General features: G+C 36.1%; 1 protein-coding gene and 1 pseudogene across 1 annotated transcript; one reads left to right on the forward strand and one right to left on the reverse strand.

Annotated features, from left to right (window-relative positions):
• Positions 1-20964: 20964 nt before the first annotated feature.
• On the reverse strand, positions 20965-29096 carry Naa11 (N-alpha-acetyltransferase 11, NatA catalytic subunit). Its single transcript, XM_004848006.3, has 2 exons — positions 28089-29096; positions 20965-22222 (listed from the first exon to the last, which is right to left on the reverse strand). Exon 1 carries the CDS (start codon positions 28788-28790, stop codon positions 28101-28103), a length of 690 nt encoding a protein of 229 aa, XP_004848063.1. The 5' UTR covers positions 28791-29096; the 3' UTR covers positions 20965-22222; positions 28089-28100.
• A 40099-nt stretch (positions 29097-69195) lies between these two features.
• On the forward strand, positions 69196-69707 carry LOC101703240 (transcription initiation factor IIA subunit 2 pseudogene; annotated as a pseudogene).
• The last annotated feature ends 2382 nt before the right edge of the window (positions 69708-72089 follow it).

Below are 72089 nucleotides of genomic sequence, written 5' to 3' on the forward strand. Positions count from 1 at the left end.
AATATAAAATACATAATTTCTTCTTCTCCTTCCAGAGTTCTATACTTCTGAGAGATAACATGTCCTTAAATTGTTGGATTAGCAGAAGCCTCTAGTTGCTTGTAGTCAGTCTTGAGCTAAACCAATATTAATAGATGGAATTTTAAAAGCCATATTTAAAATATATGACATTTCTTTTCTTGCTACTTGAAATGTCTTTCCCTCAGCATTCAGCTAGTGAGAATTCGTCCATCTGCAATTAGTTCATTTAATATAGAAATAGCTAAACTAATTCATGTTCCATGTAAAAGTAACTAACATATACCTTTATCATATGGCAGAAATTCTTTTGAGTGCCTTATTTTATCTCATTTAGTCTTCATAATGATGCTCTGTGGAATGTTAGCAAGAATCCTATTCTTAAAGATAAGGAAACTAACCCTCAGAGCAGTGACACCGCCCAATATTACACAATTTACAATCTATGAAGACAAGCTTCAGCTTCAGGAAGTCATCCTTTTACCAATAAGCTATCCCTTGCCAGGGATTTAGCTCAGTGATGCCAAGGCCTGCCTGCCTCGCAAGCAAGAGGTCTAGAGTTCGATCCCTGGAACCAAAACAAACAAACAAACAACAACAACAAAAAACCCTGAAACCAATAAGCCATCCCTTGAGAGAGGATAATACCTTGTTTACCTTTGTATTTTTATCCCTACTCGGTGCCTAGTACTGAACAAACATGTACAAAATCTTTGAAAAACAGAACATTTATTAAACTTTGGGATGTATTCCTCTTCATTTCTGTTCTCTGTAGCCAGATCCACATCTTGTCTTTTCTTATCTGGCCAAGAGTTCATTAATTTCCCCATTCAACCTTCAACAGATACTAATTTCAAGTATTCTTTTGAACTTTTCATTTCATTACCTTGCTTAAACCCATTACTTTTGAACTCTTGTGTCTTGCATTCAAGGCTGTCTGTGCTTACTCCCAGCCTGTTTTAGTTCTCACTGCCTGCAGCCCGGTATGTGCATTCACTATGCCAAGCTGTACTACTGAATGCTGTCACAGAATGCACTATGATTTAATATTTATCCCCAACCATAGACTATGGAATATTTGCCTTTGCACTTGTTCCTGAGATTCATCCTCCTATTTAGTCTCCATCAATGATTAAGACTATTGATTCTTTAAGGTATAGATCAAATGTCAGCATTTTAAAATAACGTTCTCCGCTTATGTCACTTAACTGTATCCTCTCCCTCTTTGTACTCAAATAGTACATGCTGCTTTATATCAAATGCCTTTGTCATTCCCTTCTTCATTACACCCTAAGTCTCCTAAGACCAAGGCTTATATATTACTCATATTTTAAAAAACTGACAATGGAACACACTAGAAAATCCATAGATTTTTCTGTCAGATTGTCATAAGTATTCAACATATTTCTTTCTTATGGGGCCTCTTTTGAGAAAATTTGCTATCAACTAATCATGAAACTTTAGAGCACAGAAACTGTCACAATGATTTTGTTTATCTGCTGTGTTTTACCAATAAGAAAATGGAGATGTGGTGAGGTTGGGACTTTCTGAATGCTAGTGTTTAAACTTCATGCTGCTTCTAACCAACCTTTTCTTTCTTTCTTTTTTTTTTATATGAAATTTAAGTTTATTTAAAAATTAAATATATTCACTTATTCCTCCAGGTATAGTATATTTAATACTGAGTTGTCTTCTACGTGGGGTCAGCAGGATTTTTTTGCTACAGATAAGTGATTTCCTTAGTTCATTTTTATATCTGTCTTCAGCTTCCACAATGACTTTGTGATGATCACATTGGTATGGGCAAGAATGCAAGAGCTTGGTAAAATTTCAGCTATTCAGGGGTTTTCCTACTGCTATGCAACCTGAGCATCTATAATTCAACATTTTGGAACAGTTGTCAGTTGCTTGAAAACTGACAATTTCTTTATTTATTATGTCCGAACATAATGTAAATGGATCTGGGGAAAAAACTGTTTCTGGTAACTGCTGCTTGCTATTCTTCACAATGTGAGTTGGATGTTTAAAAGCATGGTCACTTGACTGAGAAATAAAATTCTTCTTAAAAGTTGTCTCTTCATGTAGGTTTTGATTGCAGTTTGATGTGGCTTTATGCAAAGATTTATTTTGCCCACTGTCTGTTTAGAGTGCATTAACTGGATTTGCATTCTTTAACACAACCTTTTCTCTCTATAATGCTGCTTCCTTACATTTCTGAAAGAGGGAGAAATTTGGGCCGGGGATTTAGCTCAGTGGTTCTGTCGCTTGCCTTGCAAGCACAAGGACCCAAGTTCGATCCCTGGTACAAAAAAAAAAAAAAAAAAAAAAGAGGGAGAAATTTGGTTATGACAGGACAAAGGACTTTGGAAGTTCCCAGCTGGGCTCAGGTTATCTTTTCATAGATCCTTCAGTGATTTGTTCAGCGGAGAAACTAAAAAGGCTGGTAAAAATATTAAGTCCTCAATGTTGTAACTATGGCTTGATACTTTTTATTAATCTGATTGATGATTTTTTAGAGATCATTTATAAAATAAGTTCCTTATGTTAAATCATGGTTTGCACTTTAATTTTGTTAATATGGTATGTATTAATTGACACTTCTTTTCTCCACCCTAAACAATAAAAAATTTAAAATCTGTCAGAAATGTTGAGTAGGTATTATTTCCCATTTTATGGATAAAGAACCTCAAAGGAAGCAACTCTTACAGTATTACGATTGTGAGCTTACCAGGGTCATAGCTTGAGGGACTCTATTCTTAGTGTAAATTAGAATCAGGACCATTCTGCTTCCTCAAGTGATGACAGTTCAACCTCTTGATGCAACTCTGAAATATCCAAGGAACAATTTTGTTAGCAATGAAGCCTGTAAATGACAGGGACTAATAACCCTAAAGTCAGTGCTGTAGAACCAGCCACCACTGCTAATGAGCCATGGCCTGGCCTGGTTCAGCTTGGTTTCCTCACTCATTTTCAGGTGAGGTCATGCTTTAACATGTTCAGACATACTACTAGTGGGCCCCTCCGGCACTATGAGACAGTGATGCCCAGTGGAACAAGTACTTCCAGGCTTGGATAAAGTAAAACTATTTTGAGAAATTGCAGTGATAACATGGAATAATGCTGACAACTTCTGAAGGATGCAGACAGATGATTTTGTTCAAAGATGGAGGGCAGAATTAATGCCTTTATTTGTATGTGGAAAGAGAAAATGTCTATAGGGAGAGCATTACAATGAAATTTGGTTTTATATCTTGTCATATAACATGTTCAGCATATGTTTTAGCCTATAAAGCTTTTTTGGGGGTGAGGTAGGGCTATTTCAAATTAAAGTCCAGGCTTCTCAAACTGATATAAAGGTGCCTTTGCAATCTGGCCTACTTACCCTGCCACTTCTGCCACTTCCTGCCTTTACATCTCATCTGTTCTGGTCCATACAAGCTACTATGTTTGAAAAATGCTAGTTCAATAAAATTTTACAATCATGTTAAATGTCCACTCTATGTTTGGAATTTCTCTAAAAACTATTGAAGAAAGGAAAAGGAGAAGGTATTACTTCTGTCCTTACATCATTGGAAATCTAATAGAAAAGAAGTACATAAATTGATATTATCTTAATCTCTTTTTTGTTGCTATAACAAAATACCCAAGTCTGGGTAACTTATGAGGAAAAGAGGTTTACTTTGGCTTATGGTTCTGGAGGATGCGAAGTCCAGGGTGAAGGAGGTGCATCTGATGAGGTCCTTATGCTTCAAATCATGGTGGGAAGTGGAAGGCCTAACAGGTATGTACAAAAGAGGCAAAACACAAGGGACTGCCTTACTTTATAACAGTCCATTACCAGGGTAACTAATCCAGTTTCCAGAGAATTCAGTCCTATGCAAAAGGCATTGATCTATTTATGAAAGCTTCGTCTCTGTGACTCTGACATCTTCCATGGGGCAATACCTTTGCATATTCCCACACTGAGGAATTAAATTTCGAACACTCAAACTTTTGTAGAACACATTCAAACCAGAACAAATATAAAGTAGACTGAGCAGTGGAGAAGACAAAGTAAATTGAAGTTATATGAGGAAGTGAAAAGTGTTTATTTAAATGTATGTGTGTATGTATGTATTTTTAATGTCTTTGGAGTCTGTAAAAGATTTCAAATAGGGAATGGTGATCAGAACATGGGGTAAAAAAATAAGAACCAAGATACTCATGTAAAGGTACAAGATCCCAATAATGAATGTGACTGTATTTTATACCTAAAATGTACCAATTAACTTAATGGGAAAAAAATAAGGCTATAAAATCAATTTGAAGGACAATCACCAAAATGAATACAAATTATATTTTAAAAAAAAGAACATGGGGTGAGCATTTTTAAGAATAAATTGGAGGGCCAGAGACTTAGCTCAGGGGCACTGAACCTGCCTTGCAAGTGCAAGGTCCTGAGTTCGATATCTGGTAGTGGGAGAAAAAAAAGAATAAATTGGAGAGGCAGATATTAAAATTAGGGATACCATAGTTTAAGAATATTGTTATAACCAGGCTGAGGATGTAGCTCAGTGGCACTGTGCCTGCCTTGCAAGAGCAAGGTCCTGAGTTCAATCCCCAGTATCAGAAAAAAAAAAAAAAAAAGAATATCGTTGTGGAACTTCAGATTGGGTGATATGGTCTGCAAAGTAAGGGATAAACCCCAAAACACTGCAATAATAAATGTCATTATATTCCACTGGTTAAGCATGTGAATTACAGTCAGGATGCAGGTTCCCACCCTGTCTCTGACATTTATTAGCTTTGTCATCATAAATGAATTAATAAAGTGACCAATGCAATAGCATCCTCATCTACAGAGTCAGTTTTATCTTGGCACCCAAGTCAGAAGTGTGTTTGAGTTCATATGTAATAACCCTTATGCCTGCCACAGAGTAAGCATTCAGTGTTTAACATTATTAAGGTTGAATTTTAAGGAAGACGACTGATGAAGTGAGTCAGAATAACCCCCACCTCGATTTATTCATCAAATTTCTTTCCACTTAACTTTTTGCCTTGATGAATGAAATCTGCTCATCTCTGTGGCTTGTCTAGTATGAAGTTTCTTAAATACCCTATGCACAGTGGTCTCCATCTGCGTCCCTAAAATACTGATTCCCTGTAGTAATCGTAGATGATACTTAAGTACTCTATGCTGTCACGCACTTTTCTTTTTCCCTTATCTCAGCTACGTTACAGATTCTGAGGCGCCGACACTCCTTCTTACGCTGCTTCACGTCGACCATAGCACTTTGCTCAGCTTGCGCATTCGGCCATGATGAAAATTTATCGATTGACTCCCATGTCAACTCCTATGTATTAGCTTTCGCATTGCTGAGACACAGTACCCAACACTCAGGATTTAAAAGATGAGATTAATCTGCTCACTTTTTTTCCAGTGATCAAACTCAGGACCTTGTGCTTGCCAGGCAGCGGCGGCGCCACTGAGCTACATCCCCGGCCCAATTTGCTCAGTTTTGGTCTCTGATTGGCTGCTCCAAGGCAGAGACATCATGGTGGATGGGCATGGCAGAGCAAAGCTGCTCAGTTCGTGGCAGCCTGGAAGCAGAGCAGGGGCAGCGTACTAAACTGGAAGGGGCGAGGGATCAAACATAGACCCCAAGGCCATGCCTCTATGACCCATACTGACACACTTAGAAGTGTGTTCCACCATCCTCAAAGATAACCTCAAAGCCAATCAGTTGACAATTCATCCTAACTGTATCCTGTTTGTAAGCATTCAAATAAATTGTAATGTACATTAAACAGAAGAAGCAATTTCACTTCTTATTTCTTGGTGCTAGAATCCTCTTTTCGATCCTCAGCTTGAAGTCTTGTAGAGGTTAATAAACTAAAAATCCTCCTGGACATGATGCTGACAAAGGAAGGTCCCAGTGGAAAGGCCATAGAGCTCCTACATGGACATTGGGGGCAAGGGTCAAACCAGCTGAGGATTGATGTGAAGTACCTTTTGTTTTTTTTGGTAGTACCAGGGATCGAACTCAGGACCCTGCACTTGTGAGCCAGGCACAGTGCCACTGAGCTAAATCCCAGGCCCTGAAGTACCATTTTATAACTCATGATACATACCTGAATTTGATTCAACTTGTAGGGCAAAGACACTTTTTTCAACAGTAAATTTTCATTCCACAATTTACTGTATTCTAAAATAAGAGGCTCAAAATTATTTTGTCTAGAATAGAAAGCAGTCTTTCTTGAAGGAAATTTGAATGTCTTTGAGAAATGGCAGATGCTTCTGTAATAGAACTAGAGAAAAATAAAAGATTGACTGAGCTAATTTCCTCTCACTCTATTGAGTTAGTTTATTTTGGCCTTGTATTAGTAAAACTACATATGTAATTTTATAAAACAACATATGGAATATGTTGAGAATATGTATGTGCATGTGGTCTACAAGGGCATCAGAAGAATTCTGCTGTGAAGTATGCACATTTAATATAGATTGATACCCTATGTAGAATAAATTGTTTAAAAATTATATTATAGATGTCTGCTTTTAATAACCTCAATTATGAATTTTTCATAAAGATCTAAACCTTTCTCTTCTAAAGATCTAAATCTTCTCCTTTCTAATGTTCCCAAATGTATTGACTTCCTATTCTGTGAAAAATATTCCTATATAACAAGATTGTTACTCAGAGAAAATACAATGGACTTGTCCCTGTTCTGTTTGGGTTGCAGATGTAAAATCTATAAACCAACCAAAATGGTAGTAGGCAAAATGAGAAAAGAGAGGCAGTTGCTGTTATGGTTTGGATCTAGAATATCCCCCAGAACTCTCAGGCACTCAGAGGTGGGGCTTTTGGAAGGTGTTTGGATCATGGGGGTGCTATACTCATCAGTGGATTGATATACTGATGTGCTCATAGCTATTAGGAGGTGGGGCCTTTTTGAAGGTGGGCCCTAGGGCTGTTGCCTGAAAGTTTCTATCTCCTTCCTCTGCTCCTTCCTTCCTTCTCTGCTTCTTGGCCACCATGATGTGGGCAGCTTTCCCTCCAATCTCTTCCACCATGCCATTTCTACTCAGAGCCAGCCAACCATGCAAAGACTGAAACTGTGAGCCAAAATAAACCTCTCCATTGGGTATTGTGTACCAGCACTGGGAAACTGACTAAGACATCGACTAACCTTCATCTGACAAATATTAAATGTAGTTTCTATAAAAGCATTCGACTGCTTCATAAGACAGTCTTATTTTAATTGTGTCATTGCAGTCTCAGATTATATGTGTATATAATGTATCTTTATTGTGTAATGTATTATTATACGTCATCTACGGCATCTATGGCATTAACTTTCTCCCCATTTATGTAATGTCCATGTAAAATGACTTAGAGAAGAAATTGCTTGTCTATCACTTAATCTCTTTTTGTCCTTCTTACAAAATGGAGCATGGAGCAGTATGGATGATCCAGCTTCAATCACAACAGACAGGAACAACCTCCTGAATCAAAGGAAAACAAGACAGCTGTAGGGAAGTGCTTCTCTTCCAGCCTAGAAATGTTCATCCCTGAATTATTACCTAAGGAAGAGCTAAAACTTCTATTTATTTATTTTTTAGCCATTGAATTTTAGGATCTTTTTATTACAGGTACTTAAAACACATCCAACGCAATATATTTGTCATCTTGCTCTCTTCATGTATTCTTTTCACTTTTATTTACACACACCTTTTCACTCCTGTTCTCTCAAAGCTTTCTTTTGTACATACCTTCCAACAGAAGCAGTATTTTTAAAAAGGTTGCAAAATATATCCCTAATAGGAAAAAAAGCAATATATGAGGTAACATGTTAGATTCATTTTTATTTCCGAGAAAAAGCAATATATGAGGTAACGATTCACTTTTATTTCTGACACTGATCATTGGAAAAATGTTGCAAATCACTCATTTTGCTCAAACTCTATATATTTTTCAGACTTGAGTCTGATAATTTCTCGCCCTCTGTCAATCACAGTGATGATGATCCTGATAATAGGCAGTGAGTTAGCACTCAATATAGAGGAAAAAAGAGCTGAGTGGCATTTAGAAGAAGCTTGCTGTTTTATCCCTACTTGTGAAGACATGAGGCTCCTTGGAGCTGATGAACTATTATATGACAGGAAACAAAACAAAACAAAACACACACGGATAGCCTAAGTCACTAATGCTTCTGCCATTGTTGGGGGCAACGTATAAATGATGCTCTTTTGACTTGAATAATGGATGCTACCTCTTTCACACTCCTTGGTAGGTTCACAAGTTGGTGAGGATGAACTGGCAGATTTGCACAGGGACCAAATAGCCTTCTAAGAATTTTTTCATTTTAATGATCAAAAATGATTAGATTGTCTTTGACCTAGATGGCTAGATGGATAAAGAACTCTCCAGACCTTTCCTGACCTTTCATTTTTCTATCACGCTTTTGTTTCCAACATGATTGTTCTATTGCTTTAAAAAAACAAAAACTCCTGTCCAGCTATTTGGTTTTAACTTTCACCTGCTTGCTGGCATATTTTTCGTAGTGAGAGTTCTTCATCTGCCATTTATTGTTTTTTCTGTTTTTGCATCTCTTTTCTATTTTAATTATTAGCACATTTGAATTGAACTATTCGCATATTTCAATTACATTATAATTGAGAATATTCTCTTCTTGACAATTATTTTCTGATCTTATCAAGAACCTCAGCTTCTGTAGATAGTAACATTTCAACCAAAAATATGTTTTACAGAGGAAAATGAATTGAGTATCACCAGTTTTATTTTATTTTATTTTTATTAAAAAATTTTTTGTTGTGTTTTGAGACAGGGTCTCGCTACGTAGTTCAGCCTGGCCTTGAACTCAAGGCAATCGTCCTGCTTCGGCCTCCCTCATTCTGGGATTACAGGCATGCACCACCATGCCTGGCTGGATATTAACAATTTCAATCGTATTTCTCAAAAAATATAATTTTGGAGAATGTTTCATTAAAAATTTAAAATAACAGAATATTAAAACATATTCTTCAGAAATATGTTAGTGATATTGTGATAGATATTAAGACATTGATTCAGAATGTAAACATGATCCAATAATAAGCATCTTTTCGTATTTAGATAATTCAGATGGACATTTTATATGTTTTTATATTTTTAGCAAGCATTTAATTTTGAAGAGTTGTTGAATAGAAATATTTCCTCGAAAAGCCAAAATAATAAAAACAAATTGTAAGTCAATATATATATATATATATATTTTGAAGAATTGTAGAATTTTGGCCACTTGTGGTGCTCACTTCATCCTTAAAAGTAACCTGGTTTGGGATTATTAACTGGTCACACTCTTGGTACATTTTGTGTGCGGACTCAGGATAACACCTGAATCTCAGCCGTGACAGAGGAGGCCTGGCTTTTTAAGATTGTCTTGGAATCCCTCTGGAGTACCTCACCTTACTGTAGTGGGTGTGCTGTATCTGTCCAGGTGAAAATGCAAAGAAGTTTGTCAATAAGAAGTTATAATACTAAGAGGCCAGGCCTCCTGTGTCCAGGAACAGAGTCGAGTGCCAGGAATAAAATGATGCCCCCCCCCCCACACACACCAGTTTCTCATCTTCCACAAGCTGCAGTAAGAAACTGTCACCAGATCAGCAGTGGTCCCTCATCAGCAGTCACTTCTCCTCATGAGCTAAACCCTTCCTCCCTTCCTTGGGATGTTCTTTGGTTCTTCATGCAGGGAATGCTGTGGAACTGACATGTCTTTTCTGGATCACATCTGACACAAGACTAGAGAGTTCAGCTTTCCACAACAGAGTTTATCTTCAGATAGAAAGCCCTACCCCACTATGAATGCAAATGAGACAGTGATTAATTCCTAGGATAAAGTACTTTACATACATCTTCAAGATCTGTCCAAGGTTTCTTGGAAAAGAAGGGCTGCTTTATGCTGCCTTTTTCCTTCTTTGTAGTCTCTATATTTGCCAAAGCAAACCATCACAACTGATAAGGTTGTCATTAGTTTATTTGATTGTTCTGAGATCTAGAAGGAGCATGGTTTTCATTTAGTAGTTTTATGTGCCTAAATTTTCCCAAATCATTAGAAAGACTGTTCATTTCCTTTAGAAAGGCCTGCCTGGATTAAATGGAGCACTCTTTCTTCCTGGGTGGTGCACCACAAATACTTGTTTTATGTGACTGACTTCTTGGTCCTCAAAGGCTTCAGTTCACTTCCTCTTCTCATTTGATATGAAGCAGAGATAGGGCAGTGTTTCACACAAACACAGAAGCAAGGAGATGGGATAATCTAGTCCTATCACTTTACCAATTTGTTATAAGGACACTTAAAGGGAGATGATGCTTGGGGAATGAAACATCTTTAATAAGAGGTTCTCTAACTTGGACTCTTCCTCTTTTTCTAGGAGTACTGAAAGAATCTGAAATGGCTTAGCAAAATAACCCTTGAAACTCATTTCCCTAGCTTCATCCCTCCCCACCCAGTAATTTGCATGTTGCTCTTTTTGACTCCACCTTTGAAATCAATCAGCAGATACTACTTATATGCCTATTTCTTCAAAGTTAACCCATTAGTAGGCAGGAGATTTAGCTCAGTGGTTCTAGCACCTGCCGCTCAAGGTCCTGAGTTCGATCCCTGGTACCAAAAACAAAAACAAAAACCAAAGTTAACCCATTAGTAAAAACTAATGTTTTTATGGGAAACATGCTTTCTTGCTTGTTTTATGCAGCTCTGGCAAGCCTTTTTCTTTGGTTTTTAAATTAAATTTATTGGTACATTTTAGATATACATTATGATCCCATTCATAGTTGGGAATTTGTACCTTGATTATCATGATATATCTTGGTTCTTATTTTTTCCCATTCCCCTGCCCTCCCTTCCACCCCTCCACCTCTCCCTATTTACAAAGACTTTGTATCCCCCCCACCCCACTTCCCTTTCCTCTTTGAACCTTTGCTTCCTATACCACATTATCTATTTCACATTCTGGTCCTCATTTACACTTTCAGTTTCTCATACCAGAGAGACAATTCAGTATTTATGCATGTGTGTCCTGTTTATTTCACTTAAGAGCATGACATTGATATGCATCCACTTAGCTATAAATGTCTCTAGTTTATATCATTCTTTATGGCTGAGTAGTACTCCATTTTATTTTTAAAATGCACATCTTCTTTATCCACTCACCAATTGACAGGGATTTGGGTTGTTTCCAAGATTTAGCTATTCCAAACTATGGTGAGCCTTTTTTTAGACATGTCACATTTTACTCTTAATAGAAAAGATGTGATGGGAAAATATTCATAGCTAAAGTTAGACAATTACAGGAGTACTGATTTCCACATAGAATCACTGAAAAGCAGGATGTTTACACCATGTGTCCGAATTTTGTCTGGACAAGGTACAGATTACTTAACTTTGGGCATCTCTAGCTTCATTTCCTTTTTTCCTTTTAAACTAGAAAGGGAGCTGTATTCTATTAGCTTGCTGGTTCTGCAGTAACAAAGTACCACAGTCTATGTGGCTTAAGCAAGAGAAATCTATTGTCTCCCGGTTCTGGCTGTTAGAAGGCTGAGAAACGGTGGCATTGCAAAGATGGTTTTCTAAGGTTTCTCTCCTTGACTTGCAGATGGCCACTTTCCCCCTGCATCTTCACATACTTTTCCTTCTCTGTAGGTATCAGTGTCCTAGCTTTTTCTTCTTGAAAGGATACCAGTTATATCATATGACAACCCATCATAATGATCTCTTTTTAAATTAATTACTTCTTAAAAAGTCCCCATCTTCGGGGCCGGGGATTTAGCTCGGTTCCGCTGCTTGCCTTGCAAGTGCAAGGACCTGAGTTCGATCCCCAGTATCAATAAAAAGAAGTCCCCATCTTCAAACACAGTCACATTCTATGATACTGGGGGGTTAGAAATGCAACACATGAATTTTAGGGAGGCAAAATTCAGCTTGTAACATGAGCCATGCCTATTGCTTTTATTTTTCAGTAAAAATATTCTAAAATTGACATTCCCTCTTGTGCTTATACTTTAAAAAGTAAAAGAACATGTTTAATACCATAGAATGTCTACATAGGTTAGTATAAATCATACTGGCATTTTAATTTTCTCTCTGGAAACCTTGTTTCCATGTACAAGTGCTGAAGGGTATGGAAGACTTTTTTCATTAGTGCTCTTCTTATGAAAACAGCTGTTCAATGAACATGGCATATTTTGTTACCTCATCAAGAAGCAGAGAAAGATTATGCTGTGATCAACTTTTTTTCTGGCCATCATCAATGCTTTTCTGATTGTTTGAACCCAGCGATTGATTTAATAGATCTATTCCAGGGCAGTTATTCATCCCTGATATTTGCCAACTCAAACTCCAAGTTATTTATGTAAATGATGCTTTATATGCCTTCCATGCAGATAAATCCAAGTTGACAGAACTGCTTAAGAGATGAGTATGTTTGCAATTGAGATTACAATCACAGCATTTATCTATATCAACTTTCATGGTTACTTCACTGGCAAACTGGGAGCTTTGGGAGATAAGATAAGATATGCTTGTGAGAATTTATTTTCTGCCCTGAAGGTAGTATTCTGACATTTCAGAGGACTTTGCATCTAGTCAGTTGTTGGAACACAAAATGGTCTTGGGTACAAATGATTTGTCTTTGGAAAAATAAAAGCACCTTTAAATCTTGGGGAAAATCTTAAGCCAGAATAATTCAGATAAACTCAGAATTTAGAAAGTGGTTTTGTTTTGTGATTATTAGAAAATCAAAAGTTACATGTGATTTCTGGTTTGAAAATGATGGTAACTATGATTTCCCCTCTTCTTTGTAAGAAATCATTCAAAATCCAAAAATGAATAAGAAATAAAATAATGCAAACTTGTTCTCTGGTAAACTGGAAGATACGCAAAACTTCAAAAACAGTAACAAAGTAGGAAAAAAAGTATATGGCTTATATGACTGATTCATTAATAAAGAATAAATAACTTTCCAGTCAATTTTAATTATAATTTAATTTAATTATAATAGGCTAGGACAATCTAGAGAAGATATTCTATTTTATTGATATATTTCTAAAACAGTCCATTCAAAAAGACTACATTTTTTACAATGTGAAGGGTATCTGCATTCTATATTGGAAATATCCTAGTCAGTTTCCATACATCCAAATAAATAGCAGCCATGTTCTAATTTTTTTTTCTAGTTTGATAACTACCCCATGTAACCACCATAGATATGAAAGTATATAGGGGAGACACCAATATAATTATTTTATGAAGGAAAACTAGTGGTCTCTCAACCTCTACAACCTTTTAAAAGATAAAAGGAAGAAAAAGAAAAAAACCCTAATTAATATATGCTTGCAAAACAATTGCAGTCATTTTCCTGGCTGAAGACTAAATTATTGTGCATCATAGCGTGCATTTCTATGATAAGTAGATTACTATAGATCATTCCAAGAGAAGAGAGAGAGAAAATTGCACTAACATTAGCTTCTCTGGTATTTGAAGGCTGTAAATTTCATTAAATGATAGATACAAAGATGGAAGACAGATGGAAAGAGGAAAAGACAGAATCAGATAGGGGATGAGTTAGTGCAGCAAGGCTGTGCTTCATGGCTGTCTCATTACCACCAGCCCAGCAAACATCACCATCCCCACTGCCCCCATTTCCTCCCCCTGAAATGTTCCGATTTATATGAAAATTAAGATTACAAATTAAAGCCTGGCTATCCTGGAGTTTTCCAGTTCATCAGCCATCCAATAAAAATGATGTCAAGCCTGTATGCATAATTCCCAGAAGATTACTTTGTCCTTACAGCTAAGCCCTGTCCCTGATATGAAAGATCTCTATCCACTTTTATTGAAATAAAGAACTAACATCATAATCCCAATATTGAGGTATAATCTTTATTATCTCCTGACCCTCTTGAGGGTCTCCCAATCTATATTACTTCAGATTTGGTTTATTTATAATCCTTATGTATTCACTTTTACTGAGATAGGATTAAAAACTTAAAAAAAAAAAAAAAGCTCCAAAAAAAATCCTTATCATCTCATGATTCAGTTTCAGTTCACCAACAATCAACTAAAGTGGTAGTCTGGGTTTTTTTTTTAAGTGGTTCTTTTAGAGTCCAAGCTTGAAAAGGCATTAATTGGTCCCCTGAGAGTCTCCAATTCATTATATGAATTATTTCCAATCCAATTTGGTTTGTGAAATCATGGTATCATCTTTTCCTATTTATTAAAAAAGGGGCAAGGTCAGTGGAATGTGAGAAGACAAAGAATCATCGCAACTTTTTTCTCTTTTCTTAGAAGTTTTGACTCATACCTATAGTTAATTACTAGTAAACCACATTACCCAACCTTCTCTACCCAACAGCCTTAATGGCCTCTGGGTACACCTTGGGCACTTAGCTATCAAACTAGTCATTAATGCTGGCCAAGATGATTTCTTGGAGCTTATGGGTTTAAAAAAAAAATACACAAAACATTGCTCTGCACAAAGGATAAAATGACATTTTATTTTTTCCTTTCAAAAACATAAAGAAACACCTATCAAAAAACCATATTGTACTGTGATACTTGAAATATATCATGTATGATTTTAGTGTATTTCCAGTGAGAACTGAGTTTTCGGTGTTCAGGATTTTACTGATAATCATCATGCTTTTTTATTTTAAATAAATTCTTTGCTATTATATTTGGAAATGGTGAAAAACTTACACGATCCGAAGAAGAACTAGATTATTTTCACTATTGTATTTACTTCTGCCTCTTATTTTTACTTTGTGCACAAAGATATATTAGGAAAGCATTTGGCTTTTAGATTTGAAAAGAGGAAATGGAAATAGAAGTGCTTTATTATTGGCATGAAACTGCAAGAGTGTTTTATTTTAAAATGCTATTATTTGATTGAAAAGAACTCTTCTTGTTCTACCATTATTGATGAAAGGTGGGATTTAGGGTTATTTTTATTGGCTCTAATAGTCCTCGTCTGTGAGGCCATTCTTTTCATTTCTTCATGTTTTCACTTGTGCTCTTGCTATTTCCTGGGCACATTCCAAGACAACCCAGCAGAGGACAGGGAGGAGATAGGTAGACAGAAATAGTCTATGATCAGTGAGTCATCTTTTTTTGCCTAAAATGATAATCATAAAATCCTGTATTGGAATGATTAGCCTTATTAAAATGTATACTTATAATCACAAAGGAAGTAGCTGGACTACTATTTTTATACACCTAATATTTTCTAGATATTGGCCTAGGTAATTAACAGAATTTATTAAATCTTCATAACAACTCTCCACTCTTTTTTTTTTTTAAAGGGTTAACTAAGGATTTCTTTTTTTTTTTTTGGTACCGGGGATCGAACTCGGGTCCTTGTGCTTGAGGCGAAACCTCTGAGCTAAATCCCTGGCAACTCTCCACTCTTTATGGCAACCTTACAATTATTCCTCTTTTATGGATACAGAAATTGAGGCTTTATATTGCTGAAGATATGGGAGAATAAAGAAGAAAGTACTGGAGGAAAGATGTTGAAAGGAAAGTTTCAAGGATTTGAACAGCTTTGTTTACACAGTACTCTATTTCTTCATTTGTTCCTAGTTGGGAAATGTTTTCTTCCTTTCTTTTGGAAACTGTGGCTCGAGATGATACATCACCTCATGGGGTTCCAATTTAGATCTTTCAAAAAGTGGGGTAAGAATGATGATGAGGTATTTAAAATATAGAGATATATATATATAAAATATAGATATATATATTTTTTTGGTACCGGGGATCGAACTCGGGTCCTTGCACTTGTGCAGCAGGTGGCGAAATCACTGACCTAAATCCCCAGCCCTGTATAGATATTCTTTATAGGTACCCCCATAAACATTGTTTATAGGAGCAAGTTCAGCAGTTACTAATAATTAAATGTGAATTTAAAATATTTTGCTTATTACCAGATATGACATGAATATTGATATAATTATAGGATGAATCAAAGGTAACAGTAATCAAGAAGTGATATGAGAGCACTGACTATTTTGAAGGCATTCTAGGTTCAGCCAGGAAGGAGTAGCAGAAGAGAGTAATAGAATGTTGGGTATCAGGGATGAGTAAACAATTCATTTATGTTCCTGACTTAGCCTAGCCTTATCTGACATAAAACCGTGTGTACCATGTCCTGAAAAAGGTTTATTATTTATAAAGCTATGACTTCTCAGGGATAAGCCATAAATTACAGGGTGATTCTAAAAGCTTTACACTCTAAGGTAAGCCACTTTATGCTTTTTCCTTATTAAAGACAGGAAATTCTTGTTTTTTAGTAAACTGACTCAAATGTTTTCTAATCAAAATTGTACTAGCATACCAAAATCTATATAGAAATATGGCTTTATTATTCAAATAAAATTCCTAGTGATAAAAATCTACACTTTTTTGATAATTGACAGAGGATCCAATGGAGATTTTATAAACAATCTTTGGCCATCTAACAGCTAATTATTTCCTCCATTCCTCTTCATGATTTTATAACTCTGAATTAAGATTTCTATCATCACTAACAAATGACTATTTCAGGTTATTTCATGGTGTTCCTTTTAGCCTGCCAAAGAGTTAGTTTTGCTAGGATTGCCACATTAATAAAGCATGGTATATGCAATTACTTGAATATCCGTAAAGCAGGTGCCTCAGTGTATAACTTTAGATGAAGCCTAGAATGAATAAGTTTAATCACCCTATTTTACCACTGATTAACTCCATTAACTTAATACAGTTGAGGCAAAGAGGCTAATCACTTAGCCAAACAAAAGTTGTGGTGCTTTAACCTTAGATGCTTCATGCATTTAAAGTTACCTGCTTCCCACCACCCTAATTAATTATAAGGAAGAGAATAAAATTAAATAACATGTATGAAATGTTGGAAATTATATCATAGATGTTTTTCAGGGATATACACACATGGATATGCTTTTTGTTTGTTTTTCAGTACTACGGGTTGAACCTAGGGCCTTTGCATTCAGCGACGTCTCCAGCCCTTCTTTGAAACAGGATCTCAGTCACCAAGTTGGACAGGTTGGACTTCAATGTTTGATTCTTCTGCCTCACCCTTTTAGTGTGCTGGGATTACAGGTGATAATTTTAAGGGACTAAGATTCTATGTCCTCACATTCCATGGTACACTTCCCTAAAATGATTTGCATAGGTGCACTTCTATGGTGCTGTTTTCCTCATCTTCCCTTCACACTAATCTTTCTGCCACTTAACAAAGCGAAGCTTCTCACCCACCAGGAAACTTAAGGCACAGTGTCCAGGATGCAATAATGTCCTGGGTGCCAAAGGAACAAGTGAAAATAGTTGTTTCCTAGAAACTTCCTACACAAATTAAAATTCTTTATAATATCCATTATTCAATAGTCAACTTTAATATGAATGCTGTTATAGACAGTAAGAGATAAACAACTTTCAATAAACCATCTTTTTAAATGGACAATATAGAGTTGATTTGTACATTTATAGTAATGTACTCCTTTCTTCATATTTCATCCCTTAAAATATCCACATACATGTACACATTTGTTGAAGACATAATTATTGTTTTGATGATAAATTCCCTGATTTTTTTTTCTATATCACCAAGGAGGAAAAAGAAAATGATCAGTTATTTTTCACCAGTTTAAATTTGTGGACAAAACCTCTGAATGTACAAAATGTTAGCAATAACATGTACGTGTCTTTTAACAAATTACAATGCAGTTTTCTTATACTACTTCATTACACAATAACCCAAGGGCATGGAAGTTATTTTTTGTCTCTGTGAGAAAATTGATGTGCCAGAGCATATCCAGGTAGTAATAAGCCAAACTAAGACTAAAATTTAAGCCGCTGGACTCTGATATCTGTGATTTCCCACTTTATTAAACCGTCTCATGAAAATTGCTCAACTTGGGAAGAGCTGTATTCTCTAGGTAAGCTTTTATAATATGCATTGAGGTGATGACCCCATTCTAAAAGTGGAAAATCTATCATAATTTTGGTTAGAAAAGCAATATATATATGATTTATAATGAAAGGATTTTTTTTTCAGAACTTCACAAAATGTAATTCCTATGCTCACATAAAGAAACATAGTGTTTAAATAACCCTTCAAGTGAACCTCAAGGAAATGACCTGTGTCTTTCAAGATTTCAAGGAAGCATTCATGTCTAGGAAAAAGTATAAAGAAGGACCTTGATAAGTCATTCAGGCTGTTTCACTGGCTTTGGCTAGGTACTGTGTTAGTAAATGTCCAAACACAATTCCCAGCTGGTGATGGGACACAAAGAGCTTAGCAACACACAAGATGAACCTGTGGTCTTAGACTTGCTAGGTGTCTGCTTCCTAAAGAGACACTGCAGAATTTGAATTTTTGTCTTGGAAACACATTAGGAAAATTTCATAGTGTGATTTATATGTGAGTGTTCTCAATCTTTGGGCTTATTCTACACACCACCAAGGCCAAGATGTAAGTATTTTTGGTTTGAAAAAGATTGTGGAAGTGGGTACTAATGACCACGCCCCCCAAAAGAAAATCCCCAAAAAGGACACATGAGAAAAACCACATTTACGTAAATATGTGTAAATCATATGTATCAAATGTTTATACTTATGTAAAATTGTTTTAAATTTTAGGTTTGTAGAAAAGTCCCCATTCACCTCCTCAATCTCTCCCATTTTTATCACAGAAATGTTGTATCAGCTGAGTCCTTTGCTTTTTTTGAAATAACTTAAATCTGACAGTACTACCAATGGAAAAAGCTCTCATTAAATTATTTTCATGATTTCAGTACCTTGTAATAATCAGGGTTTTTCAGATGACACTGTGAAAAACAATAAGCTGGAGCTGGTTAAAATATAGCACTCTGATTTTATAAATCTTGAGCGGAGCAGCTCCATTTTTAACATAGCTCTTGGCTGACTCTAATGAAATAGGCATATGAACTATACTTTAAGACACACTGAAATAGAAATTGTTCTTTTTGAATGAGCAATGTCTCTTGAAGTGTTTCCCATACCATGTTTACCCATGCACAGGTCTGTTACTCTTAAAAAAAAATCTTTGGGCCAGGGATTTAACTCAGTGGTTCCACCGCCTGTCTCGGAAGCACAAGGAACCGAGTTTGATCCCCGGTACCAAAAAAAAAAAAAAAATCCTTTTCAAATCTGTCAAATGTTAGAATGAAAATAATTGTAGAATCTGGAGTAATTTATCAACCAATGATGAAGAAAAATTAATTCCTTAATGTATACTAAGAGGTAATGTTGATTATCAATAGATTTTACATTGTATACATAAACATTTTTATTATACACATTAAATGTCTGCAATTTGTTACAAATAGGATTTATGTGAGTATATATTTAGGAATGGGATTCTGAATTATTTAGGGTCTAATTCAAGCAACATAAAGCCTGGACACTGGTGTTTTAAATTGCATTGCCAATGTCAGAGATGAGTTTTAAGACCCTTACTAGTCAAAGTGTACTTTCTGGACCAGCAGTATCAGCACTGTGTAATTAATTAGAAAGGTACACACGCAAGCCTCACCCTAGACCTACTGAAACAAAACCTGCATTTTAAACATAGCTCTGAAATTACTTAGTTGCACATAAACATTGGAGAAAACTTGCTTTATTTCATGATCCTCTCCATAGCTTTTCAGCTTTGGTCTAATTTTCACTATTCTTCTCCACCTCTCCCTCTCATCCAACTACCTTGTTATTTTTATTTGAAATAATCATCTCTTGCTTCTTGCTCTTTCCTCCAAAGAGAAAAAACCACACAGACTCTAACTAGGTAATTCACAAGCTTCATTCACAAGTTTCTCTCTTTCAACCAAGGAAAACAGTGTGCTGGATGGCAATTATTATCTTTGAAAATTTGCTGATGGACGCTCACCCATTCAGTTGCACATGTAGCTGCTCTATATCCTTTGGTCTCTTAAGGATTATGGTTATGGAAAAAGCAAGCAGCTCATTCAGAAAAAAACAATTTGTCCTGTGTAAAAAGAACAATGCTATTACAAAAAGCAGTCCCAGAGGCTCCTACAATTTCAGTGTTGCAAAAAGCCACCGCTGCTGCTAAATTACAAGTTATTATCAAACCACTTGAGAACATGCTAATGTATGTCCCAAACAATATTATTATTACTGTTTATTTTACTTTATTTAAACAGGCAAAGCCCAAATAGGTAGGCTGTTAAAATTCTATTATCTCCTAGTAACAAAGAAAAGCAGCCAACAGTTTTAGGAAATAATACTACAAAAGTCAGACATCCTTTCTTATTTCCCAATTGTTCCAACTCCTCATCAAGTTACTAGAGACAGTCAATATGCCTCGTGCTGGAGAGAAATCACTCAGGTAAGCTGAGGCTACCCCTTCTGTTTCTCCATCTGCTGAGCTGTTAACATGAAGACATATTGACGAGGGCTCAAGGAAAACATGGAATATTTCATCAGTAAGATTATGCTGCCCTAGAGACAGATGTTAGAAAGCTGTAATATTTAAAAACAAAGAGATAAACATACACTTGAGGGGAATGAATAAAATAGTTTCACAGGTAAGGGAGAAAATTAAAAAGAAAAAAGGAATGATGAAAAGGCCGATGAGAGGTCTGTATTGGCACATAAAATGGCAAATGGCTCTTAGGCAGGAAAAAACCCACTTTTATATCTGCCTCAGGCAATCATTTACCATTAGACAGACATTCCCAGAGTACACTGGGTAGATCTGTAAGAAGTACTTACCAGGGCTGATTATGATTACAGAGAACACTTACCTCTCGTCATCAGGCGGTTAATGTCAGGGCTTAGACTTAAATCCATATATGACAGTTTTCATAAAAACTTAAACACGAAAAATATTATATACTTTGGTAATTCACATTCAGCAAACATATAAACAACATGAAATAATGACAGCAATGGATTTATTGAGTGACTCACTTCAGAGGTCAAAGCACTTTGTTTTTACTTATTTTTACTAAAGAGTTATGGAAAGGGAATTGTAGCTGAAGGTTATATACATATTTACAATTGACATATTAGTTGTACATTAACCCAACATTTAATATAAACAGATTCCCCTTTTTGTTGAAGTTTTAACATTTTTGTAAGTAAAATACAAACAGCAATAGGAAAGTAGAAGGAACTTTGCTTTGAATTCAAACAGATTTGGGTTTAGATCCTAGATATTTGTTTCCTCAGCTGTAAAACAAGAATAATAAATGTCTACCTCAGAGTTGCTAATAAGATTAAATACCTTGTTAGCAAATGCCATAGTAATGTAAATGAATACTATAGATTCTCAATAAATATCAAGGTACATCATTACAACAAAAACCAAAAAAAATTAACACAGGCAGATTAGAGATTCTAATTACAGATCACCCTTTCCGTAAAATCTCCAAATTCCGCTTGTAAAGTAGAAACCCTTACTTATCACCTTCTCCCACTGGGAAGGGGACAATACCCCCTTAAAAGGGAGTTTAGGACAAAGAGGGAGGACTCGAGTCAGGAAGAGGAATGAGATACTTCTACCAGAAATGAGGGGAAGGAGTTATGAAGTCTAACTTGATGGTCCTGACTACCCTCTCAAGGATGAAGGGAAAAATTATGAGAAAAGAAAAAAAATGGAAACAAAGTCTTTGTAAATAGGGAAGGGTGGAGTGGGGGAAGTGTGCACAGGTAATGGGGAAAAAATAAGAACCGAGATATTACATGTACAGATACAAGCACCCAATGAGAAATGAAAACGTATTGTATACCAAAAATACACCAATAAAAGAATTTAAGCAAAAAAAAAAAAACAAAAACAAAAACTGAAAGCTGGAGAGCTTCAAGAGTTTTCTTGGCTTCCTGTTTGGCATTTTAGGAGACAAACTTGCAGGAACATACTCAATGTAGGACTGCTACAAACAGATACAAAGGCAGCAGGGTGTGAGTAGGCCAAGGCTTTGTAATGGCAGGCTTCAAGCTTCCTTGGCTCTTGCACAGCAGACTCTGGTGTCAAGGTATTTCTTCCTGATCCCAGTAGGGTATGTGGAAGACTGTTGTTGAGGGCTGAAAATGAGAAGCCACCTGGGTCACTGGGAGATGACCTGAGAGCAGATGTTGCACCAGCCTAGGATCACGGTAGATGTGGCTGATACGAGGACCTACAATGCTGTTGAGAAGTAAAAAGAGAGTAAATGAGAAAGGGAGGAAAACAAGCTCTAGAAGAAGCTATGGAAGAATAATGGTTTGACCAATAACAGACTTCAGCTTCAGACCTATGAGGCACCCAGTAACTACTTCGGACTAGATATATCTCAATGGAAATCAGTGAGAATTCAGATGACAACACAAAGATCCACACAGACCTGAGGTTCTCTTCCCTTCCTGCCATTGGGACACATGAACATCTCCTGATGTCCAAAAGCCATTTCTGCCTTTAGGAGAAAGGCAGGGGGAGAGTGTGTAGAGGGACCCTGAAAGACGGAGATCTGCTCTAAAGAAACTACTTTAAATCTGATGAAACTGCTACTTTTATTTGCCATCTTAAATTCCACTCCATCCTATGTCACTCAAAAGAAACATCAACTCTAAAGAAATGGAAGGGCTTCTTATCTCTTGATATGTTAAATGCAACAGGTCCCTTTCTGTAAGTCATAATTTCTTTTGGTGTATCTGGAGAAGAACCTGATATACCTATTATGGTGTATGGTGGGCTATGGAACCCTGAAGGATACACATTAATTGTTAACATGACCTTATGAACACAAAAGACAATTTTAGGGCTTTACTTTTAAAAAATATCCTATGATATTCTGAAGACATTATAGAAAAGGCATTGCAGAATATTTTCAAAATGGCTTTTACTATGGATCTTTGAATCATTATCAATTCACAGAATTTTTTATGTCTTATTTTCCTTACTTCTTTCACCATGAAGTACATGAGATTTATATATTGGAGCACAGGGAGAGTACACAGAGAGATTTAGGAAAAACCTGCTTTTATCAGCTACCTCTGAAAATTTGGTATTATAGTCATCCTAAATGTACATCACACACTGACTGAAAGGTGACATTGTTAGATATTATAATTCAACAAATGGAATCTATCTGATTAGTATTTCAAAACAATATTTTATTTCTTCCCAACCCCCTCTTTATCTTCATAGAGTACAGTTGAATTTGAAATCTATGGTTTCTGGCATATCTGGGGTAAGGTTATACTAGGAATTTACCAGATCTGTCAGTCTCTAACTTTCTTCCATAATTCATTATATCATTCCAGTTATAATTAGTTGTCTGGTAAAATTAAGAACAGTCTATTTCAGTGAATGCTCATGTGAACATTTAACAACTTTTTGTTAGAATGACAGCTTAACGGCAGAAAGAATAAACCAGAGAGAGGGAGTCACTAATGTAACCTTAGTTAAGTCAATACTGCCAGCTCAACGGAAAATGCTAAGATTTTGCATTTTTTTCTTTTCTGTTATTAATCATCATGCACATATTTCGTGTCAGGAGATGAGCAACAGTTTGATGGCATTCCTACCTCAACCAGCATGTTTTGAACTGACCTGTCTTCACTGCTACGGTTCCCTAGAAACTTTGCTGCTGATGAATGCTTTGACATTCAGCTTGTCAGTGAAAGCTATTTTAATCTTTAAGATGCATCTCCCTTCCAAGACTGCAAACTGTTGCTGCACACACACCACATTCTACCACTGTAAAGAAGAAAGGAAACTGAATAGTTATTAGAGCTAGAACATATAAATTTTATGATTAATTGTGGTTAGCAATTTACAGGAATTGTGTAGTCTGACTACTGAGTGTGAATCACTGTTTTTCACTTCTACCTAGGCACTAGCCCTCTCTGACATGACTTCCTCATCTGTGGAGTAAAAGTCCCTACCTTACAGGGATATCACGAGGACTAAATGATAGTTCCCAGTCTTTAGAACAGTAACTGCCACATAGTTTCACGTTAGCAATAATTTTTATTACTATTTTATAGATGAGATACCAATTCTTTCCCATAGACTGACCTGCTCACTATCCTTTTTATCCTTTACCTGTCTCTGTTGCCTAGACCCAGAAGTGGAGATAAGGGAAAATGAAAAAATTACTCCTTTCAGGATATTTTTCTATACATATTTGAACTCTAGTTTCACAGGACAGAGCACCACAGTTGTGGTGGGATAATACTTTTGTAGTATGACTCTTTTTCTTTTTTCCCTGTTTTCTTTCTTTCTTCACCTTTGCCTTTTCCCATTCACGCAGCTAGTCTATGGGCTGGGACTCCATGTTGAATTGGATAGAAGTGAAGCTTCACTTTGGGAGATTTTGGAGTAGAGGGGTCATTTCTTCACGGCTTTAATGAGAGACTTGACAGCAGAATCCCATAATTTTCTATGCTCCAGTTTGTATAAGACCAGAGGAAATGCATGTCATGTATTTTTGAAGACAACTGTGGATGGCCTCACAATCTTCCTTGTGTCATATCCTAGAGCAGTGATGGTGAACCTTTTAGAGCTTTCAGTGATACAAACAGCCCGCTGTGGCATGCGTGCCACAGCTTCGCCACCACTGTCCTAGAGGGGCAGCAAAAGGACCCCATGTTCCTCACAGAGCATGGAGGCAGAGCTTCCCACAGTTGAGAGCATCATTAGGATGTTTCCTGTTGTGGCAGAAACTACGCTGTGCAACTGCCAGAACTTCTTCCTTTCCCCCCTGGCCACTAAGCTATCTAACATTTCCTGGCCTGCTCTGAGTTAAAACCTATATGAAAAACTCTGTGCACTTTCTTCTCTTATCCCCTACTTAACCTATGTGCAGTAGGAGTCACATGATTCTAGAAAACAGCAGTCACTAAATTAGGAACTGAAATTCAGTATTTCTTTCAATTATAAATGTAGGCATTAACGCACAGTAGTGTAACAATAGTTGTGACTTTGTTAACAAGGGAAAAAAAAATCACAGTATGTTCATACACTATCAGTTACTCTCAAACTTACTTAGAAATAATTGCAACCATTAGACCCATTACTAGATTTTAAAATTTCATATACTAATAAATATAAATAATAAATACTAATAAAGCATATATATTACTATAACAAAGATATTTGTAAAAGTTTGATAAGTATCTCAATAAAATTGCTTTCTTTTATAATCCCATCTGATTTTTGTCTTCAGAAAACATTTTTCTGAGATCTCTCTAGGCTCCATCAGATTGCCCAAGGGGCTACAGAACAAAACTCACAAATACCTCTTCTAGATGGAGCCCTGCATGACTTTATGAGTGGAGCTTCTCCCTCTCTGCCCCACAACCCCACAATGCTGGCCTGCATTACGAAAAGCAAATTTTAATGTGTGAAGTTACTGAGATTTGGAGGTTATTTTTTTAAGCAGTTAGTGCAGATTAAAATACCCTGCTATCAAAATGGCCCAAATACATCAGATAATTCCCAAGAGGCCTTTGGCTGGAAAGATTCAGAAGAGTGAGGACCAAAGATCAGATGGGGGGACACTGAAAATGTCTCATGAGATACCAACTTGGGAAGAAGGTGAAGCCAGCAAACAGCTCCTTCAACTTAGAAATAAATGTCAAGTACAGTAATATAATGAAACATATTATTTTTAAATTTTGAATTTCTACAGAGATTTTATAACTGCTACACAGTAATTTATTTTCTTATTTATTATTTCTTTCCTACTAGAATGACAGTTATTTTTGTTTCTCAGAGCAGATGCTAAGTGGTTTTGAATTCATCAAATTTTATATACATATACATGGCTTTAAAGCAATCTCTTATGAACTCTGTGCTTGGCTAGAGTTTAACACTGAAGATAAACAGCCTCAAAGATGAGATCAATACTATATGTATTGTGTAAGTTCTTCTATATTAGAACTGGAAAATTGGTAATTTTTTTCAGTGGTCTGTTGATTTAAATAAAAAAACTATTGATAGAGCCCTCCAGGGTTTTCAAAACAAGTATAAATTTGTTGGGCATGGCAGTACACATTTGTAGTTCCAGCTATTTGATAGGCTGAGGCAGGGGGATCACAAGTTCAAGCCTACAGCACTTGCCCTAGGATGCATGAGGCCCTGTGTTCAATCCCTGCCTGGTACCACAACACAAACCCAAAATAAAACAGGAATCCATTTAACAATGCCTCTCTCAAGGTATTAAGTTTTGCTTAATTTTATCTTTTTGTGTAGACAATTTTGCTGCCCTTACTCTAACCTTAAATCAGATGAATCAGTCATTGTGAAATCTTCAGGTTAAAAGTCAAGATGCAAAGATTCCTCTGAGGACAGAGTTTTTCCTAACCCCCAAGGATTTAGTGTATCCAACTTTTATTAACCTATGGAAATATAAATGAATGAAAATAAAATAAGGTTAATGTACTTTGTAGGTTGGGTCTCAACATTAAAATGCAAAAAAATTATACTTAAATTCTGTATGATATAAATAACAGTCTATCTTGATCACTGCTGTATACTGAGCTGTAAAACTACTGGCTGACAAATAAGAATTTTTATGAATGAGTAAATTGATCAAGTTTCATTCATTTTAATTATATGTAGTGTACATTACTCACATTGGACTTCATCATGAGAAAGCTGTTGTCTTTTGTATATGGAGGGCAAGGTGTTTAGAATAAGAAGTTGAAGATTCTAAATTACTGACAGCTCACTGACCCTTAAAATTCTTAAGATGATATAAAGTTCTCTGATGGGAAAAATGTTGCTATTATATTATTATACTTGAGTTAGTTTTTTAAAACTACTTTTCGGTGGCTTCTTAGTATTAATGTGTTTAGGAGGCACAACAATTATTTTGCACTTTAATTGCAACACATTCAAAAGACAAAAGACTAGTATAAGAAACCGCTTCAGTACCTATTTCTCACTTCCAACAATTATATGTTGCTATTCTTATTTTATTTGCCCTCTTCCAACTTTTTTGCTAGAGCAATTTAACAAATTCTAGAATTATTTTAGAATGTATCTCTAAAGGATAAAGATGTTTTTGTAACATAATACAAATATCATTTAGCACACCTAACAAAATTATTAATAATTCCTTAATAGAATACAGGCCATGTTCAAATTTGGCTTTTCTCAAAACTGTCTTATACTTTTTAAAAAATTACAATCCAAACAACAGTCTTCATAATTTAATTTGGTTGATATTGTTTAAAGTTTAATAGAAAATTCTTTCTCCTTTTTTTAAATGCTCCTTATAGTTGAAGAAACTAGGTCATTTATTCTGTAGGAATTCCCTCATTCTGAATTTAGCTCAGTGGTTCCACTGCCTGCCTCGCAAGCGTAAGGTCCCGAGTTTGATCCCCCGGTACCAAAAATAAAAAATTCCCTCATTCTGAATTTGGTTGATTGCATCATGGTACAGTTTAACATGTTTTTGTTTTCTGTAAAAACGGTAGGTAGATCTCTCACACATGCATAATTTCGTTTGGTAAGAATACTTCATAGGTGATACTATATACTTTCTATTGCATTAAGAGGTCCATAATATATGACTCCACTTTTAATGATGTTAATACTGACAACTGACCTCAGTGTTGTCAGTCTGTCCATCATCATGAAGTGCCACAACTTTCACCTAATAGTATTAGTTACTAATGACTATTGGCTAGATCCATTATTTCATCAAGAGTTGCAAAATGGTGATTTTATAACTTTCTATCTTTTCTCATTTCTTATTAGAAGAAATTTCTTCACATGGTTACTATGAAATATAACTCACAGCAAAATATCAGGATAAATGTTTGTTTCCTTTACTAAATTTAACGTACTTTCAGCATGAGTTAATGTTCTATGGATTTCCAGTAGTGAGCAAAGAGACTCCTCACCCAACCTATCCTACACCCTCCCTCTATATCTCACCAGGCGGTTTCACTGTGAAACCTTCCAGGTCTCAAATGGGATAGGATAAGAGGTGATGGGGCTGGCCACGGTGGGTGCAAGGATTTAGGATAGGGAAGGACTCTGGCCAGGGAAAAGACAATACCTCAAGCAGACTCTAGGAGATGGAATTCAAGTCTTCTGAGCTGTCCTGGACATCGGCGCTCTCTGTGGATTCACTGGGTTCCATGGTGTCACTGCCACTATCTGTGGCAGATGGGCTGTCCTGCTGGCAGGACTTCTCGGAACCAGGAAATGTGTCACTATGGGTCTCCTGGTTCTCCCTGGAGCCCAGTACCAAATGCCTGCCCTTCTTCATCTCCAGCTGCCGTCTCAGCTCACTGGCCATCTGCGAGAGATCATGCCTCATTGCATAAGCATCTTCCCCATCTGCATAGTATCTGGGCTCCACCTCATTGACCTGGAAGTTGAGGGTGTGAGAGTAGAGGTGCAAGGCCGCCCGATTACTCTTCCGGACGTGCAGGGACATGTACCTGGCACTGAAGTTCTCCACCATGGCCCGTGAGGCCTGGTCCATCAGCTTCTGCGCCAGGCCGAGGCGCCGGTGTGAGCGCTTCACTGCCAGCGAGGTGATGTGCCCGTGAGCGACTTCATCAGGGTCCTCCTCCATTTTGGCCAGGACATAGCCGACGACCTTGCCATCCTCGTCCTCGGCGATGTAGGACAGCTGTGGCCAGGAGAGGCCGTGGTACAAATAGTACTTCATCTGGTAGTTCTCAGGCAAGCAGAGAAGGTTGCAGTGCTGCATGTTCATCAGGTCATCTGGCCGGGCACTACGGATGTTCATAATGGCGGTGAGCAGGCAGCTGCCCTGCAGGCTGCGAGCCAGAGAGAGACTGTCCCCGAGTGCGAGGGACACAGTCTGTCTGTCTCGGGGAATGGAGTCCAGGCAGCCGAAATCGCGTGGCTGGCCGGCCGGATGGCGGGAAGACAGGCTGGCTGGCAGAAAGCGGAAGAAGCGGGGGCTAAGCGCCGCTTCCGGAAGTGTGCTGGTCCCAGCCAATGAGGTCTCCACTTCCTTGCGCCAGTGCTCACCTTGCTTAGGGGGCTTGGAGAAAGAATTTATGATGAAGAACCAGAATATTGCCTGCACCCCAACAGCCCTCCTCTGTCACCTTCTAGTACTCATCACCCTCCATGTCCGAAGAGTAACTATCATTAGACTTCTAACAGACTTAAATGCATTCTTTTTGGGTCAAGGTTTTTGGTTTTTTTTTTTTTTTTGCTTGTTTCCATTTGCTGTAAGTAAATTTCAGCCACTTTGTGTATAATTGAGAGTTCGTTATACTCCTTCTTATTTGATAATCCATTGCCTAAATATATTACAGTGCATTTATCCATTCTACAGTTGATAGCCATTTGTGTTACATATTTCCAGTTGAATATACCTGAACATTTTAGAATGTGTTTTGTTGATGCATGCATATTTATTTAGAACTAGAATTACTGAATCAGAGAATATAAGGATGTTCAACTTTTATAAATATTGCTAAGCAGCTTTTTAAGTGATTGCTCCACATCGAGTGTTCCCCTACTTTAAATTTTTTTTTTTTTTTAAATTTAGCCTTTCTTGTATGTGGTAGAGATGCCACATGGTGGTTTTATTTTGTATGTCCCTGATGATTACTAAAGCTGTGCACCTTTTTACAGGTTTATTAGCTATTGTATACCCTCTTTTGCTCAAGTCTTTTGCTCGTTTTTCTCTTGGGTTGTGTTTTTTTCACGCTAATATTTAAGAGGCTAGACTTATCAGATATATTTATAATGACTATCCTTTTATACTAGTTGGGTTTTTTTTTCCTAATGGTGATTTTTGACACCAAGGGTGAACTTTAATAATACAATTTGTTTAGTTTTTAGATTTTAGAGCTAGTATTTTTCTGCGTGTATATCTTTGTGTGTACTTTTAAGGAAATCATTGCCCATTCTGTGGCCACCAAAGTGTTCTGTGTTTTCTTGTCTTTTACGTTTTATGGTTAAATCTGCAATGTATTGGATTTTTTTTTTTTTTTTTTTGGTGTACTGGGGATCAAAACCAGAGCCTTTCAAATGCCACTGAGTTATATTCCCAACTTTTATTGTTTGGATCTTAAATAGCGCCAAAAGCTAAAGTGTTGAAAGCCTTGTCCTCAGCTGATGAAGCTATTGGGAAATGATGGCTACTTTAGGAGAGGGGCCTAGAAGAAAGAAGTATGTTATTGGGGATGTACCCTTGAAGAGTATATTAGGACCCTAGCTCCTTCTTCTCTTTGGTTCCTGGCCTCCATGAGCTGAATGGCTTTGCTGCACCATGTACTCTTTATCATAATGTTCTGCCTCATCACAGGCCCAAAGCAATGGGCCAAATAAGCATGGATTGAAACCTCTGGAAACCATGAGCCAAAATAAATTTTGCCTCCTTTTAAGTTGATTTTCTTAGTTATTTTGTCATGGCAATGGAAAACTAAGACACTAATTCTGAAAAAAAAAATTGTTGAGGTGAATTCATGAAACTTCATTCACTTTTTTTCTTTTTTTGGTATTGAACTCAGGACCTTGCACTTAACGAGCTGGGTGTCAGAACCACTGAGCTAAATCCCCAGCCCTCTGAAATTTAGTTTTGTGTATGTTGTGAGGTAGCAGTTCAACTATTTTTTCCTGCCTAGATAATTCATTTAGCACCATTTATTATTCTTTAAAGAAAATCATCATCTTATCTCCACTGTACTGCTGTGTTACTTTTCCCATAAATCCCAAGTTCTATTTCTAGATACATTTTATACCACCTTGATAAAGCAAGACTTAGGGTATTTCTTAACAGTATTTGGCACCCACCTTTTATAAGCACTGTTTGTACATAAGCTACTTATAAGCCTTATATTTCTTTTCATATATTATACAATCTCTCTTGCCAGTTTCTTTGGGAACTCAAACATCAAAGTTTATTCTGTTGTAATTGTTATCCCTGGTTCATGAATGTTTGTGTTAGCATTCTTTCTAATGGGGATGCACAGTCCTTCAATAGGTCTAGTAGTCTAGAGCCATGTGATGTGTGAAACAGCTTGAATAGCTATTGCTTGTTGTTAAAGTTTGATAATTAGCAGTGCTTTATTAATATATTTTAAAGATTTAAAATAAAATTTGGCTCCTTAATGTTTTGACTCTATACTTTGTAACAATTACTTGCCAGTATTATTTACACTCAGAAATTTCCCTTTTATGTTGTACTTCACCTTATAGACAAGAATATGTGTTTTGAGGTGATGTAGCAATGAAAGCATGATCCAGATCTCCTATGATAGTTCTTTAAAAATCATGAAGTACAAAAACTTAAGTACATTATGTTCTTTGATACAGATATTTTGAATGCAGCCTAGGTTAATTATAGATACATCCTACCACATAGACTACTTTTTGGCTTAATGTCTAGAATAGTAGTAGCTAATAGATAAACAGTACACTTGACTTATTCCAGCATAGGCAGCATACCAAAACCAGCACTAGGAAGCATGTTTTTTGTTGTTGTTGTTGTTGTTGTTGTACCAGAGATCGAACTCAGGACCTTGCACTTGTGAGGCAGGTGCTGGAACCACTGAGCTAAATCTCTGGCCCAGCAAGCATGATTTTTAATTTACAATAATGTAGTCTTTACACACTTGTAAGCAAAGAAGGTACATTGTGGCAACTCCTCTATCAGAAGAAAGAAGGTCTATTTGATTCAATGACTAGAGCACTAAGACAAAAAATGTAGCAGCTAGTTTTATTCTGATAGATGCTTCTTTCTTGACAGAGGGGTTGCTATCATTCCCACTGTGTTTGCACATTCATTTCCATTGCAGTGGGAAGCATGGACCCAAGACTAAAGACACTTGACACTTTAACATGGTGTGGGATATAAGTAGGACTTGATTTGACCCCTCTTACTGAGATCAAGTACAAATTTTCTCTGATGAATCATAATGTATGTCTAATTTCTGATTTAGAGGTTCTTATCAGAGATTATTAGTATATTTTTTGTCATAAGTACAAAGCCTTGGAAATTCTTCCCTACCACTTTGTAAATATATGAATGTCCTATAATGGGAGTTTTTGTTCTATCAGTTTTAAGTTGTATTTATTAATATTTTATGGGGAGAAAGCCCTCATCTTTTATTTTTTTCATTTTTTTTCTCATCTTTTTACTACCTGTATTTCTCATGCTCATGAGATCTAAGGGTAAGACATTAATTATTTGAGAGTGATTTCTGCATAACTCTTTGTCATTTTTCAGCCTTATGCTTCTATATCTTATATCCCACACTATTTTTATGTAATGTGAAGCATTAATAAATGAATAACCTTTATATACTTACCTTTTTTTTTTTTGCAGTACTGGGGATTGAACTCAGGTCCTTTATAATGAGCTACATCACCACTACTTTTTTCTTTTTTTTAAATAGCAGGTTCTCTCTAAGTGATCTAAATCACTAAAGTGCCCAGTTTGGGCTCAAATTTGTAATCCTTCTGCCTCAGCTTCCCAGAGTGCTGTGATTATCTATATAATTTCTTTAGAGTATAAACCACAAACTTTATTTCCTTCTCATTTTTAATAGAAGTGTTTACTCCAAATCTTATGAAGAGATTTTAAATAATTTTTTAATCCTTCACCCCCTGAGTCTGTATCAATGTAGGAGATATTGAAAAGAAATATGTAAAATTCCCTAAAAATTTATTTAGGCAACTTTAATTCATCCATATGAATAAATCTAACACCTATAAGTGGTCATCACAATGACAATAAACAATCTTTTGTACCTTTACTGGACTTCCTAAATACAGGATTGGCAGATATTGAAAATAAGAAAAAATAGACTCATTAGAAGAATTAGAAGGAAATCAACTGTTTATCTGTTTACTATCATCTCTTTTGTCTACCTTTCTCATTCTAAGGAACAAGAAAGCAAGATGGAGATCACTGGTCCCAATCACATTGGGAAGAAGAGACAATCTATTAAGCAGCAAGTCTGTTTTTGTTTATTTGATTCTGTTTAATCCAGAATCTGAGGCCAAATATAGGAGCCAGCTAACAAAAAGAATGGTTTTTAGAAGCAATTAGTTGGACCAAGAAAGGGAAAATGGTAGTTGCTGTGACTGCAGTGAAAACCAAAGCATTTTCATGCTGAAGATGTTAGGATAGCAATGCAGTTTATTATAAGGTAACTGTATAAAGAGTCATCAATAAATGGACAAATAGACTTTTTTTTTTCAGTACTGGGGATCAAATTCAGAACCTTGTGCTTGTGAGGCAGGAGCCGTTCCACTAGCCAAATCCCTGGCCCAAAATAGACATTTTTTATACCGGAGGTGACAAGCTCTCATGGTGTTCTCCATTGTCCATAGTCCTATGGGCAAGCAAGAACAGATAACAAAGAGTTTTCTATTCTCATGTTACTACATATTCCAAAGCCACTTTTCTTTTTTCTGATAGTGCTACCCCAGGACATATCTACATAAATAAGAGATCACAATTCTGAAAAATATCTCAAACCTAATACTGTATCTGAAGTGTGGATAGTGGATAAAAGTCAAAAGGCTGCTCTTGCATTTAAATAGGAGAAAAAAAGCTGGGCTTAATATGAGCCCATGGAAAACAGAGAACAATAACATTGAGTTTTTTGTTTAGCTAACATTAGAATATGATTTTGTATTTGGGAGTATTGTGACAACATGGGGACTACTAGCTCTAGACAAAGAAGTGTTTAAGACCCAATGTAAAGGAAGCCTCAGTCAGAATGGTGGCTATAGGCTATGGAAGAAATCAAACATATTAAGCAATGCATTATTCTTTGTTTTAGGTATCTGTTCAACAATTCTTTTTTCCTTATTACAAAAGATACATGCATCATGTGATCATCAATAAGACTGAATGTTAGGGTTCTTGACAAGGTTGCTTGAAAGGAGGAAAAACCCTTTGGCTTCTTATGACAAAAGTTGTGACTCTTGGGTGCTTGTTTAAATTGGATGCAATGAAATCTTTGGATTAGAGGCATATCCAACATGCTGTTTCAGCAATTGCTGACTCTACTCAAGTTTGGGGACACTTGTGAAATTTGAGAGGGCTTTGGGACCTTGAGAATAGTTTTTATCCTAGAAGAGGACCTTACTCCTGTCAGTATAAGTATGCAATGTTCTAAGAAAGGGAAACAGAAATAAATCTATCTTTGTAGTAAGAAGATCTACACAAGAAGTGAGATTTCCAGAAAATGAGTGGCTAATAAGAGCTCATCAACATCTTTGATAAAGACAGAATTTCTAGTAGACAAAACATTATGTAAATCCTCAATCCAAATTTGAGAGAACAAAGAAAAGCTTGCATCAAATCCTCAAGGAATTTGCATCAATGTGAACTGGAGGTCTGCATGGTTCATGGGTTGTATTGGGAAAGGAAAGAAAGTAGATCATAGAGAGTTTTCTGTAAAATATTTAGTATACTTAGGAGATGCAGGCTAACAAAAGGATAGTGTTATCAGTTTCTGGGGGCCTGGGGACTCCTTCTAGAGATTATTTCTGGGTTCTTGTTGTCCCCAACAAAGTGGTCAAGACAAAATGGTCAAGTTGGCAATATTTTACCTTTATTAAAGGTAGCAAGATAAATATGCTCTGCCAAGTGAGTACAGGCCAATTAAAGTAGAAAAAGCAGTACACTCTGCACAGTGAGAGTGGGCCACTAAAGAAAGTGAGCACAGTGGCAGTGAGGTTAGTGGTCATCATCTTTTATATCTCCCATTCCTCAGGCTCCTGTCAGATCTAGGCTGTCCTAACAAAAACCTGCTTGATTTTGCACCAGAACAATTGAAGGTAGCACTTTCTGATTGGTCCCAGGAGCAGGGCTTGGAAACTATTCAATGTAGGGAACAGAAAAGCAGACATTACCAGAACCCCTGCAGTGAGTTCTGGTCACTTGTGAGCCAGTGCATCACAAAGTGAATTAAAGAATAAAGACAGAAAATGAGACTTACAGAAAAAGCTAGGTTTGAGCCTGATCAGTGCTACTCTGAGCCGCAAAGACAAAGGCACTCTGAGCTTGCCATTATTTATTAGGTTCATAGGGAGTATCAGATGATTCAGAGGGCAGCAATAATCCTAAATTGACAAGGATTTTATAATCAGAGGAAGTATCACTTGTCTCGGAGGGAGGGTGGTGGTGATCCTAGGACCATGAGGATCTTATGCTGATGAGAATCTTAAATTGATTTAGATGGTGAGATAAGCAAAAATGCTCTTACAACAATAGGTGGGATGAGTTAAGCTGATAATTTGTCCCTCCCCAGGTGAAACCTTTCTACTTTGTTCTCACAGAACCAGGATGTCTTTAGCTGATGTAATCTTGCCCTTGAGCATCACAGCATCACAAGACTATTGATTATGATTAGGGACAGCCCTAATCATAATTTAATTGTGAAATGATTTTTCCCCAAAATTATGAAGAATGGCTCCTGACAGTTCTGCATGTGTCCTAGATCTCCATGATTGGCAGGTCACACCCACTTGCCCAGCCAGCTGGCCACTCCCTAATCTTCTGCCTCAGTAATGCTAGGAATGACAGGAAAAGAAGGTAACACTATAGCATGTACTGTCTAAGGATATTTAAAATTGTGATTATCTCTTGTACATTTCTGTACATTGTAATTTCTTGTACATTGCCAAATGAATGGAAGTGTGAGGAATTTTTTTTCAAGCATTTATTGAAAAACTCAGATGACTCAGCATTATGACTGCTGCAGAAGGACAATCAGATTTGATTTCCAGACATGCTAGGTAAGCAATCATTGCAGTGATCATTGTTGCATATAGTAGAAAAGCCTGGGCAGGCTTCAAGGAGACTTAGTATTTGCTTCAATTCAAATATTTCCCTTATTTGAAGTTGTCTCTGCTTCCCTTTACCCTGGAAAAATTAGTTGCTTCCTTATTTGCTGGCCACTTACACTCACATCTATGTTACCTGTGTATCTCACACTTTATTACTAATTTATATCCTCTATTTTTGAGAACATGGCTATATCTTTTGAAAATAGTTGTTTTTCAGCTGGATGGGGTGTCACATGCCTCTAATCCCAGCACTTGGAGGCTAACGCAAGAGAATCATCCTGATTTCATGGCCAGCCAGCATGTACTATATAGTGAGTTCAAGGCCAACTGGGACTACATAGGGGGACCCTGACTCAAAACACACACACACACACACACACACACACACACACACACTGTTGGTTTTCTAAGGGACTAGCAAATTGCATGTTGCCGAGAATAGCTTAAGTGAATACTTGTAGAATGAATACATAATTGGAAATATATATATATAATATAAGTATAAATATGACAGGATAAACAAATCCTTTGTTTATGAAATCCAAATAAATTATATGATCATAGTACATATTTTTGTATGATGATATTGCTTAAATTGTGTAATGAAAAAATATGATGGTACTTAATGCTGCACACTTTTTATACTTAGCATTATTTTTACAACCAACTACATTATTTACCAAATGTTACACTGTCTAGGCTACTCAGAGATTTGCAGATCATTTTCATTACCTAGAAGAAAAGCAAATTGACCATAATTTAGTAGTCAGTTTACAGCACTAAATTTCTATTTTATGCAGTGGGAAGTGAGTTGGTCATTGTTGTACTAATATTTGTTCTTGGCTATTTACCTGCGAACTGTTTTTCAGGTTACATTACCAACTAGAGGTAGCTGGCCCAAGCTTAGGTGGAAGGTACGATGGAGGGTGGGGGTAGGGAAGAGAGGCTAGAGGAAGGATAAGAGGAAAACAGACTATTTCTTGACTACTAGCTCATCCTTCATGGTGTCTTGCAGTACTGGGTGATTTCTTCTTTGGTTTTAGCTACCCACAAGACAGGCTATGCTGAGTTCTAGTTCCTAGCAGGAAATCCTGGCCTCTAGTTTCTGTTAAGACTTTTTCCCTTTATTACTCCAGCTGTAGAAGTGGTAGTGCTTCCTTGCAATTGCTAATCTTTTGGTTGCTTCACCAGTCCCTCTTGACTTCTCAGCTTTTCCATCACTCAATACTCATGTATTAAATTTCCTTAATTTAAATTACCTAGAGTGGTTTCATAGCTGGTTCTTGACTGATATAAGTATTACAATAATTGGTAATGTTTTTAAAAGGAAAGTTAAATTTTATTATGATTTTCAGTCCAGCATATGTAATCTAAATACTTCAGGCATTAATAAATGATGTAATAAGGCAAACTATTCAGAGACAGTGATGAATATGGTCTTCTTGGTTATAAGAAGGAAAAACATTTTTAAATTTATAAAATTCATGCTGGCAGAAATACCAGAAACCTGTTCCATCAGGTGCAGATTATTTCCATGTGTGTTCCAATCACCCCTAAGTGCCATCAGGAAGTCAGTTAGTACAAGGACTTTGGAGATAGAAGTCACTGATAGTGCTGGATCAAGAGCAATTTGTACGAAAGCCCATAAATATTATTGCAGGGAAATATGTATGAGAGTGAAGAGTAACAGTGGATACCCTGATGAGCAGGTACTAGCTAACATAGCTGCGGAGGTGAAATGCAATTCAGAAATCACATTGGCACTGTGAGAAGAAACTTGGCTTCCATTCTTCCTTCAATCACTTACATAACTATGATCTTGGACAGAGTACCTTTCTGGGCTCTTTTTTTCCTATAGAGGTTAGCAATCTATATAATAACTTTGTTACTTTGTTTTGATAATGAAATGAGATAATGTATTTAAGAGCTTCAGATAAAGGATATGTCAGATGTATTATGTCAGATGTATTTTTTAAACAGAATTTATGTACATGTACCAAGGAATATAAAAATAACATATGTTATGGTTTATATCTACAGGTCTCCCAAGCCTCATGAGCTCATAGGTGGGGCTTTTGGGAGGTGACTGGATCATGAGTATGTAATACTCATCAATGGATTAGTCCACTTATGGGTTTATAGCTAGGTGTGATGTTGATAGGTGATTATATATATATATATATATGTGTGTGTGTGTGTGTGTGTATATTTTGTTTGCTTTTCCCTTGAAGCCTGGTGGAAAGGGATAGGTCACCCTGGTTGCCTGGTTGCACCCCAGTTGCCTGGAGATATATATATATATATCCTTTTTCTTTCTCCTTCCTTGATGATGGCACACTGTGCTTCCCATTGCCAAACCATAAGCCTTCTGCCATGACACCTTCTTCTGCCATGCCCCTCTGCCATGCCACCTGCCTTGGAGCCAGGTGACTCTGTACTGAGACTTTTACAAACTAGTCAAAATAAACCTCTCCTCCTTTAATGTGTGGGTGTTGAGTATTTTGTCCCAGCAATGAGAAAGTAACTAAGACAATGTACTATAAATATGTACCAATAAAAAATAAAAAAATAGAAGAATTCATCCTGAAGCCCTGAGGTGCTGACTGATAGATATACTTGATAAAAACAACTATTGGACAAAATAGCAACTTCTGGGACAATGGCAGAGTGGTGAGCAGCAGAGAAAGAGCCTCTGGGATATGGTGTCCTAACACTGGAATATAGCAGTGTGAGGAGAAGGAGGGAAGTGGGGCCCTGGGACACAGGAAGAATCTGAGGTGAGAATTGAAGTCCACAGGGAGAGTGAAGAGAGAGACTTTAAGGAAGAGGAGGGAGGTAGCAAGCAGCACTTTTTCCCAGAGCCTAGGCTCTTGGCAAGGGAATGGTAGGTGGAACCTGCAAACCCATGGTGACTTCTGGCTACCCCATAGGCCTCCACGGAGAAACACACCAGTGGAATGGAGCAGCTGGTGAGTTATCTGGGTTCAGACCTTGCCCAGGAAAGGGTGATTAGCTGGTGGCTGTCTTGGAGAGGGGCCAATTGAGCTCGGAACTCAGAACAGCTGCCAGCTGACTCTATCTAGTGGTTGCCAGTGCCTGGGTGTGGGTGGGGATTCAATCCAGCAGGAGGTCAGGGAGTGGAGTTCAAGTCAGCTGGCAGGAGACACACTGTTGTAGGCTCAAGGAATCTGGTTCCAGCCTTCTAGCTAGAAACTAGCCTGAACTTCAGGGGAATTAAAGGGGCAGGCTGGTTGGAATTATCTGCTACCCCACTATGAAGCTGCAGCTGGCTTGCTGGGATTAATCAATTTGACTCTGAACACATTGCCTAACTGGCAGCAGAGATATACCTTGAATTGGATTTTTTTTGTTTTTGTTTTTTTTTCTTTTTTCTTTTTCCTTTTCGTTTTGCTTTTCTTTCTCCTTTATAGTTCTTGTTTTGCTTTGTTTTTTTCTTGATTGTTTGAACATGGTTTCTAGGTTTTTTGTTGTTGATGTTCTGTTCTTGTTTTTATTTTTTCCTTTTTTCTTTCCCACCTGTCTTCTTCATCAGTTTCCTAAAGTTTATCCTCCAGCCTTGCTTCTGATCTCTTCCTCTTCTTCTATTTCAGTTTTTTTTTAATCCCCTAACCCTGCTTAAATCTTTTCCCTAAGAGTAAAATTGCTACATTTTGTCATGTTCTAGGCTATTTGATGCTATTGGTATTGTTGATTGTACAACTTTAGCCAAGGTGACATAATTGTGCTAATCAGTTGTTCCTCCTGATACACCAAGACTGAGATTGCCTAAGGGTCTTAAAAAAACAAACAAACTGATAGGTGGCTGGGCCAAGTAGGCAGAAACTTCTCATCCCCAATAAATGAAGAGGTAGGATCCTGCAACAAACTCAAAACCCAAAACCTAGCTACACCTGGAAAATGCTTTGGAGTAGTCATTTCCTAAGAGTTCTGAATACTGGCAATAAAGGTACTCACCATTAGCAATTTCTAAGCATTAACACAGGAAAACTGTTGGACAAAGCAAAGGCAATATAGCAAGTGCAAGATACCATAATATATGCATGAGTTTCAAAATAATTAGATTAGGAGAAATAGTACTGCGATAAGAAAAAGGAAAGTGAACAACAATCATGTTTTTAAAAGGACACGAGAAGAAAAGTAATTTATCTCATTCTCCCATTTAAATCTTATACTATGTTCCATTGTCACTTACAGGACCAGCTTTATATTTCTTGGTTTTCTTGAAACTTGAGATATGACTAGTGATCTCTTCTATATAGTGAAGTAAGAAGTAAAGAGATTAAGTCAGATGATAAAACCAATTGAGAAGTTAGTCATAGAATTTTAGAGAGTCCCTAGGATGCCAAACTCCTACATAAATTGCTTTTTTGTTTCCTGGTGTACAGCCGATTGCCAACATTTATAAATGTTGTTCCTTTATCATCTCCATTTTGCATGGTCTTGTCACTTTGATAGTTGACTTAATTATTTTATGTGTGTGTGCCAGAATTCAGTTGCTAAAAAGTGAATTCTTTTCAAACTCATGGAATTAATAAATCTTTCTATGATTATCTAAGTGAAAATTCACTTCTGCTTTTTAGAATTTCTTTCCAAAATAAATTTTGTTTAAAAATCATATGAAATATACTTTTTTCCATGGGTTGAACCACATGATATCTTGGATATTTCCTCATTTCTAAAATTCTGTATTAGTCTAGAACAGATTTTGCTTTTGTTGGGGTAGGCTGATGTGAATCAAAATGCAGGTGGATGATACAGTGTTTTAATATTAGGTTGGAATTCAAGAAGTGAAAATCATTTCCTTTATCCCTATAGCAAATAGCTACAAAAAATTTTACACTGAACAGAGGAAAATTGATGAATTCTTTTTTCCTCAGTGTTAGTGATAATTCTTTCCTAATTTTTTATTTTAGCTATTATTAACATATATTAATTGTATATATAAATTGGCTTCAATGTGATATTTCTTCATAATAAATAGTGTGCTATTATTTTCAAGTTACAGCAGTAACTGTCATATAATGCCTCCCTGGTTATACCCATTTCCCTAGTTCTAGGCTAGAATTAATTTGCAAACTGGAAAGTGCTAAAACTATCTAGTAATTTGTGGACACACAAATTTTCTTGCTGACTAAGCTTTGGGAAATCTGATTTAGCACTGCTTTGTTATAAGAAACAAGAATACAACAGACATGAGAGTATCTATCTACAGTCTTTTTGCAGAGTGTTTTCCTGTCCTGGGCAGAAGTCAGAGAATTTGCATTAGCCATACTTAGAACAGGCCTTGAAGAAGTAGAACTAGATTTATAGGATTAGTGTGAAAATGGAAATACTTTGCCTTTCATTATTTCATTGAGAAGATTCAGGAATATAAGTTTGATGGACATTCTTAGGGTGCTTACTAAGGTCAATCCCTGATTCAAGGAGAAATCAACACCCCACTCAAGATGTATAAGCAAAACTGCAATATTATGAACATGAGTCTGAATGTTTCAGCTGTATCAATGATTCACCCAGTCATGCTATCAGTTAAGCACTGGTTCATGATTCATCTTTTAATTAATTCAAGAAATATAAAGCATATTTATATATTTTTCTCTTCTGAATACTCTCTCTCTCTCTCTCTCTCTCTCTCTCCTATTCCTTGGGTATTCTCTTGGTCTCACTTTCCCAGCACAGCACATATTGAACATGCAAAGGATATAACACAGAAGAAAGATGATACTTGGTCACCTGTCTCCTGGCTCACTTTGCTAATCTGCTTCAACTGCCGTCACTAATTAGGGTGAAGAGATTACTACTGTTGTTGCTGCTGTATTTAAATACACATGGAAAGCCTTACATAATTCTTTTCCACTTGATGAACTTATTACTCAGTGTGTAATGTAGGAAGACAAGAGAATAACTTTCAAGAATTTAGAGACTTTTGTGGTTAAATGTGCTTATATAAAAGAATGTATATAACATATAGGCAGAATTTAAAAAGTGATAAAATAAATACATATATTCAACACTGAGCTAAAAATTAGGGTTATACCTTTGAAGTTTATTTAGCCCACAGTTTGTAAAGGTTTAAGTTCATAATTGGCTGGCTCCAAGGCAGGGTGGCATCACAGGCAGGCATTGAAGAGGAGAATCAGTTCACGTCAGGCAGAAGGTAGCAAAGCAACAAGGGAGGACCACAGCTCTTTCTGTCCCTTATATCTTAGTTTCTTTCTTTCTTTCTTTTTTTTTTTTTTTGGTACTGGGGATCGAACTCAGGACCTTGCACTTGCAAAGCAGGCGCAGGAACCACTGAGCTAAATCCCCAGCCCTGTCCCTTATATCTTATCCAGACTACTTAGGGCAGGTAGCACTCACATCCTTAATCCTAGTGCCCTTGATCCTAGCACTGCACCATGAATCAATCCCAGGGTCACACACTCTAGATCCAGCCACCTGTAAAAAAGCCCCACCTATGACTGCATGAGGCTTTTGGGGGACATCTAAATACAAGCCATGGAGTAACTTTTTTTCTTTGGGTGATCTCTTGCTTCAGGCAGTTCAGGTAGGGCAGGCTTTATCCTAGAAAGATGAGTCCAGCTATCCCGGACACCTTTATTGAAGTGTGTATGGCCAGGATCACTGAAAAAAGGTCCTTCTACTTTGGTTTTAATCCATCTGGATGAGCCCCTTCTTTCCAAGTTTTAAGGAGCACTTGGTTCCATGGGTGGATGTTGAGTTTTCCACTGGTGCTAGGTGTGGGGAGGATGTGGGTTCTGAATTCTCAGATGGTCTGTTAAAACTGACCTCAGCTCGTAAGACAGCAGGGAGCTGAGCAGCTTCTGGGTCTGTTAATGGTGGGAATTTATTATATGTTTGCCAGTTCTTCTAAGTTTGGTGAAACATTTCTAAAGAGGATTTACCATATTTAGCCACTATTGAGATATAAGAATTTGTCTCATATACATCTTTATCAATCCCTGGAGATTGAACTCAGGACCAAAACATTTTTTAAAACAAGAGATTTCAATAATTTTTAATAATATTATTCTTAAATAGAGGGGGTATCGGCAGGTGTTTGTTATGCTTTATAACTTTAGCATATAGGGAGCCCAGACAAATATATATGAAAATAAGAAATAAACATATAGAAAATACTCTTTAAAAAGACTGTATATGTATATTCCAAAGTAGAGTTGGGATAGATATATCCATGTAATAAATTTCAAACTTTAAATAAAAGAGAACATTAAATCTTAGGCTACATTACATGAAGTCACTCATTAAACGTTGTTATTTCTTCTAAAAATATTTGACTTCAAATAACACTTAAAACCATACCACATCCCTAGATCTCATGCTTGTTGCATGTCCAGGTTCTCTTGGTCTTTGGTTTTTGTCAATGAAAAGAAAATAAACATATATGTTCCACGCAGTTGCTTGTATCATCAGGCATTTAAAAAAAAACCCCATAGCATCTGCACATCACTGTTTTAATGAGATCCTGAAGTAGTGGCTGCAGCTGAGCCATTTATTGCGTCTGTAAATGAGAGCCAGTGGAGGGGACATGTGTTTCCTAACGCCATTTCTGGAAGAGGAATGTGATGGCAAAGCACAGGTGCACAATTTAGAGGCAGGAAACTACGCTGCCTTCTTATGTACCAGAAACAACCTAAGGGAGACAGCACATTCAGCCCCTGGTAGTGAGGGTCATGGGGTGGGAGGGGCACACAAACTAACCCACAAAGGAAAAGCAGCAAAGACTCAGATTTCCCTAGTGTCACCAACCATAGGACAGTATCAATAGCCAGGAACTAATTCAGTTTTCATTTTTATGAAATGAATACAAGCTTTTATTCTTAAATCATATTAATTTAATATTAATCATATTAATTTAATAGTTTGGGAATTGTATGTGTGTAGAAAATTTTCCTGAGATATACTCCTCAGTACAAACATGCGATTATTATTAACTTACATGATTTTTCTTTCAAGTTAATGGTTAAATGTTTTTTAACCCCTGGAAATGAAGATTATTATTATATTATGTACATTCTTTCTAGAGCTGCAATGCCCCCAAGCAACCATTTAACCATGACTGAAGGTGAGTTGTTCAAAATCATCATGTGCCTTTTCCTGTTTCTTGAAGATTAAAGTATAAATAATTCTCCTTTTCAATATTGACAAACTTCATTTTTTAGAATAAAAACTTGCTTATTAGAGAAGATTATATCATAAGAGTTGTATAGATTTTTCCTATTTTTACAGAATAGATCCTTAAAAACTTTTTTTTTTTTTGGTACCAGGGATCGAACTCGGGTCCTTGAGCTTGCGCAGTGGGCGGCGAAACCACTGAGCTAAATCCCCGGCCCTCTTAAAAACTTTTAATATCAACTGTAGCTCAGAAAAATGAGGTTTTCATAATATTAAATGAGACCAGAAAAGCATTTCAGATTTATAAAACCATTTGTTCCTACAAAACTATACAAGTAGAAGGGTTTTGAAGAGGGTTGGCTTACAGCACTTCATTATTTTGAATGCTGGATTAATGTTCATAGTTTTCCATTGCTCACTTTTATGTGGGGGCTGGTCTGAAACGCAGTATATTATGCAATGGTTTTGTCATGTATCAGTGATGATATTAACAGTCTGATGCTAAACAGGTTCTGAGGAAATGAGGAGGGAAAAAAATGACTTACTATATTTACCCTGAAACAAGATTCAATCTGCCACTGTATTTAATGGTATATTTTTCATTATCTCACAAGCATATGTTGAAACCGCTACAGATGATGAAGTTAGCTGCTGGGCAGAGTTATCATCAGTGCTTTCTATCTTTATTTTAATAAGAGGAATGAGCAAATTGTTTGTGACCTTTGTCAAGGGCTTCGTGGAAGACAAGAAATCTAACCACAAAATCACTAGCCTGGAGCCCTACTGAATATTCAGAACCACTTTTCCTAGAATAAAATATCTTATTATGAAGCCATTGTTTCTGACAGAGCATGGTCTTCAACAAAAGCTCCAAAGCCAAGGGTAAAATATATTTTTTTCTTTAAAAAATTATTTGTGTATCTAATATAACCAATTATTCAATGAATAATAAATGATAATGTTACTCTAGCAGAATAGAGTAAATTTTATTCTTTAAAGTTGTACATTATGGGGGAGTAATGGATGGGAGAAATGATCAAAGTATGTTGCATGTATAGATATGCCAAAATGAAACCCACTAGTCAAAATCACTAGTATGCAATAAATAAATAAAGTTACACAATGAAAATGTTTATATGTAATAACAGTATTTGTTAAGTGGTCTTGTTCTGTTTGGAGTGAAACTCATTTTCTTAAGGTTCATACATCCATAAAATTAATAATGCCTGGTATTTCCCAGGACCTTGGAATCCTAGACAACCTGACATATTTGTAGAAACAAGCCTCCTAGGTTAGGTAGAATCATCATCTCTAATAGTAAAAGCAAATTCTGTTGAGGGCTTACCAATGTTGTGCTAAGCTTTATTCAGTTATTGCATATAATAACTGGAGTAAAATCCTGTGATTGTCTCTGTTTTACAGATTGGTAAACCGGGTAGAAAAAGACAAAATAAGTTACTTTCAAGCACTCAGTTTATTCTGGAGTTTTGATGATGAAGGTAAAATGCCAAGTATTTGATCTGTGTGCTTAGTTAACTGCCCCATGCGAAAGACAGTAGTTCTCCAAAACTGCTATCTTTGGAATGATCTTAGCTATTATACAAATGATATATCTGATACTTCTATGTACAAATTCTCCATGATGAATGTGACCATTATGTATTGCAAACATGTACTAATAAAATTTAAAATTAAAAGAAAAGATGAGAGAGTGTGAGAAATCCTTGCTTTGGGGATGCATACTCGATTATTTTAACTAAATTCTAACCCAGCAGATAGCTTATGTTTCCATGTAGGAACACTGCATTTCCCACCTACAGCTGTTATAATATATCTCTATCTTGAAAGACATATATTTTAGACCTATATTTGGTCCCGTCTGTAGACCTATATATTTTAGATGACATCTACTTTATTGCTATCAGATAAACAAGAAAATCTAAGCTGATCAACAGGCATATGCTCAAGTGGGTGGAAAATGACCAGCATTCCTTGCTTGTAATCTTAGGTAGGAATGACTCAATTCACAATAAAAGAGAACATGGGTATTTACAGCTGCCCTCTGTCAGTTACAGGAGGATCACTGAAGTTAGTACAACTAGTAGATGACAAATTTTGTGCTTCTTCAATTTTATTTTTCTATTAAAAGTAATATTTTCTTAACAGCAGTATGTTTTTCTAAAACTACTATAGTTATTTATGTATGTGAAAATAGGACTGATTAGAAAAAGTGAATTCTCTGCTTTAAAGCCTAAATATTACTCATGAGTGATTTTTTTCATGAGCGATTTTAAAATCTTGATTAGAAACAAATATTTAACAGTGGGGAGGCATTAAATCATCTTTTTAAAAGACAAATGCTATACAAAATGTGGTTAGTCAGCTGGTGACAATACCTAACAGTTTGTTACTAATCCATTATGCACTAGGAAGCTTACCCCAGAATATAAATCAACACATTGCTTCCTTTATTGAGGACTTCTTATGATTAAAAGGAAAAAGTGTAGCTCAGTGAGCTTTCTTATATAATTGATTGCTTGCACACCACTTTCAAACTAGACTTCACAATTTAAAACCATCTTCCCTGCTGGATTATCTTTGCTAAAATCATTTATCTATTGTTTTTTATTAAGGTCATTCAGTCTCCTAGCCTTTGTATTTGTCAAAACCTTGATAAGAATATGAAAACAAACCTCAGAAATGCTTCCCATAAATACTCCCATATTCTTACACTGGGTGGTTGCTAATAGTTTTCATATTTCTTAGTTAATGAACACATTATTAATTAAAAATGAAGAAGTCCTGAGACATTTGATTTTTTTCTTACACTAAATAGTCATATATTGTGAACTCAATCTTATTATTTGATTTCTTTGTAAAAAAGAAAATAACTTTTCATTTAAAATAAATTGTAACTTTCTTCTTATTATAGTCACAGAAACTACCATTTTAAAATGCAATAAATACTTCCATATTATCATTTCATAGATATCCCACTCTCTCACTAGTAAATAGGGATATTTCAAGAGCAATATTATGAACCAAAGCCTTGAGTTTGCCCAAATTAAATGACTAAAGCCCCTGACACTGAATTTCAATTGTATAATTTTATGTACGTGCATCTGTTAGTTGAAAAATTGAATATACACTGTCAAAATTTTTTAAACTGAAAGCTGTTTTGTAACATATTTTAAAAGAAAAAATGGAATATAGTGTTATTCTCTTAGCTTGTTTCATTCTTGTTTGTTTTTTTTTTAGCTTCAGCAAAGAATTCCTGTCACAACATTAAAGAAATATGGACAGTCTTCAGCAATGCAATTGATAATGAACAAATACAAAAATAAAACCATGGTTAAATCACCAAACACAAAGAGAAAAGTAATTAGGATTTCAAAATGAGGAATATTAGTTAAAGAGTCACTTATGTAAGAGGACCATAGCTGGAACAATACTGCTGGTCCAATGTGACAATTCTCTAAGTAGTGACATATAAATGAGACTCCTGTACAGGGTTGATATATAGGATGTTTCTAACAGCTTGATTTAAGAGGAGCATGACTTGTCCTTTAAACTCTCAAATATAACAGATAAGTTTTGTTTTTTTTTGGTACCAGGGATCAAACTTGGGTCCTTGAGCTTGCGCAGCAGGCAGCGAAACCACTGAGCTAAGTCCCTGGCCCTATAACAGATAAGTTTTTACTGATCATCGTTGAGTTCTGATCTGGCTTATCCTTTTAGGTGCTACACATGAATCTTTCTATCAATGACCTCAGTGCTGCCTTGATGTGACTAGGCTCCAGGGTCGGTGTGTCTTCTGCTTTGTGTTGGGCTAATGGGCAGGACTTGTAAAGATGTGATAGAAAGTCTCACTCCTTTCAGATAAGTTTGACTGTAAAACCATAGTTGGTGTTACAAGAAATTTGCAAAGGAGAATACGTGAGGATGAGTATTTATATCCTTTAGACTTGCATAAATTTTGAAAGAAGGGATGCAATCTGAAAATGGCCACCTACTTGTAGTCTTTTAAAATTTGCTTTAAAATTTTAATTGTACAAATTTATGGGGTACAGTTTCATAATTCCATAATGTATAAGAATCAAATAGGGAAGTAGCTAACATTCCCCACTCCTTAAACATTTAAAAAATTTTTTTCATCAATAATTGTACATATTTATGCAATTTGAATGTCTCATGCTGTCATAGATTTGGCTGTCTTCTGCTTTTGGGAATGTAGTCTGGTTACACTTAGGTAGAAATCCTTTAAGGAGTAAATGTAATAGAAAAGGAATGGAATTTGGAGTCAGGAAGGCTAATTCTGAAGTAGTCATTAGGAAATCATAGTCAAATCTTTCTGAGGCACTTATGATTAGATGTCTACAAAACAGGGCTCTTAATTTCTTACTTCAAAAGATGGTCTTATACAGCAAAAGACAAAGCTATATTGAAAAGAGAATAGATCCTAAGAAGGATTAGGTGATCAATTAATGCTTAAAGATATTTTTGTCTAGATGCAGGTATATTCATTATTGTTTTATAAATGTAATTTGGACTTTCTGTAGCACACTGAAACTCCATCCTAACTTGAGGGCCTCATTCATTCATTCATTCATTCACCTTGTCTATTCAGTGTATATGTGTCCGCACAAAGAAAAGCATGATATACACGTTCACTCCCACCTTTGCCTCTAGATTCTGACAATTTGTGGACTCTCTGAAGCCCATTTAGTTTTTAATCTGTATCTGTGAATGTCAGGATAAGATACTTTGATTTAGACTCTCTATCTGACGACATTTGTTTGGATGATTAAATTGATATAACAGCCACTAACAATGCAACCTGCCAAATGGTCCCACATTCCTTTGTTTTCTCTTAGTAGGTGCTTGGTGGCTAAAGAATCAAGGAAGAAATTTTGAAAATTTGATTTTCTTTTGTAAAAGCTGGTTGGCTATGCTCCAAGGGAGCAAAGCCAGATTGTCTTTAGAAATTGAAACTAAAACCCTGCACTTGTGATCAGAGACCTGAATGCTATGATTCATTAATACTATTTTGATAACCAGTTCTTGAAAAATATTCTGTATGAACAATTGGGGGGTCTAACAAAATCGTTTTGACATTTTGCTAACGTTAGTGCTTCAACACTGAACCATCTGCTAGAGAGTTCTGAGACTCAATGAAAGGTGTAAACCTGGATTAGCATCGATATGGTTTTCTATCAAGTTTGGCTTATTCTCATCTCACTGGATATCTTCCAGGTCCTTTCGGAAGCCAAGATTGCCATTGTAGAGTGCAGTGCCATATGTTAAGATTCATATGACATATTACCTAAAAGTCATGAATTATAATATCATGTCTCTTTATGGAGCTGTGATTAGAAATGTTTATGTAAATGTATAGTACCTCCAATGAAAAATGGTACCCAGTGTTGGGCAACAGTTTGCATGGTGGTACTGAGATTTCCTGACTCAGTCAAAGTGTATCTTAAAAGTAGTCTATTCCTGGGATAATGAAAAACCAACACCTTTTTCTAACTGCACTGATTTTAGAGGAAGAAGAATAGATTTAAGAGCTATTAGGAAAATGCCAGTAACCTTCCCTGCAAAAAAATAAAATCACAAAAGAATGAAATAATTCAAAAGGTAACCAAAATGCCTTATACCTAAAGGCAAGTGAAAAATGGTAAAAGAACATAGAATGTACCATGTTACTAGAAAAATCCATAAATGTCAATATTTTGTTCTGTTGAATATTTACAGATATATGTACATACACATATACATACACACATGCATACAAACACATACAGTGTTTTCTCATTATTAATCAGAGATACTATAAATGGAGCTTGACATTTTTTCTAATGTGCAAATAGAAGATGAGTACTTTGAGCTTTGAAGTAGAAGCAATAGGCTTTCATGGGTTCAGCTACATTCTTTTATTCTAGCCCTTTGCCTTGACAATTGTTATGCGTTATTGGACAAGGTTAAAACTAACCTTTTGAAGAAGGAATGTTTCTGCCTTCTAACTAGTGTTCCATAGTCTATATTCTAACAGATGTACCTAGGCATTTACTGATAAATACACTTTTTGAACTGCTCTTACAGTATGTGAAAAGGATCATTTTTTATTAATACCTAATGTTAAAAGAAAATACTATTCATGATGGAAATAAAGATACGTTGTTGAGATAAAAATTTCATGTTTAATCTTCCAATTATGTAACATGCAATATTCATTACATATCACTACCACAAATTAGTAGTGAAAGATTAATCAAGATTGGTAGCTATGTAAATCATCTGTAGGAGACATATACATTTCTGTATGTATCAATAAATATCTGATTTTGTCAGGAACAGTTTTACATATATTTTCAATGACCTAATAAATATGTGACATTTAAAAGTAAAGAATATTCCCATATATAACCAGTCCGGACTATAAAAAGTTCCAAATTCTTTAGAAACATATGGAAGTAGGGTGTTTTGTTGTTGCTGCTGTTTTTTGTACCAGAGATCGAATTCTGGACCTTGCGCTTGCGAGGCAGGCGCCAGAACCACTGAGCTAAATCCCTGGCCTGGAACTAGGGTATTCTTATACATACATTCATATATACATGTAGATGTGTATATTTTACATAGTCATAAAATGAGTAACTACACCCAAGCTTGCTGGCCTATATTTTCTTAGCTCTAATTAAACTTAGTGGGCAGATAGTCAAGGCTCAGTGTCACTGTGGGTTCAGCCACACGTGATGATGTGTGTGATCAGCATGATTGGCTGTTACTGGTTTCACTGACATCTGTCCCTACAGTGAGACAAGCTGCAGCATGAATTATTGAAGACATACACATGCAGATCTGTGTCATGATTACGCCAAATAATACATTTTGCCACACTCTTGAGAGCTGAAAAAAGTCATGGTCGACATCATCTTTAACCCTTTTTGACAATCTGCTACCGTGTCACAGATTTGAAAAGGAAAAGCAGCACTACGCCAGTTTGTGATAGTCTTGGGTCTAGATACATATGAAACACAAACTCCTCTGGGCCCCTGAGGACATTCTACCTGCTCTCTTCAGCAGAGATTTGCCAAATAATTTAAATGTACCCATTTTAATAGATCTTTGTTTCATCAGATGATTGATAGCCTAGAGTTAAATGATAAAAACAGAATTAGTCTCATTTGCAGAGTGATTTCAGTTTGGCAGATTAGTGGATATTACTTCAGTAAGGAAGTGTCTCTTATAGGAGGAGTGTGAAGCAGTTTATAAAAAATAATGTATAATTGCATTAGTAAAAGATTGTTGCAGATTTCATTTTTTTTTCAGATTTTAAGCAATGTGGTTGATATTCTTATCAATCAGAAAATACAATCCAGCATAGTAACTCAAGGATTTATTTTTGGAAAATTTTATACTGCTCTCAGGGAGTTTTATTAGAATATAATCCCCCAAGTCCCACTCAATTATATATCTATATATGCAGTATTATTTATATATACATATAGATAATATAAGATCCACATATTTACTTATGATTCTGCACCAAATTATATTGCTATAATATTACTGATAGTATTATTTAATTGAAGGACTCAAATATAACCTGTGTGGCCTTGAATAAGTTACTTAACCTCTCTATGTCTCAGTTTTTTTCCAGCTATAAAATGCCATAATAGGTACATATTTGCCTGTCATACAGGGTTGTCAGATAGACAGAATAAACCAGTAAATGCAAAAATATTTAACAAATTCAGAGCACTAGTATTTAATATCCATAATAGCTGTTTCAGAAGCTAATAGCTGCTATAATGCCTTATTTCCTTTAGCATTTTACAATGGTATTTTCCCCTTGGTGAAAAGGCAAAGGAATTTTTCAATAATTCTAGCTATCTGACCTTATTTTCCATCCTGTTCAAACACCCTGGGGCTTGAATAGTGACTGTGACACTTAGAAATAAATGTTGGTATAGCACACAGAAGAATAATTTATATATCATTGCGAGAAAATTTTCTTGGGTCTTACATGTTTTTGCACATCTTGTGAGAGTGGAAGCTGTTTGCTTTTGCTTCATAGTGTGTTTTAAAGGATTTTTTTTTTTTTTTTATAGTGAACAGCCTTGGAAGATGAGATAGATTTTTCTCAAGAGCAATGGGCATGTATGTTTTTCATGTAGTATAAAAGGTTGGGGCTGTCCAAGCTCAGAGTTCCATTCTTGAGTGCAGTTCACTGCATGTGTAGGTATCATCTAGCACTTTTTGGATCACATTACAGTAGGAAGTGGGACTTTAGCACAAATGCTGAGTCTCTGGCTGCTGCTACTGCTATGAGCAATAAACTATCATTTGTCTTTGGCCTAAGAGTCATATATCTTCTACCAGAATCTGTGACAGTGTAGCAGTCTAACATGTTAGATTTTAAGTACAGAAAAGTCTCAGATCTTTCATAGATCTTGACAGATATTTAAAAAAATCCACCCTATTGTGTCTGATTCAGGGTAGTTACCTCTTTTGTGATGTGATATTTTTGTAAGGGAGGGTGACTTGGAAATAAAAGAATAGAAGTGAAATTTCTATTTTACATCTGTACTGTTGGATATTTGATGCTAAAAGGGCCACTTGGAGAGTTTTAAGGAGATGCCCTACTAAATTTGTTCTCTCATTTGTAGGTTTATGTTTTACAGAAAGTAAAGACAGTTATGGCAGGGCCAATTTAGAGAGCTGGGAAAGCAGACTCAAGATCACATTATCAGAGGCATCCAGAATTACGACTCTGCTGCTTTGACTGCTGTAGGCTCACCTGCTCAGTGACACCTGGCCCAAATTCCACCTTCCTAGAGCTGGGGACATAGTCAACTCCTGGAGTAGCAAAAGCCGGGTCAGAGGGCCGAGTTGCACACCAGACAGATGTAAAAGTAGAAAGGTCTGTACCCTGGTGGTTGACTGGAATCTTCACTGTGCCTGCATGAGAATAACAGAGACTTGCATGGCCAGGAGATCAGTGGGTTTTGAGAGTGTTGGGAGCAATGCTACATAATTCTAGGGAAAAATCATTTGAGTAGCCCTAGTTCTCCTGCCTACAGGCCAGCTAGGACATTCCAGACATAATTGCATTTTGGCCTCAGGTCACAACTGAGATCTCAGTGATCCCCGGATGCTGTAATCTCCAGGACAAGACCACACCTGCGGGAGACACCAGGGAGGAACCAAATCTTCATCTGCATGATTCCTCATTGTTCTTAGATTTCCACTGCCCCCAGTCTTTTGTTACACCTTGTTTATCCCAATGTAAAGTACTGAACTCTGCATTTCACTTGTTACATCTGTTTCCCCATGTACTGAATAAAAGGTGCTGCAAGCTAGGGGGTCTTTGTCTTTGCTGCCCAGAGCAGCACTGATCAGACCCAAAGCTCAGCTTCTTAGTCTCATTTGTCTACCTTTCCTGTAATTCACAGTGTGCTGCTGTGGCTCGAAGGAGACTAGGACTTACTGCAGAGGTTCTGGTAACCTCCCCTTCCCCTGTTCCCTACATGAGATCACTGTTCTCACTGCAGTAGTGGCAACTGCACCCCACTCAGTTTATCTTGTCCAACTTGAGGGAGGCTCCTGAACCTCTCTGATGGCTGAGAGGTGTCACTGGGCCTCTTTTCCCTGACACTGAGACCAAGAGGAGATCTAGAGGAGGGCCTCATACCGGTGGTCCTGTAGAGACAGCCCTTCAGGGAGAGCTATCTTAACAATGCACAGGAGGGGAGTGGTGCCCACTGAGAAAAAAACTCAAGCCTGCTTCAGAAGAAACTCAGAGACAAGATCTTCAACTGGAAAATAATCAGTGAGTAGCTAGGAGACTACAGGCCCTGGAGCCGAAAGTTCCTAATTAAATGTTTTACCTTATCTTATCCAAGTGGTACAAACATCATTACCCTAGTTGGATCAGACCAATCCCATTCCATGCTCTAAGGGTGGCCCATGATTGGCTAAGCTAATAGGAATATTTTGCCTTCTTTCCTGTAATGATTTCAAGATGGACATATAACTTAATAAATGGATTTATAGTGAATTGCAGGTATTTTGCTGGGTATGCTGAACTTGATGGATAGAACAAGGAGGCTGTACCAGCCCTGTTAGACCCATTTAGCAGTCCTAAGGAGATAGAGTAGACAAACAGAAACAGGTATATAGTCACGTAATTTCTTTATGCTTTGTCAAAGCTGATTACCTGATGCTATTAATGGGCTTCTGCTGTGACCTGCACAGCATGGGGTCCAAAGCCAGGGAGAGTGGTGGGAGATGAAGAAAAAAACAAAGAAACAAAGACTATTCTTGAAAGTTGGGACCAGGTGGAACTGTAGCCTGATGAGCTAATGGCCCCCTGGAGTCCCATGCACTCTTTATTTACAGTGGAAGGCAAACAGGAAGAGAAGATGGGGCAAATAGGGCTACGTGACCTAGACTGAACGTAGTGTGTTCATTTCGTGGTGGGGCATGCACAGGAAGGGAACAGAGAAGGATGTATAGTGTAACTGTCTCCTAGGGCTGTGCCATCCAGGGTCTACAATATGAGTCAAACAGACTGACCGTTTGACTCTCCATCTATGGAGGAGAGAGGGAGTAGGGAGGAGAAAGGGAGTAGGGAGGAGGCGAAGGACCATCTTCAGGCTCGGCCCACGGCAGGCTTCTCATTAAATTATTATTATTATTATTATTATTATTATTATTATTTGGTACTGGGGATCGAACTCGGGTCCTTGGGCTTGCGCAGCAGGCGGCAAAACCACTGAGCTAAATCCCCGGCCCCCTCATTAAATAATTTTATAAGCCTCCATTTTTTTTTGCTGGGTTTTAGGAAAGTATTCTAATTAATAGATATGGTATAAACTGCCATAAATTTAGTTCTTTGGTACCTAATTTTTGCCATTGGCACCTAATTTTTGCCATTGGCTCAGTTATTGTTCTGTTTGAGTCTACACCAGTCCTTCCAAAGGGGTGTTTACCAAAACTGTGTACAGGAAAAGAGAATATGAAAAACCATTATTTGAAAGGTCAGATGACTCATTTAAATTCTCGTTGCCTTGGCTTGAGTAAATTTTTGAAGCCAATAAAGTTAGATCTATGGCTTCAAAATCTTTTTATCATCCTCTTTTTTTTTCTACAGTCAGTCTGGAATCTCTGTCTTCTTATACCCTGTTTAACTGACACATATTTATACTTTTTGTCTCTAAACCTCCCTTCAATCTTGTTCTCAAAGACTTCAGTTACACTTAAGCACTGGTTTTTAATTTGTGTGTGTGTGTGTTTGTGTGTGTCTTGTTCTTGCTTGGGAATATGTCAAAGTGAGTGAGCCTCTATCTTTAAATGTTCACATCAATGCATTTAAACAAAATCCTGCATAAAGTGTAAGAGAAATTTCATTATTTCCCTAAATGTTGTCTTTGGTTCAAAAATTCCAGATTAAGAATTCCTTCATTAAGTTATAAATTACTGATAAAATTTCATGTGTTAACTCTTCCCCCCAAATATTTTTATTTAAATAACTGAATTTGAAGATAAAAGGTGCAGCTCTAATTTTGTGACTTGTGCACTCTACCGTGGTTGACATAGATAACTAGGATGGAGGCATCTTCTTGTTTTCCCTGAAATCATGCTGACCAAGGTCTCACTTATATGATTCCTGCCAGCTTAGGGTATGACCCCAGGCACGAGTGGGGATCAGGAGGTTGTTCCTAGCCACGTAAGGATAATAGTTTGGAATCAGGTAGTAATGCATTACATTAATAATGTAATACTGCTGACTGTAGCAAGCAGATTTGACAGTTTCTGTATGGAGTAATTTTCCCACTGTGCTCCATTGTTCCTTAGGCTAGTGGCAGAACAAAATGAATACTGGAAAAGGTGTTTCTTTTTAAATTCAAAGAGTGAAGACACACAGTTAACTAAATGAAGAAAGCATAATATACTTTCTTGGTACTTAACTGGGTTGTATGTATCACTAAGGATTCATGTGTACAAAGTTGTTTTGTGCCAGGATAAGAGAATAAGACTAGGATCTGTTTTATTCCACATGTTTCATAATCCAGGGTCAGCATATGTTGTAATACAGTTTGGTTTTAGAACCTATTGTATATGCCACAGTTTAAACATTATTTGCACACACCTCTGATACATTTTTCTTAAGAATATTGAAACAATCTGAGCTATCTTTGAATTTTTGAGGGCAGAATACAGCAAATTGAAATATAGAAATCTTTATAAAGAAGTGATTCTCATTTAAAGGTGATTGTGAGAGAGAAAAATCTTTTAAAACAATCTATGGTTCTCTTCTCTAAGTCAGTTATAAAAAGAATATATCTAAAATACCTGAATTGTTTGTGGTAGATATCCTTGTCCCCCCCCAATATTAACTTATTTATGAGTATGTAAATTTTATGCAAAATTAGGAGACTCCCTGGGGATATGGCATTCTACTGTCAGCAAGATATTTTAAAAACAGATGTTTTAATATAGTCTTTAGAATTTGATGAAAGAAATTATGAAGTGCCATATGAAGCCAGCTTTTTGTAATTTAAAATTTTTTCAAAAGCATATTGATGCAGTCTTCTTTAGAATACATAGGTAAACCTTCTCTAACTAGTAATCAGAACAAAAATATAAGACAGAGGTTTGGTAAGGAAAAATAATAATAAGGATATGTCATTTTAAAGAGATTTTTAGAATTCAGGCATTTCTTTCCTTTTTTAAAATTTGATTATAGGCCAGTGATTTGGGTGTGCTGTATAAAAAAGCCTTCACTAATTTGCACTTTTTAAGAATAGATTATTTATTACAACATACTCCAAATATAGTACAGATCAATAAAGATAACTTAAGATTATATATTCTTCACAATTTTCAGAAATTGAGGGGCTTTACGTAATTATTATAAGTCCAACAATGGAATAAAATCTTTCTTCAAAATTAAACAGGTAAGTTCAGATTTCTCACCTCTTTCTCTGTACATCATTTCATTAGCGAAGCTTTTCTTATTTCATTCCACAGACACATATGAGTTGGTGGCTTGACATATGGCACGACAGGTATGACAGACATTAGCTACTTCAGCTCTTATTCCCACTACTTGCCCATCCTAGACCCTATTTCTCCAGCTAATTTTCTATGACTACAGGAATATTTGTTCACTAAGGAGGATAAGGTCAAATACACCAAAAATAATGACTTAATGAAGTTCTCCAATAATAATGTATGTGGTATAAAGGAGTATTTCTACCATGTGTAATCATACATTCCTATTAAAAAGGAAGACTCTTCTAAATAGCTCAAACCCTGTAGGCCTGTGAGCAGAACCTTTTCTTTCCAAAGATATATTCCTGTTGAAAAAAATAATAAACTGGCTTTTGACTCTCAATTTGGATGCTCTTTTCATATATTTGCATATGACATTCCTGAGTCTCTAATTCCAAATATGCAAAATAACAGAAAATTAAATAAGGTAAATGACTATAGTTGAATTCCAACTCAATGGGAAGGGCATAGCACACACTAAATACATAACCGATTTAAAAACCAGTCATTTTAATTACATCCTGGATGGAGAGTCAGTAACCCTGAAGGTAAAGATGGCAATGCCTCAACTTTCTTTTGGAAGAGGGCATGCTAGGGATGTCTTTAGCCTGTCTTGCCACTGTACCTATAATTGTCCCATCCATGGGAGGTCACACCATCACCATCATTATCATCATTGTCAGGTAAAAGGGCCGATGACCAAGACCAGACCAGGCCACAACAAGCCTTTATTAGGGGAATAGATCTGCCGGGCTTTCTCTGAACAAAGGAGAGACAAAAGCAATATGGCTGGGGCAGGGAGAGTCTTTTATAGAGACTGGGGTGGGGTTCGTAGGGCCTGAGGTGGGGTTGAGTGAGGCAGTGACTAAGGAATGGAGGAGCCGGTGATGTCACTAGGTGGTAGGAGGTGAGCGAGTATTAGGTTACTCTCTAGGTGGGATCAGGAGCATGCTGGGAAGAAGGGTTTGTTCTTTGGTGGGAGCAACCATCTTGGCATGATGTCACACAGGGGAGGGGGCGAGGCACCATAGGAAGAGGGCAGCTACTATACATAATGGCTGCTGAGGTGGTGGGAGACCTATCAATCATCCTATGTTTACAATAGTACAAATGCATACACAATCTTGTTTGATTATTCAGTCAACATTCTGAGGGAAGCATGATGAAATTATTGTCCATAATTTAGAAATGTATAACCTGAGGTCAAGAAAGGTTATGTTCTCAGAATTTATTTATTGGAAACCACAAAGTTGAATTTAAAAATGGGATAGTTTATTCCAAATGCAGTGTTCTTTCCACTACTCCCAGGTGCTTCCTACCCATCCACCTCCCTATTTTGTAAATAGGATTATGGTGATCAGTTTTGCACCCCTAAGCTCTTTCGTGGCTCCCTTACGTAGCTTGCTTTTCCCTAATTTTAGATTTGTAGTGTTTTAACCTTTTCTCCATTTTACCTCTCTGATGTGCTTGAAGGAAAGGATCTTATAAGCTCATTTGTATTACAATGTTTACAATTTAATATAAATGATTTTATTTCAGCAAACCTAATAAAGGTTTATTTATGAATTTATTAAGGATTTCTTTGATAACAAACACATTTCCGGATTCTGGGTAAAATAGCACAGAATAAACAACTAAACATAATGCCATCATAGAGTTTAAATTTTAGAGTTCAGGGAATTGAAGATAGGCAGAAAATAAAAACTGAAGTATTTTAAATGATTCTTCATGCTATGGAAGAAAGAAAGAAAAGAGAAAGAAGTACCAGATTATGGTTTTGAGGAATTGGTTTCATTTGAAATAAACTGTTCAAGGAGTCATTGATGAGAAAGTGATATTTGAATAATGACCTGAGGAGGTGAAGAAGTGAGCTCTGAGGCATCTAGGGAAATAATCTCCCGGCCAGATGGAAGACCAAGCATAAAATCTCTGAAGCAGGAGAAGATCTTATTCAAAGAACAACAAGGATGTCATGGTAGCTTTTAAGAGGACTCGAGATTTTATTCTGACTGACACGAAAAGTCACTGGAGAGCTTGAGCAAAGGAATGTCATGATTTTTGTCACGACTTGTAGTAAATTGAAAAACGTGCCCGTGGTATTTTATAACTCTTCCCAGCAGAAGGCAGATTCTTCTGTCATTCAGGATCTAGACTAGAGACAGAAACTACATTGGTTACTTGAGAGAATTTTACATAATAAAAGTTTATAACCAGGTATAAAAATTGTTAACGAGGACACTTAATGAGTGTAAAAGAATTTTTAAGTTATCATAGGGGTAAGAAGCAGCTACGTCCCTTAGGGCTAGAGAAAGAGATAGAACTATTTCAACTTAGAAAGTTAGAAATTACATGGTGACAAATCAGGGTGAATTTGGATCCAAGATCAACACAAGGCTATTTTTTCACTCTTTGAATCTAGGCTGGTCACACAACTTGTTTGACCAATAGAATTTGATTTTCAAGGCTAAGCTTTAAAATGTGAGCACTTTTGCTCACTTTGGATGTTTCCTCGATGTCACCATGTGCTGAAGCAAGTCCCAACTTTTAGAGAATAAGTCACATGAAGGATTACCAAGACATTCTAGAAGCCATCTTGTACCTGCTTAAAGCAAGTGTTCAGGTATATTTCATAGTTGTTATAAATGAAAACAGTTATGTTATCTGTAATTTCCTTTGAAGAAGGAGTGTTTAGTGAAATTCTCCTGTCCGTGTTCATCTTTCTGTCAAAATACGTGAGGAGACAACTTAAAGGAAGAAAGATTTATTTTGGCTCTTGGTTTCATATGTTTCAGTTTGTTGTTGGGTAGATCTATTTCTTTGGGTCTGAAGTGAGGCAAAAAATCATGGCAGCTGAAATATGATGTGAGGGAGACAGAGAGAGAGAGAGAGAGAGAGAGAGAATATGAGAATATATCTTCCAAAGACACTCCCACAGTGACCTACCCAACTAGGTCCAACCCCACCTTCTAATATTTCTACCACCTTCCAAATGCACCACTAGCTGGGGACCAACCCTTCAATACAGCCTTTGAGAAAAATTTCAGATCCAAATTACAAATACTCTCTCTCTCTCTCTCTCTTCCTCCTACCCCCCTCTCTCTGGATATCTTTGATAATTTGTCTTTTTGATATACACAGCTCTGGATCAAAGGGATGCAGTTCTTTAAGGAGTGATGGGTTGTATATATTTTTCTTATTTATAGGAGTTCTTTATATATTCTAGGTATGTGTCTTTTGTTAGGTATATGTGTCAAGAATATTTTCTTCCTCTATTGGCTGGCTTTTCATTCTCTTATGTTATAATAAACATTGGCTCATATTTTTAAAACATATTCCCTACTGAAAATAAAAAGAACAAAAGGACTACTTTATGAAAAATATGCATCAGCATTTGTGCAAATGATACTTAATTGATAGAAAAACTCAAAGTTTTAAGTTTATACTTAAATAGTGAAAGTAATAGTCATGTATCAAAATTTTTTAAAAATTCCGTGGAAATAATTGGAATTCCAGCTATCTGGGTGTACATTTACAGCAGGAGATTTCTGACATTGCCAACTGTGTGGCAGCCAGACTTCTTAGCAGAATACTAAGTATCCAGTAAATTCTATGAGATTGTAATTTAATTAATAAATATAATGTAACACTTTTTTGTTCAGTGGGCTATTCATATGTCATATTTGTACCTTTTAATTCTTAGAAGTCTCTAACAGGTCTGATTAACTTCAAATAACAAATGCAGATTACTTTTTGGCTTTTCCTTCCATTCAGATTTTCTTGTTGTCAACTATAACTTTAAAAAAAACCTTCCTAGCCAGTCATCTTACCAAGATATATTGCTTTTTGTTCCCTAAGTGATTTATACTTCCTATAGACATTTACATTTTATCATCAATGAGTACAATTTTATTTGCTAGCTATTTTTGGTCATTTATTCATTCATTAATTTGTCCATGTATGCATTCATATTCAATAAAAAAAGAGCAGTGAACAAAACAGACAAAACTCCCTGTCTATAGGAAGCTTGTAGCAAGGAGACAGATAGAAAGGATGCACAAATAAAATATATAAAATATTAGATAATGAGAAATGGTATGGAGAACAGTAATGTAGGGGATGGGCATGGGGATGGGGAATAAGGATTGTGTGCAATTTTAATTATTGTGATCTTCCAAGGCCCTACTGAGAAGGTACTGTTTGGGCAAGGACCTGTACAGGTGAAGAGGGAGCCCTGGCTGTCTGGCAAAGAGCATTTCAAAGAAGGCAAAGATAGGAAGGCAGAAGTGTGAGAGCTTGGATGGAGAGGACACCAATATTTTCCTTCCAATGAGTTCAATTTTACACATTGACATACATATCCCATAGTCAGACACCACAATTTGGCCATTGCCAGGCTTAGCTTATGAATGTGAACTTGAAAGAGACCTGAAAACAAAAAATTTATTTATCTGGAAAATATAATGCAAGTCTCTAATAATTAGAAATTAGAACCATTAAACTGATTTTAATCTACCTCAGATCAACCTTTCATTATCTTTCAAAAATCATAATGACTTGCTAAGAATTCCATTAAAATTATTTTCATAGACATTTTTAGATGTGATTACAAAAATTGTCTAAGAAAGAATTTCAGTGACTACTTAAACATACAATGATTAAAATTGGCTAGCTGTATTATTAGAACATTTTTAAAATCCACATACATATAAAGACAGGGTTTCAGATTCATTGAAACCATTATTCTTTTTATTGAATTTATTATTTAGTTTTTAACTTCAATAGGTCTTAAAAATTATAAAAGACATCATACACTTACACATGTATTTTTATAGCAGTAATATATTTCTACATACAGTCATCCTTTCTTCTTTTGTCCTCTCTTCTCTGCTTCTCTATCTCCCTCCCCTCTTCTCTCTCCTTTTTTGGCCTCTCTCTTTCAGCTTTTTCTAAATGTGTGTTTTTATGTTCATCTTTGTGACATGCCTGGTTTGTCTAATTTTCAGAAGTGCATGTATACGAGCAGCAATCTCATGATTGCCATTCCCCTAGCACTATGTATGTAGGAATATTAGATGGTGTCTGTAGACAGTTATCTTATAGGTATTGATTAGACAATCAGTACCTCTTAACCAATTGATAATGGTGAGAGCACTACATTTTACTTTTTCTCTCATCCCAAGCAATAAGGTCATATTTATACTTAAACAAATTTGATGGCTTTTTTTTTCTCTTTAAATTGCTATAAACCTCATAGTTGACAGTGGTCTCCAAATTTAAAAGGTAAAGAATCTTATCTGTAGAACATGACAAAATATCTTTGTGACAAGAATACTTACTATATAATTCATGGTGTTAACAGCTTGCAAAGTGATTTTCTTTGAACTTCTTTTGAATTACTTGCAATTTGATCACTTGGAGTTCCTTTCCTTTATCTTGAATTCATAAAATTGGATTCCTTAGGCTATCCCTAACTCTTGAACTGGAAAGAAAAAACAGGGATTTTTTTTTTTTGGTGCCAGCAATCGAACTCAGGGCCTTGGGCTTGCCAGACAGATGCAGTGCCGCTGAGCTACATCCTCAGCCCCCAAAATGAGGATTTAGATTGTTGTATATTAATAGAAAAAAGTAGCTGTAACTAGACAATTCATGCAACCAATTTTTATTGTTCACCTGCAGACATGGTTCACACCCTAAATGAACCTTGAACAGCATGTAGAGAGATTGACAATTGAGACTGAGCAATGACCCAACATATAATCCAAACTGAGATCTGTGCTCTGAGGGACAAGAAATCAGTGCTGTGAGAGAGAATGAGATAGGAAGGATGTATTTTAAATCATATAGTTAAAAATGTTCCTGAAAGATGATATTTGACTTCAGACCTGAAGCCAGTGAAACAGAAGGCTAAAGAATATTCTAAATAAAGAAGCAGGGTGTGGAAAAGCCCCAAGACAAGAGCGTCCTGAGTCTTTTTTATTTCACTTCTAACTAAGGCTCATAGTTCTACTTCTTTTTCAACCATGATGAAAAATATATTTTGGGTAGCTACTACAATTTGTCTTTCCCCCAAACTAAAGGTCTATTTTGCCCTGATTAATCTCTATTTCCAGGCTCTATCCTATTTACAATGTTTATGTGGCCTCTAAGCGGCAGTGATTCTAGTTCAGAATCAAAATATAGTTAGATATTTGCCACTGCTTATAGTAGGTGGAACTGTATGAAATTGATATAGGGGGAATAGATGTCACTGCCAAACTTCCTAGATACCCAAAACGTAAGTTCGTGTTCTCTAAAATCTAAGAATAAATTCTAGGAACAACGGAGGTTAAGAGTAGGAAAAATTTATTGAGAGAAAGAGCTTTTGTCTAAGACAGAAAGGGGACTGGAAAATGGGTTGCTCATCCACCCTGCTTCTCAGAGGTGTTTTATGGAACAAAGCCAGGAGGTGAGGTGGGTACAAAATGGGACAAAACTATAGTCAACTAGTAAGATTGCCAAGTACAGTTGCTTAGGTAATATTGGTCTAATGAGAAATCACAAGGTGGATGTGAAGTGGGATTAAACTATGAATGACCAATAAGATTAAAACAAGTATAGTCTCCCTGGTAATACTGATTAAATGGGGATCCAATGGGGAAGCAAGTCATATAGCAACCCTGCAAGCAAAAAACAAGGATTTCTGATAATGGATGGGTCAGGGATCTTTCTTGGAAGGGGTGGGTTAAGATCTTGGTCCCCTACCCAGGTGATTGATACCTATTTAGAATATCAATCACTGTTGTTCATCCCCAGGGGAACTTTCACATTGCTGGCCTTCAGTGAATGTGTTTTGATTGTCCTCCTTGTTGGCTCCTTGAGGGTTGGCCCTGACTAACTGCCTATAAAACATCTAATTAACTTACCTATCTACAATAAAATTGCCATTTTTGTAGGTCAAAACAGATGATTGCTTTCAATTTCATTTGGTATCTACTGCATATTTCCATTTCTTTTGTGGACCCCGGAAAATCTCTACTGTGAAGTAAATCATTGGGATGTTTTTCAAGAATAAATTGGAGAGCACAAACTTATTTTGAATGATATTGATATTCACCATCTTACTTTCTGAAAGGGTCGCCGAAGAAGGGGGCACACAAGGATGTTTAGGCAGCAAGCTTTATTAGGGAGGCAGTCTGCAGCCTGCCGGCCTGAGTCACAGAATGGAGACCAGCAACTGTATGGGCTGAACTGAAGGCTTATATGGGATTTTGCAGGTGGGAGAGCACTAGTCCATTGGTGGGGGTGAGTAATTGGGGCTGGGGTATGTAGCAACAGGTGTCGGTCGAGGGAATGGAGTAATCCTTTTCGGGAAGCCCCTATCTTACTGAAACATCTGACTATGAAACCTGGTGGGGCAGAAAGACCTTAACTAGGCACAGAGTCACTAACAAAGGGAGGTCATGCCTTAGTTATGTGGAAGTTCCCTGTTCCCTGTGGCCAGAGTGGGGCAAGGGGAAAGGAGAGGAGGGGGCTTGCTCTGTGGGGGCTCTGAAGTACCTAACACTTTCTAAAAGTGTTGAAGTATTGCAGAGAAAATTTGGCTCCATGGAAATACTTTCAGATAATATGCACCATCTAATTTTATAACAAAACTGTGCTTAGTTTTACTTTTGTTGCAGCAGAATATTAAAGTTTCAATGTTAAAATTGATTTTAAAACACAAATGATGCTTTGAAATATTTAAATGCTTAAGAATATCTTGTACACAATATAAATTATTTTTGAATTTCTATGATATTGATTAGTACTAATTTGCTGTTTTCATTTCATCCAAATTATGTCTAATTGATATCAACTCAATAAGAATCTTTAGGAATTGTATTTCTAGCAACTCTCTTAGCTCAGTATTATGTACCTTAGAGTTTGAGGAAAACTTCTCCAACCAAACAAGTTGTAAACAACCCTATGTTGACTTTTCTTTATTTCTTTAAGTACATCTCTGTCATTGAAGAACCTATACAGGTAAAAATTTAATATAATAGTAGTTATAGAGAATAACAAAAAGCATACCTCAAATTGCAAAAGTTTCCATGTGTGTTTGCACTTATATAAATAAAAATACTATAATTTTTATTTTATTTGTTTGGGGGTGTGTAGCTCAGCAGTAGGTTTTGTTTTTTGTTTTTGTTTTTGTTTGTGGTATTGGAGATGAATCCAGAGCCTCTAATCACTGAGAAACATTCACAGCCTTTTCAATATTACTTTGAGAGATGGTCTTGCTAAGTTTCCCAAGTTGAACTTGAACTCGCCATCCTCCTGTCCCAGCCTCCTTAGCTTGGATCACAGGTGTGCACTACCACACATACTATAATGAATTTTAGAGTGTATAATTCCAAGGCCAAGTGTCTGAAGATTAAAACATTCAAAACATGTCTTCTCAAAATCAAAGAAAGCCTCTATGTTCAATTATACTATTCTATATTTAAGATAAACCTCCTGGAATGCAGTTGTAGCAATAGTCACAGTAGCACCTTATAGTTCTATAGCATGTGTATATACTTTGTGAAGTGCTTTCATATACATTATCATATTTCATCATGCATTCAATTTAATTTCTTGCCTGTGTTCATTATTATATTCACTTAGTTTCTTACTTGCTTGTTGCTTATAAAATTATTCCTGTTTGTATTAAATTTAGATTTTTATTAAATCATTTTGGCTTAGACATTGTTAATGTCTATGGAAAAAAATAAGCATGTGAGTCAAAGTAGATAACGCTATGAGTTAGAGTGGATAATGATTCCCATGATTTACAGTTCTGACTCTTGGAAACTTGACATTGAACTCATGGTGTCCGCGTTTGGCTGGAGAAAGCCATATGGCCAATGAAATTGTGCAGAAGTTGCCTGAAACCAATCTGCAGAAAGCTGGTAAACTACAACTTTGGGCTCTGATGGCCACATGTTTCCATTTATGAGCCAAGAAAAATACAATAGCCAAGGATTTTATAATAATTTTAGAAACTTGTACATCTATGCTTATATTTTGTCTCAAAAAGTCCCAGGGCTAATATGTGCATGCTAGTTGTAGGCCTCACTGGTCCTCCCCAAAATATCCCAGTAGGGAATTCCACCTTAGTAGCTTTTTCTTAAGACAGTATCTTTCCATGGATTTAGGAAGTAATTTCTGGTGTAGTTGAATCAGTCACAATTTAGCTGGTTCTACTGCTTGGGGATTATCTTTAAAAGTTCCTCCAGCCATTCATTTTCTTCTAAATGTCTTCCCCTTGTTATAGTTTCTTATCTTGTGGACTATTTTAGTGAGGATATCTTTTCCTTGTAATAGTTATTCACTTAAAAAAGCCTTCAAAATAATAACCAGTCGCTGAAGGTTCTTTGAAGAAAAATATGACTGCTCGTGTAAACAATTAATGGTTGTTAAGCATGGCAGTGTATATTATGACAAACAACACATGCTGCATTCTGCCGGCTGGTGTAATGATGTGATAATGTCTGACTCATTAACTCTGGCACACAGTTTACGATGCCCTTCTATGACAGGATTAATTGATTCACACATACATTAAAACAAAAATAACTAAACTGAAATTCAGCTGGAAGCCTGGCTCCTCATTTGTCATAAACTCTGCTGTTGGTGATAGCTGACAAAGACCTTAGTGCTGAATGGGTTGAGGTTCCCTTACAGACTTCACCTTTGTTTCTCGATGAGAGCAAGAACCTTGGCAACATACCATAATGCTCTAAGGTATAGGCTCTTCCTGGAGAAGAATTCATACTGGAAAATATATATGTACATACATATAGTTTTAACTGTGAAATGATTCAAAATAGCTTTAAAAAGCAAGTTTAGCAGCAAAATAACCATTTTAAAATGATGTCTAATCTTCTAGAAATACAGCATAGAGGATTTTCCAGTATAATTAGATGCTTAAAGAATTTCTTTGGAAAACAAATTAAATTCTTTTTAGAGAGCTTTTTTGAATTATAATCGAATCTAATTAATATTGAGCACAGTAATAAAAAGAATGCTCACAAAGGTACTAACTTTTCTCTCATGTACAATTTTATCTGGTGATTGAACCATGAGAGTTGATAATGTTTAAAATTAGATAATGCTTAAAATCCTTAAAATTGGATAATGCTTAAAATTGGAAAACTCTTCTTCACCCAAAACATGAAAATGCAATAGCACCCCTATTAATTTTAATATAAAGTCAGTATTTGGCACTCTATGATACTTTCAACTTAGAACAAAATTATTTCTTTATTAACTGTTCTTTGTTTCACTGGAGACCATATTGTATTTAGCAATTTCTTGTTGTTTCATTAAACTAGGGCTGAATTATATAATATGATTTTCATTTCCAAATTGCTTCACATATACTACATTTGTTATAACTCAATATTATTGTTATTTATATCTATGGTATATATGTTGGAGGATATAGAAATTCCATTAGTTTATTTCAGCATATTTTATTCAACATACTGAAAGATTAAATGTAATACGGGGAAAAGTGTGCTAACTTTAAAAAAATAAAATTTCTTTGATTATTTAATTGTTATATTTCCATTTTTTGTTTTCACAATCAAAGGAGGGAATGTCATATCTCTTCGTGCTGAGACTGAACATTCTTCTAGTCTAGAAAGCAGTCAAGTGATTGCTTAAGTGATGTGTCTAAAAAGGGTCATTGTCATGTTGGAAAAAAAAAGATATAGAATATATCTTTCTTGCTAATTTCCATTTAACATTTAGATAGTAATTCCAAATCTTTTCATTACTGTGTTAGCCATATTTCTGTTGCCATGACAAAATACCTGAGAAAAGCTCATTTTGGCTCATGGTTTCAAAGTTTCAATCCACTGTTGACTGGCTTCATTGTTTCTGGGCCTGTAGTGAAGCAGAACATCATGGTAAAAAGGCCTGATGGAGGAAGGCTGCTCACCTCATGGCTACCAAAAGCCAAGAGCCAGAGAGCAAAGAGCTGGGCCAAGTTACAGTCCCCAGAGGTACATCCTGTGACCACTCCCTTCAACTCTGATCCACCTCAAAGTTTCTATCACCTCTCAATAACACCATCAATTATGTATTCATCAACAGATTAATCTACTGATGAAATTAGAGCCCTTATGATCCAGCCAATTCCCCAAGGCCCCACTTCTGAACCTGTCTTCTCTGGGGACCAAAACCTTTGACACAGGAGCCTTTGGGAGACATTGCAGATCTAAACCATGATCATTACCAAGGACTATTTATTTCATTCTTTTTCTTCTGTAGGTCATTGTTAATAGAATTTTATTTCTTCATATTTTAAAACTTCTATGTCATAGGATAAATTAGAAGATTTGAGTGAAAATGTAAAGAAGAAAATTGAAACTTATCCATTATGTAATGACCCAGAGAAAATCACAATTAACAGTTTGCATACTGTATTTATTCTAAAGTTAAGACAACATAAATATAACTATTCATTTTCTTTCTTTGATTATATTTTGAAATTTTAAATTTTATTAAATGTTTTAATGACATCACTTTTAATAACTATATAATACTTGTTCAATATTGCTGAGCACTAACAATATTTGTGAACTTTCATTGATTATAAGACGATGTGCTTTAAAGAATATGGGTCCTTTATTTTGAAAACTTTGGTCTAGAAAATAAATTGAATTTGTCAGCAAACCTGATGTCACACCACTTGAAAGTTAATAAAAACATAATAAGTGCCACAAAATTATCAAATCAACATTTGAAACCAGAATTGTCACTCTGAATTAGTAACATTTCACCCAAAATGGAAAGGGAAGGTTATGTTTATTTGTATCTCCCCAGTTTGTCAGGGAACCACATAATTCAACTTTGATATGTTGACGTAGGAGACAGAAAGCTCCAAGATCTACAAATTGACAACTACTACATTGGGGAACCACTGAGTCAGACTTTATAAAGATGAGTGGGGTTTCCGCGGCGGCTGAGGAGGTGGTCGGTTAGGCTGCTGCTCCTGCGGCCTCCTGGCCGCTCCTGTGCTGCGTTCCGCGGCGGGAAGCGCCTCCCGCAGGGACTGGTACTGTTCTAGATGCCCACTTTACTTCAGTGAACAAAACAGACAAAAATCAACGAAGCTTATATTCTGTTGGAGGAGCCAGAAGTTAAATGTAAAATAAGATATCAATGCAAGCCTGAAAATAAAGTAATTTCTTCCTCCTGAGTCATGGCATATCAGTTACACAGAAATACCACCTTGGGAAACAGTCTTCAGGAAAGCCTAGATGAGCTCATCCAGTCTCAACAGATCACCCCCCAACTTGCCCTCCAAGTTCTACTTCAGTTTGATAAGGCTATAAATTCAGCATTGGCTCAGAGGGTCAGGAACAGAGTCAATTTCAGGGGCTTTCTAAATACATACAGATTCTGCGATAATGTGTGGACTTTTGTATTGAACGATGTTGAATTCAGAGAGGTGACAGAACTTATTAAAGTGGATAAAGTGAAAATTGTAGCATGCGATGGTAAAAATACTGGCTGCAATACTACAGAATGAATAGAAAAAAAATGGCTTTTTGATGCCATCTCCTGTTATTCATCGCTTTTTGAAGAGAAGCATAGAAGAGACTTTGTTTCAATTTATTCTAGCATTGCAGAAATGACTACACTGTGTTATACTATCAGAGAATTCTGGCAAAAAATGCTTATAACTCTATCCTCTTACATTACCTTTATTACAAAGCATGAAGAAACATAATTTTTTTCTTAATGACAAATCAAAGTTGTCACCCTCCTGAGAACACTTTAATAAACTTATTTTAAACCTCAAAAAAAAAAAAGATGAGTGGGATTAAAAGGATATGGCATTGGTAACTCTCCTACCTTCAGAAAAACATGTCATTCAGCAGAGGTGAATATGACTATGCAAACTACGGCATGAAAGAGTAAACACTGAAGTACTGAATTACAGATGTATATGAGTGCATTAGTGGATAGAGAGATTCAAGATAGAGAGACTTATTTTGAGGAAAGTAATGTATTTTGCTGGAGGGTGAAGTGTTGGAGGAATTACTCATCTGTGCTGCTTCAGCTTCCCAAAGACAAGATGTCTCCACATCTGGCAATTGTACTTCAATAGTTTATGATAGCTGCCTTATTTCATTGAGATCAGTGCATCATCTCTATTCTTTACAATTTTGTTTTGTCTTTTGATTTTTTGTCATGTTGTATATGTATGTAGTTTATCTTTGTCTTGTAAATTTATTGTTTTAAATGAAGTTTCAGTAAGAAAATTGAGAAAAGTGTCTTAGTATAGAATTTTTAACTAAAATAATTTTTTTCATGTGTGTAGATTAGCTTATCATAAGCTTACTAAATACTTGTAATGTCTATATAGCTGGTCCTTGTAGGTATTTGAGTCACCCTGGACATGGGATTGAGCTTGGACGAGAAGAGAGGGGACAGTAGTGAATTTTGCTATAGCTGGAATTGAAATAGAATGCAATGAGGAGCACAGATAGTAACGGCCAAGTTGCAATGGATGTAATATTTCCACATGGGACCCTGGCTGTGGGAACACTGAAGGAAGATGTTCAACAGAATAAAAAAATAACATATTTTGGGAGGTGTGAGGAAGACAACAAGCCTCACAGTGTCCAGTGGCGCTTTCATTTATTCCACAACTCCCTCCTGGCTATACTGCTTTGTAATCTCTAGTAAGTAATTCACCCTATTTCTTCAAAGATGACTGATAATCAGAAAGAAATGTGTAAACATTTTTAAAAAAGAAGTAAAATTTTGCAAAGCAAACGAACCATTTATATTACATGAGATAACTAGCATAAAGGGCTTAGAATTATGCTTGGAAATAGCAAATGCTCAATAAATACTAGATATACACCACAAAAGTAGTCATCCAAAAGACAGATAATTTTCTGACAGTTGTTCACACTGTTAAAGAAATTACAAACTACATATATGTATATATTCACAATAATATATACTTATACAATATAGTTATGTCTATACATACATAATTTACATGCATACACACAGAATTATACAGACACAGTGATACAAAGGAGATTATAAATCAACATGAGATTAAAAGTTATCAAGTATAGCTAAAAATAGTAATGAAAAACAAAAGTAAACCTGAGTAGATATATGAAAGCTATATTAGAACCACTACAAACTAGAATAAATAAAAACAAATTAATGTGAGGGAAGAAAATATCAATATGCTAGAAGAAATTATCCCAAATAGAAAAGAGAGCATCAAAACTATTTTAGAGTTGATTATATAAAGACCATGGGGCTGGAGATTTAGCTCAGTGGCACCACTCCTGCCTCGCACACGCAAGGTCCTGAGTTCGATCCCCTATACCAAAAAAAAAAAAATTGTGTAAAATAAAGACCATCAAAAAGATTGTCTAATAAATGCATAAGTACTCCACTAAAAGAAGAGAACAATAGAATGAATAAATACAAATAAGTACGTATATTCAAATTTTTCTTGAAAAAGAAAAAAGAATTGAATTTGCAGATAAAAATGGTATGCAGTGCCACTGGGTAAACTGAGATCAAATGTTAAATTATATTTTACTAAATTTTGTGAAAAAGAAGAAAGAATAAATAAGAAGGTTATCCTGGTGCTGGGAAATTACAAAGCATGTTATACACAAAGAGAATAAAGATAATTGGTCTGAAAGGTCACTCGATGTCCCATTCAATGACAATACAAAGAAGCAATATCTGCAAAGCTTTGAGGAAAAGAAAGTATAACTCAAGAATTTTATATGTGGTCAAATTGTTCTTCAAGTTTAAATATAAAGGAGAAATACTATTAAGAATGCAAAAACTTAGAGTAATCCTATTATTAACCACTTACCAGACCAATTATTTAAATATAGGAAGACTAAAAATTGCATTTTTCATTAAATTTTATAGGATAACAGCAAGAAATATAAAAATGACAATTTTGTTAAATCTGTTCAATATTTTTTCTTAAAACATTCAATACACAATGCAATGTTACAATCGACAGTAGTATCCAGTC

This window comes from Heterocephalus glaber, unplaced genomic scaffold (genome assembly GCF_053883595.1).
Source record: "Heterocephalus glaber isolate CG9 unplaced genomic scaffold, H.glaber_assembly_v1.0 deba00001454, whole genome shotgun sequence".
NCBI classification, from domain to species: domain Eukaryota; kingdom Metazoa; phylum Chordata; class Mammalia; order Rodentia; family Bathyergidae; genus Heterocephalus; species Heterocephalus glaber.

Excerpts from the sequence above, each read along its gene's own strand:
- Naa11 (XM_004848006.3), bottom strand. The coding sequence starts at position 28,790 with ATGAACATCCGTAGTGCCCGGCCAGATGACCTGATGAACATGCAGCAC.